Genomic DNA, 72,089 nt, shown 5'->3' on the forward strand with positions numbered 1-72,089 from the left:
AAGTACTATATAAAACTGTTCCATCATCACAAACAACAAAATTTACTACTTTGAAAAGAATATTCCATGCATATAGGGAGATTATCCCAAACAATCAACCATCACCATCATTATTGCAAAAGCAATATTGTTCACTACCTTCATTACTTTAATTCCATCTACCATTTATATAAAAATCAAAGACACGCTGTAATAATCTAAAAATCAACTATGAGATCAAGCTCAAACCATGGCACTTAGATTAGGATTCTTTTTTTTATATATATATAAAAGCAAGAATTATATATTGTGAATAGTAAGGGTACTCAAACCTGCTTAAAGAATTCGATAACAAAACTAGTGACAAGAGATTACCAACTAACTGAAGCTTAAGCAAGGTATAATAGTGGTTATTTATAAAATTTATAGAAGTTAGTTACACTTGGATATTGAAATTTTTCTAGTGAAAGACCACTTCCACGCTTTCATTTTGATACTACTCCAAACTAGATCCGAAACATTGCAAACTATGTTGTTAAAAATAGAGTTAATAGTAGTTTACCCCCTGTAATATGAGCGTGTTTCGGTTTATCCCCCACCGTTGTCAAATGCAGGTTTTGGCAACAGTTTTTTTGAAAAAACCGTTGCCAAAAGGTATAGAGGGGGGAAAACAAAATTCGCTAACATTACATGGGGTGAAATACTATTAACCCTTAAAAATAATATCATTTCTCAAATTCCAAATGTTCCACAACGCCGTCAACCAAATCGTGCATTCTTTACCAGACTTCACTCTTTTCTTCTTATTCCCTGTGTGCCAAAGAAGAAAATTCCTCCAAATGCCGAGGTCGACATCTAGATGCAGACCTGTCCAATCCGACACCTCCTTCCAGATACGCTTATATATAGGACAGTTGAGAAAATGGCGATCCAAAGTTTCCTCTTCGACAGAACAAAGCACACATACCTCTTTCTTCTTTCTTAGAGCTCAACAAAAACAAATTTTAGAATAAGTCCTTCGTACTCAAATCAGTAAACCAATGCCCTCTCCAAAAAGGGATAGAATCTCCTATGCTTAAAATGAATATGAAGTTAGCAGCAAAAATCAGAGCTGACAGTTGTTTCTTCAAACCTAAAAGATCACTCCACCTAGCTGAATTGGGGGAAACGAGCTCTAGTACTCAAACCAACAATAATCTGAAATCTCACATTACTGTATCGATCCGACAGAACAACCATCCAAAGCGCATCTTCCCCCTGTAAGGCCCTCTATCTCCACTTGAATAACAGTGCAGAATTGAAATCACATACACTCTTCAAACCTAAACCCCCTTTTTTGAAAGGCAAACACATATTCTCCCAACCAAACCAATGAATTTTCCTAATATCTGCTGAGTCGCCCCAACAAAATTACTCTGAATCTTTAAAATTTCTTTGCATATCTGAAAAAAGGGAGGAGAAAATGGAAATACTAGATAATACCAATTCTAACAAAGTAATTATGTCTCCGAAACTGAGAAATCTCCCTTTCCAATCTGCCAGGCGAGCTTTCAATTTGGATAATAGAGGCTTCCACGAAGAAGCCCTCCTCAGGTTAAAACCAATAGGAATCCCAAAAAAAGTAAACTCTTTATCCTAAATCCTACATAACATGAAATTCGCCGCCGAAAATAGTAAATGCGCACTCAGATTAAGGTCGGAGACCACTTTGAAACCTTTTAAAGCCTTTTTGAGAGCCCACGCCTACTTCCTTATGGATAGAATACAATTGCTATCACTATCTCGAGATAGCAGTTGGAGTGGATAGTCAGAGTGAGTTACTTCCCTACCCGAGCAAGTTTAAATTGTTTTGAACATAAAAACTCAAATTTACTCTTAAAATATATATATATTTAATTTGATTTCGTATATGTCTTTTTAGAGGTTAAAGATAATTTTACACCATTAACCAATAGAATTATAATATTCAACCATCTCATATTAATAATTTATTTCTATGATATTGACAATATAAAAATACTACATGATCATGTATACTCTTTTTTCTCCTATTTTTTAAATAATAATGATTTAATAACTCAATTCATCTTCTTTCTCTTTAATTTATTTAATTTTACCTTCAATAATATTTGGTTTTATATTCAACATAATTAAAAAACTGTTTTTTATACACAAACGAGCAATTATGCACTTTCTTTGGACCTACAGGACGGCGCGCGTCTTTATTAAACTTAAGAACAGAAGGATAGGAACGCAAGGACCAAAGCCCCTAAATTATACATATAATTTAATTTTCTTTTCACACCCATTGAGACTTTCAAATCTGAAACTTTTTAATTGAAAAAGATCATATTTAAATTTCATTGTAAACCATTAATAGTTCAAAAAATACCTAAAATCAAATAATTTTTTAATTTTTTAATAAAAATATAACGCAAAGGAAAAATAAAATAAAATAAAAATATAAGCACAAAAATAACCACCCAAAACCTTATACTTTTAACTTTCATTACCCATTATACAGGGTTACAAAAAAGAAAAGCACCAAATAATGTGACATCAGAAATATTTTTTTCTGTTCTGCTATTAATTCTAAAGAAAGGGAAAAGAAAAAGAAAAAACTAAAAGAAATATTTCCAACAAGTGAAATCTTCTTCTCCAAACCACACAAGACGAAGAAACAGATGAAGGAGAAAAATCCGAACCCCGAATCGGTGAATAAATAGGTGAAACCCTAATCCCTTTCATCTATGAGCAGTAATCAGCGTTTCTATGAACCGCAAACCATCGAATCTCGGCGCAAATTTCTCCGACGAAGAAACCTCATCACGGCCTCTTCTCTCAGCCGTACCGTCCTGAAAACACAAATTTCAAAAAAACAAAATCAGTTAACAAAATCAAGAAATTGCCAGATCTAAGGTTTAGAGTCAAAGAAAAAGTTTAAGGTTGGTACCTGATGATGAGAGTTGTGTGTGGAAGATGAAACGGAGACGGCGGTGGCGGATGCGGCGGCGACGGAGGCGGCGAAGAGGCCGGACTTCTTCATAGTTGGGGGGTTGAGAGATGAGAGACTTTCCGAGAACTTGTAGAGATTGTTGAGATTTTATTTTGTGAAAGTGAATTTGTGGTTGAGAGGAAGAGAGAGGAAAATTGCGGAAGTTTGGAGCGGCTTTGACGGCATATATATAGGGAAGAGATGTTGTTTTTTTGCTTTGATTTTTATTTAATAATATTAATAAGTAAATTAAAATTTATGCGGCAAAAACACGTTGTTTTTCGTTCTTTTACGAAATTACTAATTTGCCTTCCTAAATATTCTTTCCCCACTTAACTTTTTCTTCAACAAATTCTTTGTATTTTACTAAACGATATTTTCCTTGAAACTTCTAGTTATGACTAATTTTCTCAAAATTAAGTTGTTTAGTTATTTACCGAGGAAAAGTTATATTAATATATTTTTAAATTGACTGAAAAATATTTAAATCAAATCAAATGGATATGATTTTTATTTAAGATTGAACTAAATCTAATCACCAAACCAATATCAACATACTAAATTTAAAATAATTCTGGTTTATTGTTTAATTTTGTTTTTACCACAACTCAATGTTCAGTTAAAATATACTAACAATTAAGATAAAAATAACAAAAATAAATAATAGACTTTATCTAAAAAAGTTACTCTATTATTTTAAATGTACGAGTAGTTCCTTATTTTAATTTTTTTTAATGTTTTTATCCGACTTTTAAAAATTCACCCTTTTAATCCTTCTATTTAAATATTAGATTTTTTCTCTTCTATTTTAATTAGTTGAAATTTTAATAAAAAAATAAAATTAAAAACTATATGATGTCACATATTTAAAAAAGGAAATTTTATTTTCTAATGTTATCTATTATAAGGGTGTGTTTGTTTGAAACTATTAGTTTCTTTTACGTTTTTAAAAATTATTCTAGAGTATTTTTTATTCCTAAAAATTTATTTTATACATGATTTCTTCTTTACTTATTCTCATGTTAAAGGGTGAGAAATGCAATATTCTCTTGAGAATAAAGTCCAACTAATTCTAATTTCTCACTAACACTCACCTTTAATTTAATTTTAATTTTTTTAATTAAATTAAATTTATAAACATTTCTTGAAAATTCAACTTTTGGTCAAACACATACTTAATTTAATTTTAATTTTTTAATTAAATTAAATTTATAAACATTTCTTGAAAATCTAACTTTTGGTCAAACACATATTTAAGAATCTTTTTTCTATGAATAATAATCCAGGAAATATAATTTCAATAATTTTATAACTTGAAACAAACACAACCTAATATAATTATTATATTAAAATAATTAATTAACTTCAAATTTATATTTTTGTGAACCGTATATTATTTTCTGATTCATTTTAGCCTTTAATTTAAAATTTTTTATATAGGTCTTTTAACTTTTTAAAATATATCATGTTAGTTATTTTAGTTTAATTAAACTACTTATTTTATGACGAAAGAAATAAATCTTTTTAGTTATTTTCTTATATAGAAATTTTGATGAAATAGTTAATTATGATTTACAAAACAATAACCATTAATAACATATTTGAACGTGGACATTTAAGATTACCAACTATGTCACGATATTTTTGATAATTAGTTTTCATTCAAAATTGTATATTTTGGTAACACAAAATTTTGCATTCATTTTTTGGTGTACATAATTAAATTACCAAATATAATTAAATGTTTTATACCACTCCGGAACTAATTTACCATATTCTGAATCTGCTTTTAATTTTTTAAATATCTATTTAATAAATTAAATTTTCTATGTTATAGGTTTTACTTATTTGAAAACTTTCAATATTTGTAAAGTTCTTTTGTTATATAGTGATAACTTACTTCAAATATATTTCAAAATATAATTTTAAATTCAATTAATATATTTTGTGTCCCATCTATTTTTATGGATTTTTACTCTACTTGTTACAAGAATTTTTTACAAATATCTATCAAGTATGGATACAATTATCATTTATAGATAAAAGAAAGTTTAAGGTGAGCACTCATCAGAGGTAGAAGTAGCTCATGTCAATAATAGGGCCTACAAGCTAGTCAATACACATTTAGGTTAGGTTACACTTTCTTTTAAATATAAAAAATTTAGATTTTTTTATAAGTGTATTTAGCTAAAAGAAAAATAGATTTTAGGCAAAAGGAAAAACGTTTTAAACGTATCAGGTCTGCCTATTTAAATGAATATGAATAATTTTTTTATTATCATTTTATATTTTAAATTAAAATACATACAAGTAAATTAAAATAAGTCAATGCAAATAAATTTTTAGTCTCTTGATCTTTTAATTAATTAATCTACTTAAACATTATTTTAATTGCTTATTTACATATGTCTAAAACAAATAGACTTTTATGTAAGCCAACAAACTAATTAAACATTTGAAAAGGACATACTCAAGCCTAAAAATAAATTTACAACAGATTTCAGACTTAAATTTTAGTATTTTTGACAGGTCATACTTAACCTTGACAAAATCTAATTTGTCCCTGTATTTCTATCCCTAACACTCACATAAAATTTTGTTGAATATGTATCAATCGTTTAATTATTTAATGTCAATATAATTATTTAATTTTAAATTTATTTTACCCATATTACTTGATATATAAAACAATAGCATATCAAGACATTTTCAAAATAATAAATTAGATATATATCTTAGCCTATCTCTGGTAGTATTAGCTTAAAAAATGATTTAAATTTTAAACTAATTTTGAAATAATTGAATATAAAATAATATGGTATTAAATAATTGGAGGTTAGATGTTCATGGCTTACATAGACACGGATAATTTACTGTGTAGTATTTGGTAATTAGATTTTGGTTGTAGCAATCACATGTGGGTAAACAAATCTTTGTTTTATGATTTGGATGAAGCATTTAGAGAAACTATGAAGTTTGGTAGCAACTCTTGCATGTTTGTCATGGAAAAAGGGATATTAAATTTCATACAAAAAAACAATATTTTGCATACAGTTTCTAGTGTGTTTTATATCCCAAGTTGAAATGCAATCTTACCAGTATGGGCTAACTTTAGAGAGAAGAGTTACACCATCATCATCCAATAAAGTAGGTGTTGAATTCATCATCCAAAGGAGGACTTAATAGATGAAATTGAAATGACAGCCAATCATATGTTCCCTTTACACATTCAACGTGATGTCCGAAATTGTTTCTCCATAAGAATTCAAGATTCACCATAGTTATGGCATTTGAATTATGATCATTAAAGGCTTTAAAATCCTATTTGATCCTATTTGAGAAGAAGATGGTGGAAGGATTGCCCAAAAAATTAATCCTATAGAAATGCAAAGATTGTATTGTTGGTAAATATTAGGAAGATCTTAATGCTTTACATTGGTTAGAGATAGAACATTAAAAGTGAATTGTCCATCGTTAATATCTACGCACTAAGTCCAAAAAGAATACTGGACGTGAGGGAGGGTATTAGGAAGATTCTAAAGTCCTACATTGGTTGGAGATAGAGTATTAAAAAAATTTATATAGAGTGACACTCCTCACCTTACCAACCGGTTTTGTAAGGATGAGTTATGTGAAACTCTAATAGTAAACAACATCACGATTCTTTCCAATAAAAAAAGCATGAAAAGCTAAGAAAATCTCACAGTTGGCGCATTCAAACATTTGTGGATCAATCCATCATCTAACAGAAACAAAAGGTACTTCACCACCCTCATAGATGATTATAGTAGAAAAACAAGAGTTTATTTTTTGCAAGAGAAATATGAAGCTCTTATTGTTTTCAAAACCTTCAAGGCTCGAGTTGAAAAAGAATTCGACGAACATATTTAGACTCTTCAGACAAATCGTGATGGTGAATTTAACTCGTATGATTTTGCAAGTTTTTGTGAGACACGTGGAATAAGGAGGTACCTTACAGTTGCATACACACCACAATAAAATAGTGTAGCTGAAAGAAAACTGTGTGAAACATGTTACTTAAATCGCTTATTCTGAAGACATTCTAGTCACAAGTTGTCTATTGGAGTATTCATGTACTCAATCGAAGTCCCGTCCTTGTAGTAAAAAATATAACACCACAAGTCAGATCATCATTTTGATCGCTTCAGAATTTTTAGGTGTATATCATATGCATATGTTCCAAATGAAAAGATAACAAAGCTTAACGATAAGAGCATGAAATGTGTCGTTATAGGAGTTATTGAGGAGTCTAAGGCGTACAAGTTATATAATTCTATTACCAAAAAGATAATCATTAGTCAAGATGTTCTCTTTGATGAAGATAATACATTAGATTGGAAGATAACCGAGCATGTTGAGGAAGTTGGTGAGGAAAGGCAAAAGTCTAAATCATATTTGTAACTTCCTACTCAGTCATTTGGAAAAGTTTTACCAACTCCTTCAACATGTGTGTCAACTCCATATGAAGATCAATCACATGTTTTAGAAACACAATGACAATAGAGAAAACCATTTTGAATGAATGATTATAAGAGTGGAGGTGAATTATTTGATGAAGATACAACTTCACATTTTGCTTTATTTTTATGCTTAGATACTATATTGTTTGTAGAAGCAGTGAAAGAGGAAAAATGGAAAAACAAACATGGATGCAAAAATTGAAGCCATATAAAAGACTAAGAATTTGGAGCTAATTGTTCTTCCTAAACGGAAAAAAACATTAGTGTGAAGTGTAACACCCCAAATCTACCCCGCAATTTATTACGGAAAATCAGAGTGCAAAATCACAAAAATGACATATTTGAGGCGTCACATTGTCAACTTAAAACATATAACATAACAACTCGTTAATAGAGATACATAACACAATCAACGGAGGAATCATAATCCAATAGTCATTCAACATCAAAACAACTTTTAAACATCGCAGCGGAATTCACAAAACTTATAGACTTCAGATTTTAACGTTTGTGGCAACATGCCCACAACTAAACAACATGTCTCCATAAACGATAACAAAATCTAATCAAGCATAATGACATAAACAAACAAGCGATAAATCTCCCGAGCGCTACGTATCAGAGCAATAGACACCGACTCGAGCTACTAACGGCAAACGGGTACTCTTCATTGTTACCTGCACGTTACCAACAAAGAGTAACATTCAAACAAAAGGGGTGAGATATCAAACAGTATAAAGGAACGTATGATAATACTTATAACAAAGAAAGATCATACATCGCTCACCATTTCTCATCACAAAACTACTTTCATCTCAACAACAATGTTATTAACCATATACAATGACATATTCAAAAGCACAACTAAATCATCAATACATTGTAACCTTCACATCATAAACACAACCATTCCAATTGCAACTTAATATGTGACTTGACTTTATGCACATGTATATGGTACCATTTGAGTAAAACTCCCGTCTAAAACATTTTCCACTTGGGCCGTCTCAAACATTTGCCATTAAGGCCGTCTCAAACATTTTGCCACTTGGGCCGTCCCAAACAATGCAATGGATGCGACTCAAATGATGCACATCCACAAATACAACATAAACAACACGTCACAACATCGTCTAGACAACATCAACTTAATGCCAAGATTCTATGGCAACAACCATATCATTACTATGATAGTAACTTATCACATCTCAATCACGTCTTTACGGTATACAACTAGGCACAACATTCAACTTCGTAAAATATCATCAAATCGGAAACATACAATTTAAGAAAAACTTTCAAAAAGGTTTCAAAAGTTTTTGAATCATTTTCATTAGATAAACATTGATTTAAGCTTCACGGAGGTTCAAACAGAACTTAAAAAAGTGTTAGGGATCAAAAGATACATCAATTAGAAGTTTCAAAAAGTTTTCAACAGCAAGGTTCGCTTAGCGGGCTCAAGCGCGCTTTGCCTAAATCCAGAAGTGAACAGTTTTCGCAGCTCCGCTTAGCGGACCATCTCAGCTTAACGAGCTCACAAATTTTCAAATTTATTTCCAGGGGTCGCTTAGTGGACCAGGGGCCGCTTAGCAGACGCGCGATTATGCAGAAAAACAACAGCGATAACATACCTGCGTAACCACACTCCCACCACCCAAAACCATTCTCAAACAGAAATTTAAGCCACATATAACCAGTATTGAACATCCATTAACAACAATCATCATCAAAAACATGTTTAGAACATAATTTCATGGAAATCTATCATAAACCCCAACAATTTCAATTCACACATTTGTGGATAACAAACATACAATCAATCCTCACCATAAATTACTATCATACCAACCCTTATATTGAAGGAATCTCACCCTTACCTTGGGTCTGGATTGAAGACAACTCTAATCTTCAATCTTAGGGTTGACCTAGCTTTCTCCTCTTCTCTTCTCTCTTCTTTCACCAAATGAGCTTCTAATTTCTATTTTCCGAATTCCCTTGTTTTGTTAAACCCTTACTAACTTCTTATAATGCTAATGGGCTCTAATTAGCATCTCTCCATTACTAATTCTAACTTAGGCCCAACTACTAATAGTTTTAATAACTCATGTTATTTACTAATAATTTCCCATAAAATAACACAAAACCAATTAATCACATAATTAACACATAGTTATCAAATAATTCACACAACACACAATAACATAAATAATTAAAAGAAAAACGGTCGTTACATGAAGCCAGTTTATAAGGCGAAGTTGAATGAAAAGGGAGAGATTGACAAATCCAAAGCAAGGCTGGTTATGAAAGGTTATAATCAAGATCATGAAATTGATTATCAAAAAGTCGTTACTCTTATAGAAAGACAAGATACAATTCGAATTGGTGGTTTCATTAGTAGCACCAAATTTATGGTTCATCTTCCAACTTGATGTCAAACCATCCTTCCTTGATGGTGAGCAAGTTCAACAAGTCTACATTGAATACCTCCTGGTTATGTGGTAAAAGGTGGCGAACTAAAAAATGCCTTATATGGTTTGAAGTAGACACCATGAGCATGATATAGTTGTATAGAAGATCATTTTGAGAACACAAGTTAAACAAATGCCCATATGAGTACACTTTATTTATCAAATCTGGAAAAAGAGGTAAAATATTGATAGTTTGCTTATATATTGATGATATAATTTTCACTGACAATGATGAAGCGATGCTTTCTAGTTTTAAGAATGCTATGATGGTTGATTTCGAAATTATTGATTTAGAAAAATGAAATATCTTCTTGGTATAGAATTAGTGCAAACAACTATTGGTTTGTTCATTGGTCAAGGAAATATGACGAGGAAGTTTTGAAGAGGTTTCCCATGGAGAATTGTAATCTAGTTGAGACTCCAACTTAACAACGATTAAAGCTCTCAAGTGATTTTGATGGAGTGAGGGTTAACAATAATCACTTCAAACCAATTGTTGGAAGTTTAATATACTAGACAACCACTAGGCACGATATTATGTATGTTGTGTGTTCTAATTAGTAGATACATGGAAAGACTAACATAGTTTCATCTCAAATCTGCAAAAGGGTGTTTCGTTGTTTGAAAGAAACAATATACTTTGGTATTTTCTATAAGAGAATGGAGAATTTATTTTGACTTGTTTCATAGACAAAGATTATGCAGGTGATTTGGATAATAGGCGAAGTACATCTAGCCATGAGTTTATGATGAGATCAGTTGTTGTATCATAAGCATCAAAAAAGCAAAAAAAAGTTATTACTTTTTCACAACCGAAGCACAATTTATAGGTGAGACAACTTTGACATGTCAAACAATTTAATGAAGAAAAAATCTTAAGAGTGTGTTTGAATGAGGTAATTGGAAATTTTAAAGGAATATAAAATTCAAAGCAATTCAAATGATTCAATTGAAATCCATTTATTTTTAAATTATGTTGTTTGGATGAAGTATTAAGATAATTCATTGTTAGATTTTTGGGGTTATTTTTTATAAAATTAATTTTTTTGGACCAAATTAAAAAATTGAAAAGTAGGGATCAATTTACAATTTAAAAAAAATTGAAGGACCAAATTGTAAATTTTCAAAATTATTAAGACCAATTTGTAAATTTTTGGGGTCAACTTTGTAAATTTGGAAAATATGAGGACCAATTTACAAAATTTGAAGAATTAATAGTAACAAATATATTCTATGGAGTATGAGAGAAATTTCAAATTATTTAATTTTTGGTGTCATTTCAAAATGATTATATTTAACTTAGATAAAATACTCCATAAATTTTCACCATTTTAATAAATCTTTATTTTTATATCAAAACAATAAATTTTGTACAAATTATTTTAAATTCTCTCGAAATATTACAATGTTTCATCCAAATATATTCTAAGATTTTGTTTTTAACAAAATGGGCCTACTGTGATTCATTGTAGTGATAATTCAACTAATAAACGGTCAAAAAATATAATTTTATACGGATGAAGTAAAAACATAAATGTTAAATATCATCATTTTCTTCATGATGATGTTATTGATAGAACCATAAATTAGATTTATTGTCAAATTGAAGAACTAAGTAACAAATATCATGACAAATTTTTAAAGATGGAAGCTTTTGCACCGATAAGTAATTACTTGGAGTTTGTTCAAGTTTTATGTTAAACTAAAGATAATTTTTTTTATTGACCCTCTTCTTTCTTGGTCATTTTTGGTGAAATATCATAAATATTTCTATAATTTAGAAATGCATTTTTGAAGTTGAAAAAAAGACTGATTTTAGAGATGCATCTCCGAAATCACTCTTTTTTAAATAAATTTGGAAATGCGCGTTTTGTTGTTTAAACAAAACAGCCTCCCCATTTTCATTTTACCCTAAAACTTAAAAACTTTACAAAATCCTTCCATTTCTCCATCCTACTACACGAATTTGCTCTCCAAAGTTGCTCTACAACCTTCAAAGATCACTCAAACATCAAGTTTCAAAGCTTCCAATTTGTAAGTTTTACATCCTTCAACTATAAGTTGAAATGCATTGTAGGGTTGTTAGAAATTAGTAAAATGTTATAGGGTTTAGTTATTATACTTCAATGTGTATGTTTAGTTAGTAAAAATTTGATTTTGAAGCATTTAGGGAGGAAATTGGTTTCTGCAAAAATGGTGTTCGCATGGGGGTTTCGGAAGTGCATTTCCGAAAAATGCCTCCCTGACCAGTTTCGAAAATGCACTTCCGAAACTGGTCAATGAGGTGTTTTCAGAAATGCATTTCCGAAATATTTCCAGAATATTTTTTATTTTCTTGATTCTTATGGATTTCAATGTTTTAAGGAAAATGTCAGGCAACCCCGCATGAATCCGACAAGATAGAGAGGCTCAGACAACGTCGACTAGACGCGAGCGGGCGTCTCAGCTGGCGGTGACACAAGAGTCCTAATGGATGAGCCCGAAGCCTCATCTGGATCCAAGAGTCGCCTGGCTCGGGTGTCTTCTCCTCATGAGCAGGAGGAGGAGGAGGAGGAGGTACCAGATGTTGACCCTCCGCACCGGGAGGAGGAGAAGGAGGTACCGGATGTTGACCCTGTGCACGGGAAGGAGGAGGAGGAGCAGGGCTACTCGGGAGGGCCTAGGGACACTTCCGTGCTGATTTCCTACCACGAGCACGTCGCTCGATGTATCTGTGAGGGAGATGTAATTTTTTTAATTTAACCGATTTTATTATTTAACTGTTTTTTATTTAGCTTTTTATTTCCCATTTTCTTCACGCTCTAATTAACAAACTTTTTTGTTTTTGTTGTAACAGGAAAGGGCAACGCTAAAAATGGTGAACCACGCGCGGGAGATTTTTGATCTATTTAAACCACAAGCGCAATTGTTTAATGATGTGGTGACTGCTTCTGGGCTAGGTGGGTTGTGCATGACCGGGTATACCACTATCAACCACGGCATGCAGGGGACTTTTATGGAGCGGTGGCATAGGGAGACGTCTTCTTTCCACTTTCCGGTTGGGGAATTGACGATCACCTTGCACGAGTGCATTGTCTTCTCCACTTGCCGATTAGGGGGATGCTGCTGAACCATTCCCGGATCCAGAGGGTCGAGGCAATCAAGTGGATGGGGATCTATCTGGGTATGGATCACATGTGGCTGAATTTGAGTGTCGGACGACAAATGGGGCTCATATCCGGTTCTCCACCTTGAGAGAGCTGTATGAGCACCACTTGGTGGTGACGACCGATTTCGAGGAGGCCGGTAACGACCTATTTACGGAGTATCACCGTGCCTGCACTCTCTAGTGCGGGTTCATGTTCTTGGTAGGCACTGCACTCTTTGTGGACAAGGGTGCTACCTACATCGACGTGACTTATCTCCGCTACTTGATGGACCTGACTACCATTCACCAGTGGAACTAAGGGTCAGGTATTCTGGTATACCTATACCAGAAGCTGAATGAAGCCTCCAACTGGTGGACCAGGCAGTTGACTGGATCTACCACACTTTTGACAGTATGTTTCCTTTAAATTGTTACACATTTATGTATGGTTCATATTTATTTTTAATATATTATCGTGTTTGTCTTTCAGGGCTGGATCATCTCCTACTTCCCTCGCATCCACGACTTCACCATTGATCCTGCGTACGACGACGCTTTGCCCAGGACCGCCCGATACGTTCTCCAAAGGGGCCAACAGTGACTACACTGCTATTGTCTTATTTGACCGCATCTCGTTATACTCTGGTTGGTTGGCAGTTTGGACGTGTGCAAATGATACCGAGGTCACCGTTTGAGGCTGCTCCCGACACAGTTACCCGAGTGGAGCTCACTGCCATATTTGAGGACTGGGCGCATCATTTGGTCCCGAATGAGTATCGTCGCATGCAGGCCACCCAGGAGTGGCATTATGTAGAGGGGTACGTGACATGGTTCTATCGGGTGTCACATCCTCTAATGACACCCGACGCTCCAGGAGCTCCTAGGCTAGCATATGAGGAGATCTTGGAGAACCAGCAGGCCGAGGATGACCATGCCACTGATCTCCTGCTGATATGTCAGTGGATAGAGATGTTTGGGCGGGATACATTGGACTGATGTATCATCGCGCAGGGCGGTCCAGAGGCGGTTGCAGTCGTGGAGATGATGGTTGGTGACGCGGGCGGTGCAACGACATATATCAGGAAGAGGAGGTCCCAGGGCGTTAGGGTTAGGTATACTCAGTAGGGTGTTTCGGTTTATTTTTCTTTTACTTTATTGTATTCGGCTTGTATTTCTTGACATTTACGTACACTATACTTTCGTACACTATTAGTTGTATATATAATATTAGTATTTTATGCTTATTTTATTCGGGTTATATTTTATTTTTATTAAGCACTGTTTACTGTAAGCGTTGTCGTTTAATTAAAAATACGAGACTAAACGTTGTTTAAAAAAACAAAATAAAAGCTATTTATTTCGGAGATGTATCTCCGAAAATACCCTCATTTGATGTTTTCGGAAGTATTTCTGAATTTTAGAAAAATTAAAAAAAAATTATTTCAAAAATGCATTTCCAAAATAGAAATATTTTTTATTTTTTGCTAGAGGTTCTCCTCGCAAGGGCTCTACAAAGAAATTCTCTAAACTAAAGGATAAATATAATTTAGTTTAAAGGAGTGTTTTAGATTTTTTAATTGTTAGTTTCTTTAATAAATTTTTATAGTTGCTTTTGTATTATTCAATCACTTTCAAATAAACATATCAAAATTTAATTTTCGCAGCAAACATTTTCTTCCATATGTAGTAGACTCCGTAATTTTCATCTCTATCACATGGTATAAATCCCTTGCTGATTTGAGAATTATGTCATATTGTGCTCAACGCCAACGGTTATATATGGAATTTGCCTCGTGATTGTATGATTATTTCTTCTAGGATCTTAATCTTTACTTCATCCTCCTCGAGGGTAATATGGTAAAAGACATACAATTATTTAATGGTTTTACGCGGCTCAACGATGTTCTAGAATGAACTTACTTGAAAGGCACATAATCATGATTGGACGATATTTTCAAGAAGAAACCAATCAGTAATCAACACGTGTGTGGTATGGGTTATAGAAACGAGGCATCACCTTCGTCACAGCTTAATTGCCAGGTTGTTGTAACTTCCTTTATTTAGTGGTTGTGAGAGCGATACTACAGTACATAGAGATAGAGAGCGATTGCATGTTAGAGTAGCAGAAATCTGTGTTACTGTTACATTACCATTTACCACATCGTTGTTGTTTTTATTTTATTTTTTAATGAAACCTTGTACATAAAAAAGTTCTAAGAAGTCATCTAACAAACAAATAATTGACAATCATTTAAAAAAATAAAAAATACTTAAGTATCTTTTTATAAGCATTTTAGCCATTTTTATTTTATGTATACTATCAAATAACTTTCGGCCATACTTTTGTAAACGTTTTGTGTTAAAACCATGAAAGTAAAGAGGAGTATTTACGAGTGTTTTAAAAATCGGACCGGTTATCGAACTGGTGAAGGTACTGGGTCACTGGTTTATCGGTCGAACCACTGGGTCACTGGTCGAACCGCACGACCAAACCGGATTAAACCGGATAACTCGATTGAATAGACTTGTCATTATATAGGTATAAAACCGGTCGAACCGGATGATTCAGTCTCTAAAAAAATATAACTATCTCTTAAATTTCTAAAAATATCATATCATAAATTCACAATTTCATAACTTAAATTCAAATTTTAAACAAAGGTATCACGCATAACAAATTAGTAAAAAATTACAAAGTCTAATTGCAAACAAAGTCTAATTACAACATAATCTAAACAAAGTCTAATTACAACATAATCTAATTGAATAGTTTATAATAAAATAACTCAAATGTGTATCAAATTTAATTCAAAATAGGATCTTCCTAAAAAGAAAATCAAATAAAATTCAATATGTTGATGCTATTTAAGAAAATTTATTAGCAAATATAACAAATAGACAATAACATTTTTAATTTGTCACTAACGAAAAAAACAATGTGAGAATGCTATTTAAGTAATACACTACTAAATATATTAAAAAAAAATAAAAAAATAAAAAGTTTAAAAGAAATGTTAAAAAAAAGTTTATAAAAAAAGTTAAAAAAAAAACTAAAAAAAAACTAAAAAAAAGCAATTAAACCGCCGGTTTTCCGGTTTTTCCGGTTTTCTCGGTTTTCCCGGTTTTCACCGGTTCCCACCGGTTTGATGACATATCCGATTCAGTTATTGAACCAGACCGGTTACCTGGCCGGTTCCCAGTTCGACCGGTCCGACTGGCCGGTGCGGTCCGGTTTTTAAAACACTGGTATTTACATTAAAAAATTTATATTTAATTTTTGAATGGATTTCATTAATTTTTTAAATATTAAATTTCACTTTATAATTATTCAAATAGTGCATTTATATTTTTAAAATATTCATGCAATATATCAAAAAATTTAAAATGGTTCTGATTATATATATATATATATATATATATATATATATATATATATATATATATATATATATATATATATATATATATATATTTATATTTATATATATATAATTTTCTTTTATAAATAAATCCTATTAACATTATAATGTTGATATAGTTTTCTAATCTAATATACATATATAAAATCAAAGCATTTGAAAAAACCAAGTATATCCTTTTTATAAAATGTTTAAACTTTTCTGATTTCAGGGATAAAAGTGAGGAATCAACAACATGCTTTAACCTCATTCATTTGACATTTAATATTGCATATGTGGCATGCTTATCATTTTTGTTTAAATTAAATTTTATTTTTTTATAATAGAATTTAAAGATAATATATATTGACACTTTAAACCATAGCCACTTGAAAGTTGGAATGACAATAAATAATATTAAGATATGGTACATGGAATATTTTCAGTTTTGAAATCTACAAAATTAGTTAATGGTGTGGACCCAATTTGAGTTATTAGTTTCAAAGCATTATCAGAATATTAGTGCATAGTCGTGTATAGCCGTTTAAGGAATACAGAAAGGTCGTTTACAATTGATAATCCAAATAACTTTCTATTCCAATACCATTATTGCAGATTTTTGTTTTCTATGCTTGGTATCTTCCATAAAAACTCTAACAATGCCAATGAAAATCACAACTTCTCATCTTCAAGCTTCAAGTTCGAACCTTAATTGTAAGTTCAGATGAAACAGCGGTGGCGGTGAGGGTTTTAGATTCTGAATCAAGCTTCTTGATATCTTTTTCTTCTTTCGCCTTTGTTTATGCTTATTTCTGAATCACTTTTAAAATAATCACTTTCTAATACATGGAGAAGATATGAAAGATGGAAGTTGTTTATTATGAACATTTCGAGTTCATTGGCGATGCCATTTTATAACTCATTATCAGCCACCACCTTTTATTTTGATAAATTGACAATTTGAATTTTGATGTTTGTGATTTTTTTCTTTGCATTTTGAGATTAAGATGCTAAAATTTAGATCTGTTTTTTCTTTGATGTCATAGGATATTCTTGGATTAGATTGATTGTTCATCTACTCTTCCAATGTTCTTATTTTCTTTCTCTTTCGTTTTCTCCAATTTTTCTCCCCTTAATTTCTATTTTTATGTTTTCTCTTTCAAAAGCTTTTGTATATGCACACCATCTATTTAATAAAATATTGTAAAGGATTCTCACCAACATTATCATACCTTATGAGGTTTGTCTTATGAGACATTAGATTGACATGCATACTCTGAGACCTTAGAAGTGTAATGAATTTTTTTGGCTAAAGCAAAAACATCAAAAGCATGCCAGGTGGATATCTACAATAAGGACCTATTCCATTTGCTGAGACCTTGGTCAATCTATCCTTCAGGTTAGTAATATATTTAACAACCATGTTTCACTTATACTGTATTGTAATCCAGTATCTAATTTGTTTTAATATGAGTCAGTTTTGAATCAGCTTATCTAATAAAAGAATCAGTTTTTTCGATTCCGAATGTATTTTCCTAATTCAATTTCCATAGCCATCATTCAGATATAATTGGTCGTGTCATTATCCTTCGAGTTGTTTGAATCTTGAAGATTGACTTCATACGTCTCCTCATGTCGATATATATGTTATTGGGTAAGTTTCTGATTTTGTAAACTATATGTGATAATGGTATTAGGTGAAATGGTTTGCATTATATTTCTCTCATATTTTAAGAAATTGTAACTCTCAATGCTGGAAGTGTTTTAGAAACAGAAGACAACAGTCCGGCTAGAAAGTGGCTAGCTCTTACTCGATGCTAAATAGTTTTCTCGGACACATGTTGAACAACTAAATTAGTCTATAAACAAAACAGAAACGAAAAGACTTACAAGAAAACTCTTAATCATAAATCTTTATTTTCAAAATACACCTCAAGCTACTTTTCTTTTTCACGCAGGTTTTTATGTTTCAAGAGAAGCTAGAAGAGAAAGATTAAGAGATCTAAAGACTCAAAAATTAACTCCAACAAAATAACGTAATGGTCCAAGGAGGATGGAAGATCTAATGAAACTTTAAATAAGAGTGAGGGGGATTTGATGATTGTCGAGAAGACTGCAAATGAATTGCAAATGAATTAACTATGTTAAATTTTGTTCTCTAAGAAACATTTTTTTTTATAAGTTTCTACATGTGTATTTTGATTGATTTTGATCTAAACCTTTTTTAAAAGGATTATATTGATCCTGATTTATTTGATTTGATTTATCTTGATTTATTGATCTCGATTATTCCATTTGATAAACCTCTTTTAGAAAAGGATTATATTGATCTTAATTTATTAGAGTTTATTTTTAATAATTAATTGAGTTTTTTTTACCAAGTAATTAATTGAATTAAAAGCATAGAATTGCAAAAATAACTATATTGATGTCTACTTTTGATTTAAGTAGAACATTTTTATTGTAGGAGTATACATATAATAATTATATTATGAGAATAATTTAATGTATGTGTATAATATATATGAGAGACTTGACAATAGTTAATTTTGACTATTTTTATTTTTGTTTAATTTATTTTTTAATTTGATAATATGAGAATAAAAAATATTAAGATCCTTAATTCTTATCCCCTTCTTCTTTTTCTTGAATTGAAGGAAACTCGTGTTGAGATATAGATTTTTTTTTTGTTTTGTGTAAGCAAGAATTAATAAAAGAGAGAACTAAGGGTTCTCCAACCTTGATATACAATCCGGAATAAATCCGACAAAACGAAATTACAAACCAATTACAATTACGGCATAAAAGACAAAGGGTCTTTGCTAAAATCGTAAAAGCTACAATTGGGATAAGCAATATCGCCGAACGCCGACCACCTCCAAACCAAAATTTTGATATTGATTCATTGTTTAGGCTTGTTATTTATGGGGTTTGACAATACATTTTTTTATATAATATTTATTTTAATTAGTTATAATATTTATTTACTTGACAGCAAATTAACTAGACATTAAAATAATAAATTCAATATTTATCACTATTAGACAATATTTATTTATAAACATAATTAAATATGAGACACGTATTCATCCCTATTTAATAAGTAAATTTAAGATGATAGGACAAATATTTAGTTTTACAATTATTTTTATAAACGCAAATATTATCAATATTTTTATAAACGATAAAAATTTAACTATTGATAAAAACTCAACTATTGAAATAAGTTAAAAATATTTTTATAAATGGTCACACAAATTCAAAGCACTTATAAACGGGAAAAAAATCTAGATTTTGATATAATTATTTGTATAAATGAACATAAGTTACAATGATTTTTATAAATGGGAACAAGTTATAAATATTTTTCGCATAGGTTCAAGTCACTTACTATGTTTGTAATTATATGAATGTTAACCAACTGAATAAATGAATGCAAATTTGACAAATGAGAGTGAGAGACGTATACTATGAATCTATATGGGAAAATTTAAATGTATCTATGAGATACCAGTTATAGACGGTTAATTTTAATGCCATCTTTTAAATTCTTTTTGCTTCTGTTTTATATAATTGAAGTTAGAGAATCGGATGTACGGTTTATTATATGTACGAACCAATGATTAAAAGTTGATGTATATTATTAATCTATATTTGTAACTATGTGAATATTAACCAATTAAAGAAAGAATTCAAACTTTTCAAATGATAGTTCGGTAGACGTGTAATGTGAATTCATACGCGACCCGTGCGACAACATGAGTTTCTTACTAGTTGGAATCAGGGGCGGAGACATAGCCCAGCTAGCCCGGGCACGCGCCCGGACTCAACTCCTATTTTCTTTGTATTCTTCCCAATTTAATAGCCGGTTTTTAGATAAAATCAGGGGCAAAATTAATAAAAATAGGGTGTAAAAATTAAAATAGATGAATAATCAATGGTGTAAAATTTTTGCCCAGGCTGTCTAAAATTTCTGGCTCCGCCACTGGTTGGAATAAAAGTACAATTCCATTATATGAGAAGGATGACAAAACTAATAAACAATGTTAACATATACATATTCATAAGTCTTTAAGAAAGTATTCTACACATATATGAAAATACCGTGCAAAGCCATCAATATATATATTCTAAAAAAAACAGGTGTAGATCAACTCTAGTGTTATTTTTGTTAGAGGAAATCAAATGTCAATCTCCTCCAATAAAAATCGGTGGTTCAAATTTTATTGGATCAAATTTTTATGAAAAAAATTTTCTTTGTGGTTCTATGTGATATCCAAGTAAATGTATTCTAAAAGTTTTGACTTTGACAACTGAACAAAGAAGAATAAATCACAAGCAAGAACAATACCAAGTATTCAAAATTTCAATTGAGTGAGTAAAACAAAGTTAAATCAGGGGATTTAAAGGAATTGAAGCCGCGAGCAGTGAAAGCTCTCATGATCATGCGTTTAGTGTTTTATCTTATAGTTTGACTAATTTAATATAATTTCAACATAAGTAGATTTTGAAGTACTAAGGACTTAATCATGGAAGGAACTTAATCTATTAAGAAATAATTCTAAAATATTAGGAAAAGCAACACTCATTGTTTAATTGATTAGGTTCTTAATCTCATTGATCAAAGCAAAAGTAATGCATCTTAATTAATTAGATAGCATTGTTAATCGATTAAGTGACATCGTAGAATAGAGTTTCCTTTTCCGGCTTAACATAGTCAATTAGGTTAATATTCTAATTTACTAGGAAGTGACCAAACCCGTGGTTCTTTCCTCACTTACAAACATACAATTTTTATGAGTAATCAACTCTTATATTTCAATTCTTCTCCTTCTTTTATACTGCAAGTTTTATTCACTAGAAGTTGCCTCAGTGCTAAGAGGGTAAAAAGATTCGTTTGAGAGTTATGTTTTTCTGTTCTATGTTAAATTTATATATACAAGAACTTAGTTTTTTGTGATCGAGTAATATATTTGAAGGTTGCAAGATAAACTTGTAAAAAGCTTGGTGTAAGGTTGTTGGGATGAACTTGTGTAAAAGTTCAAGTTATTGGTGTAAGGTTGTTAAGCCGAACCACTTTAAAAGCTCAAGTTGTGTTAATGAAAATATCAAGAGAAAATTCTTGGATACTCGAGTAAGCTGCATGGTTTAAGGCCAAACCACACGTTAACCTATGGTGTAATATCTCTTACCCTATCTCTTTATTTATATGTTACTAGGTAAACTACCTAGGTAAACTACCTGTGCATTGCACGAGTTTAATTTATAAAAAAATTAGATAACAATAGTTCAATGATTAAATAAAGTTATAAAACACTTTAATATAATTTAACATTAATCTTAACAAAAAAATTAATAAAATATTTAAAATGTGATAACTCATGTGAATTTAGATTACAAATTTACTAAATATTTTAGAGATAATAAGTAAATTTTTTTATCAATTATAATATCCAAGAAATTTATGTGATATATTATATTTGATTAAAATTTTGCACATATTAAAAACTTAAATTATTTCATTTATTGTGTAAATTTTTAATTCTTTAATTTATTATTTATTAAAACTTGTAGTTTTTGGTGTCTAAGTGTAGACATGCACTTCAACTATTTATATATTGTATGTACTATAATTTTAAAAAATAAAGAAAATAACTTAAACTTATAATTTTTTATCAAAGAAAAATATTCAAAAATCATTTTATGCATTATTTCATCATTAACTTCCAAATGCTATAGCTTGATCAAATTAATTCTTTTGAAACTTATCTTGAATCATCCTTGCTAAGATACTTGGAACTTGTCTTTTGAAGTTCTTATTTCATTGATAAATCTTTTCCTTCTTAAATAAATTTGTCTTCATCAAAACGTATTCGTAAGAGACTTGTCTTCACATATAAGGCATAAGGATGCTTTTAACTTTTTCACGATAAATTTCAAATTCTTCCAAACCAAATACCGTTTGTTTTAACTTTTTTAAAAATGATTTTTATAGTGTTAGATAATTTTGTGCAAAAAAAAATTCAAAGAAAGTTTTTATAAAAACTTCAAATGAAAATTTGGTTTGAATAATTATTCTTAAAATGAGATTTTAGGTATTTCATCTATTTATGGAAAAAAATTGGATATTAAAATTTCAAAAATCACTTAATTTTAAAGCTATTTCAAATAGATTTTCATAAAAATCATTTTTGAAATACAATTTTTGGAAAAGTTACGATTTTGACAAAATTTTGGTCTTGAATAATATATGTTTAAGTTATCGGATGTCAAAATTAGTGTTTCATTTTAGAAAAAACAAATATAAAAAATTTGTAACATTTTGAAAAACATTTTTGTAAAATCTATTTTAAAAAATACAATGAATAAAATCCATTTTTTTAAAGCTGAAATAAACTAACCCATTTTCCTATACAAAGAAGTGCTTTACTCACTTCTAGATGCATGATTTTTTTTAAGAATCAACTCTACTATCTCACTTATTCTCCTTTTATAAGTTTTATTCACTAGAAATTGTCTTATTGCTAAGACATTGAAAAACTCAATCTTATAGTTGTATTTTTTCTATTTCATATTGGATTTGTATATTCAAGAACTTAACTCTCTTGTGATCTCGAACAAAAGCTATGTAACTAAAGTAAAGAAAACCAAACCACCAATCAGAACCAACCCCTTGTCGACACACTGGCGGAAACCATGCGAACACAGAGCCAAAAGAATGTTTGGTGTACAAGAGAGAGATTGGGTTTGAGAAACCATGACACAACTGAACATGGACACCATGAACAAAAAGGCACCGTAAAAACACATAATATTCGATAACAGAGAGACCAAAAACTTCAAAGGCAACTAGATGATGCATGTGACTAACACTGAATATTACACCACCTATTTGTTGATATATATATATATATATATATATATATATATATATATATATATATATATATATATATATATATATATATATATATATATATATATATATATATATATATATATATTTTCTTTACAAAAATTCTCCATTTTTTCTATTATTTTACTATATTCCTTTTTCATGACTTTTAAATAATTAGTTTCTTCATCCTTTATTATAAGATTCCTTACACATTTTATAGATATTAATAAAAAGAAATTGTGATAATAAATTTTTACAATGCTTCAAGAGTTCTGATACGGTGGCCTAGGGGTTGTCTGTGAAGATATGGTAGTTTTGCTAGTGAACCATCTAAAATACGCTTGTCAACAATTCATTGGTTCCTTGCAAACCAAGATTAGTCTGGAAGAGTTGGAAGTCGGGGAGAGCTTCTCATATGGACATTATAGGTGGTTATGGAGGTCAGAATGAAGGTTTTTCTAGGTGAAACCGAGTAAATTCGAAGAATAGGGGATGTTTAAACTCTCTTTGGTCTTCTCTAAGTTGGACAAAGTTCTGTGGCAGTGGAACATGAGGAGTGGTTTTTAAGATTTGACCACTCACCCTTTGAAGAGGAGGCAAAAGATTCCTAATTGTTTTGGCGATGATGATGGCTTACCGTTGGACGGTGGAGTGATTGGCTTTGGATGGTCTCATGTTTAACAAATTTGACGGAAGATAGCTTGATTATGAATTCGATGAAATAAATCTGAGGTGAAGATCAACACTTCGGTCGAAGGAGATCACGATTTCTATCAAAAGTGATTCGATTGAATCAAGAAACATTGGATCCTAGAGATCACATGAATCAAAAGTTGATTTCTATAGATGGTGCCGGTGTTCTACTCTGGTGTTTGATGATGATCAAAGAGGATGAATTCCCCGTTCATCACAGTGGTTCAAGAGTTCTGATGCAATAGTAAGGGATCATACTTGCAAGATTAGCACTCTAACATTGAAGTTAGTAAGGGAGTGAAAATTGAAGTTTGAATGCGAAAGATTTGAATACTTGAGAAATGACATGATATCTTCTTTAAATAAGAGAGTTGGTTGGTAACGAAAAGCGAGGGATGGGGTGTGAGATGCAGTTAACCGCCAGAGAGAATTCACAGAAGATGTTAAGAAATATGGTTAGGCCTAACTCACCCTATAAAACCGGCTTGTAGGATGAGGATTGTCCCACTTATAAGGACATGTTCAGGCCATATATTGTCTGATGTGAGACTCTTAACACATTCCCTCACGCCTAGGACTAGACAACTGGAGCGTGAAAATAAACGGTGGGTGACCCGATAGCGGAAACCATAGAAGATGACCCACTCGAATCTTAAACCAGACTCTGATAGCATGTTAAGAAATGTGGTAAGACCTAACTTACCCTACAAAACCGGCTTGTAGGGTGAGGATTTCCCCCATATATAAGGACATGTTCAGGCCATATATTGTCCAATGTGAGACTCTTAACAGAAGATTTTACTTGCTTCGACGAATAAAAAGAGCCATCCGTTCTACGACGAATGATATCACTCACCACTATTGTGCTTTCGCATATTTGACCTCATGAATGGCCAGGTCAAAAGAGAATCAAATATTTTATCTATAACTTAAGTGATTTATCTAATAGTTTTACTAAAAAAATGATTCTAGTAGTGTTAAGCAAGTAAGATTTAAATTGTATTTATAATAACTGTTTTGGTATTTTAAAAATTAATCAAAAATAAAAATGGAAGATAAGCTAGCAATAAAATGCGCCGCTATCTTTTTTTATATGACAAAATCAATTCTCTAAAAAAATTACATTCATTAACCTATGAAATGCAATATTACTATTATTGAGCCTTTAGACTCTCCGTAAAAGATTCAGTGTCCTTGTATTAAAAAACCATGAATGTAAAAGAAAAATGATATAAAAATATGTTGATAGTCACAATATACCTTTTAATGTCTTCTAATGTCTGACGAGTTACTTGTATCAGCTTTGAAGACAAGAACAATAAAAGATACAATCCTCACTTCAACAAAAAACTCCAATCTATTGAAGAGTAATTCAATATTCAGAAGATGAGCATCAGAAGTTCTGATGTGGGCTGATCTTCTGATGGTTATTCGGAAGATGAGCATCAAAAGTTCTGATGTTGGCTGATCTTCTGATGGTTACTCAGAAGATGTTGTTGACCAGAAGATGTTATCTTCTGGGTCCCATTAGTTTAGTTATTTAGTAGTAAGATTACTTTAGTATTTTGTAGTATTGTAGTGTTTGTACCTTAAACTTGTTCACTAAGTTTAGTCTGTTAGGGCTTAGGTGGCAAATTTTCTTTTATATAAATAGCCTTGTAGTAGCTATCATTTATTAACAACAACTTTATTCTCTCTCATTAATCTTTTGTGCCGTTATTCTTTTGTCACCATCTTTATTCTTTGTGCACCAACAATTGGTATCTAGAGCTCCGGTTCCAAACACAGGGAAACACGAGTGAAAGTGAGTTTGTGTGACTGTGTGATTGATTTTGTTTCTGGGAAACAAAGTTGAGTTGAATCACATTTTCTCTTGGCTGTTTGTGGGTTGGGAAACATTGTGTGAGTGTGAGTGAAATATGTTTTGTCTGCACAAGTTTAAAGATGAGTGGAAGCAACTTGAATACCAAACTTCCAATTCTTGATGGTAAAAACTGGAATAGATGGATGATTCAAATGCGTGTATTATTTGGTGCTCAATATGTTCTAGATATTGTCACTGAAGGATATGTTCCGGTTGCAGCAGATGCAACAGAAGAACAAAAGGATGCGCAAAGAGAGACGAGGAAGAGAGGCCAAAAGGCGTTGTTCTACATCCATCAGTGTGTGGATGTGAATGTGTTTGAGAAGATTGTTGATTCTATGACGTCAAAGGAGGCGTGGGATATACTGGTCAGGTGTTACGGTGGTGACGAATCAGTGAAGAAGGTGAAGCTTCAATCTCTAAGAAAGCAATATGAGAATCTCAACATGAAGAACAATGAGAAAGTCTCTGAGTATATCTCTAGAGTGATTGTGATCACTAATGAGATGAAGGCTTGTGGAGAAACTCTTTATGAATAAGTAATAATAGAGAAGGTATTGAGATCATTGACCCCTCTATTTGATTACATTGTTGTAGCCATTGAACATTCTAAAGATCTGGACACCATGAGAATAGAAGAGCTGCAAAGTAGTCTAGAGGCAGAAGAGTTGCGGCTGACTGAAAGAACTTCTGAGAGGGAAGTTGAACATGCTCTGAAGGCTTCTTTTGTCAAGAAGGACCAGAAGCTGAAAAAACATGGTAGGTCGCAGAAGTCAGAAGTCTTCTATTTTGATGAGGAGAAACATCAGAAGGTAAAGGAGAAGTATGACAAGAGAATGGTTCAGTGTTACTGTTGTAATAGGTTTGGCCCCTTTGCTAAAGATTGTTGGTCAAACAAAGAAGAAGCAAAAATAGCCATAGGAGATTCTGATGATGAACATGTGCTATTAATGGCTTATGAATTTGATGAAGAACCTGTGAGTTTGTCATTTTCTGATGCTGAAGGGGAAGAAGATAACTCTGAATATTCTGAAGGAGTATTTTTATATGATTCATGTAATACGGTGAACTGACTTTTATATCGAAATGTGCGGATAGCAAGAGTCGCCACCGACTTTTATTTTATCCAATCGGAAAGGCTAAAAGAACAGGAAAGACCTTTTAAAAGATTTTGAGTTCGGGGGGTAAGTTATACAAAGGGAATGTGTAAGGCACCCTTTGCATCCATGGTTATCCATGGGCTCTTAATTGCTTAGCTCACTTTGTTTGAAATGTTTGATTTGTTGGAAAAGATTTTCGAAGAAGAACTTTAGCTTGTAAATAAGCGTAGTCTTTTTGAATTTGATTTGGAAAAGAGGTGTAAAAAGTAATTTGAATTAGAGCAAGCAATTAGTAGCAACTACCCTAAGTTTGAAAATTCGTTCTTTTAGTCTTTCGAGTGAAAGGATCTATCCATACCATAAGAGGGCAGAAAGTCTTTCAATTGGATTTAAAGGGTCATCAAATTATCGTTCGCCATAAGACTGTCCCATGCCATAAAGAGGGCAAGTAGTCTAAGGGAAGGATAGAATAGTCATTCAAGGCATCATGCGAGGATACCTTAGCAGTAGGGACAACTCATTTTTATAAGGCAACATCGAGGGAGTTTCAATAACTTCGAAGGCAACATCTGCTTTAGGTATCCTCGGAATCGAGGGACTTGACTATTCTTAGGCAACCAATTTAAGGCAACAAGGCAACAGTAATAAGGCAACAAGGCAACCAGAGGGATTACCCTAAAGGTGTGTGGGTGCAACGATCACGTGATTAATATTCAGATAATTTTATCTTATAATTAGTGATCTAATTTATTTTCAAGGCTTGCACTCCCTAAGATTACTAACCACACAGTTTAAAATGAGCAGAAATTAAAGTTCCTACGTTATTACAATAAACACCTGCAGGGATGGGGGAAATTAAACCGGAAAAATAAGAAGGATCAATAATTAAATTTAAATATTGAAAACCTTGATCTTCTCGAACCTTCGACTGACCCTGAAAATTAAAATGAAAATAATAGGGAAGTGAGTGTACGAGGGATCTTTGATCATTCGAGGCAAAGGTAAAATAAAATTAAAATGAGATTTAAAGAAGAAAGGATATAGAAACTTAGCTTTTGATTTAACGGCGCGTAATCGGAGGACATTTGGGTAACCCTGAAAATTTACACAAAAGAAAAAGAACTTTTTAGTGTACGAATGATCTATAAACCTTAATTGATCTACAAACCCTAAAAAGAAAACTTATTGTGATCTAAAGGGTTTATAAGGCAAAAAATGCGTTAATCGATAACACCTACTAATAACAATGATTAGTAATCACGATGAATTCAAGGTTTAAAAGGCATAAAAAAAATTTAATTAGCCTCAAAAATAACTTTTAACTAAAACTTCAATTAAGTTATTTATTGTAAAGGAAATTTTGATATTACGAGAAAAAAATCGAGTTATCGATTAAATAACATTAAAACAACTTTTGTAATTATAAAAGAAATTTATTATTATTTAAAGGAATTTGGAGTAAATAATAAACTAACTAAAAAAGAATAAATAAATAACTAAAAAAAAGAATTATGAATATAAAATATTCAGAAAAAAAAAGATACTTAGCTGGGCACTGATCTGGTGTGGGAATCCTTTGAAGGTCCACCATGGGCTAGCGCATTTTAAGCTCTCAGATCCGGAAGCATGGAGATCTGGTGGTGAGATCGTGGGGGGTGTACGGTGGTCGCGTACGGATGTGTTGCGTGGAATCTTCTATAAAATCAGAACATATGTATTGTAAAAAAATAAGTGACAACCATGGGGTTCGAACCCCAGTTATCAAGGTCATCAAGTATGCGCTTCCACCAAACCAGCTACGCGTTTCAGTTGTCAATATATTGCGTTCGTTGGATCATATAATATCAACGTCTCTGATGAATCTCAAACACCAATCACAAGCGACCAATCGGAAGAGAGATAAGTGGTTGAATTTTTGACTGGCCCACAGATGCTGAACACGCGTCCCCAGGTAGCACGTTCTACTATTCATCATCTTCTTCTTCTTAAAAAACCTGAAAAATTTGCTACGATGTCCCTATTATTTAGCCACGATTTTTTTTCTAGCAATTTCCTGCAAAATCAAACTCGTGAATTTTACGTGAAGCGTTAATCAAAAGAACCCAGTTCCACTAATTTGGGCATGGCGAGTCCGATGGTGGCATTCTTACGCCCTAAAAATAGCTGCATGTTAGAAACCGAGCCAGCATGAGTTATATGCCCTAAACATGGTGGTTCGTATTCCGGTCAAGATAAGCTCCAAGCAATGGCTGAAACCTGCCCTAATACATCTCAGAATGCTAACCATATCGTTAGCTTGGATTAAAACAGGTTATAATATCAAATTCGACTAAAGAGAATAATGCGAATGAATGAATTTATGTGTGCATGTTTCAACTTGTATTGACTAGTATTATGGATCCATACCCACTCTTTAATACCTTAGGAACAGGATAATACGTTTGAAAGTAGTGAGACCTGGCTGCAAATTGAAACTTCAAGGTGCAAGTTTGAATGATTTATTTTGGAAGAGAAACCCTACTCTCCTTGGCTGCCAACACGTTCAAGTTTCTCCCCTATTATAATGCATAGCCTCACATATTTATATTGATCAGAAATAGGGCAAAATATTGCTTTAAAAATTAAGTTTTAAAAATATTGAAATTTGATTTAGAAAAATATGTGAAATTTCTATTTTGAGCTCAATCTCTTTCCAATCTTCTTGAACAAAATTTGATGAGATCATATGAAATATATTCTCATGATATGGTTTTTAAAATAAACCAAATGTGATTTTTTTATTTTTCTCATCTTTTACTTGATTTAAATTGAATTTTTAAAAGAATAAAATTCAAAATAAAATAAATAATAATGATAAAAATAAGATATTAGTCATGTTGGTCGTGGATAGGCTTAGGATCAAGTATCAAGACTAAAAGTTGGGCCCAGGGACCCAAAAGTTCAAGATTCTTCATTTTGTACTTCATATATTTTCTCAAAATTGGTCAACTTGTGCAAGCCATAACTCTTTCAATATTTGTCGTATGAAGATGTTCTAGGACTTTTTAGAAAGCTTAGAGTGTCCTCGAAATGATGCTTTTGGTTTCATCTCAATTGAGTCTACCATGTTCAAGTTATGAGCTTTGAGAAAAAACGACTTTTTTTCGATCCTTTAGAAGGACCTGTAATGTTTTGGCTCATATCTCTCAAATGAAACATTTTTAGCCTTGGCATGTGAGAGACAAAGTTGTAGAGAATTAAATTTCCTTCAAAATGAGCTTTGAATGGGAAATTTTTGATGTTCCATGTAGGAGTTATAGCTGGTCAAAGTTCAGTTGACTTTCTTCTAGAAAACCCTAATTTAGAAACCTTAGGTTTTGTTGATTTCTGAACTTTTCTTGATGAATCATGATCAATACTTGATCAAATGATGAATGATACTTCATAATGAGGATGTTGACCAAAAATCGAAAGTTTTGACCGTGGTTTGACCATATTTTGACATTTAGGTCAACTAGACGATTATCGATCGTTTGGGCCATTGAGTGAGCAATCTTTTGAATCAGGACTTGAAACTTGGCATGAGGGTACTTTGAGGCATATGAGAGGCCATGGAGCCCACTTGAGGTATCAGAAGTTGATTTCTCTTTGAGAAGATCAAAACCCTAGTTCAAAGGCATTCGTTTAGGAGGTAGGTAGCTTTTAAGCAATTGGAGATCTTTGAGCATTTGAAAGTCAGATGGACTGAAATATGATTAAATATGATGGGCAAATTTTGGGGTATGACAGCTGCCCCTGTTCAATCTTCTTATACCTGAGGATGTAGATTGGCTTGTGTGCCTGTCGGAATCTGAAGGTAGAAGAGGATTGAACACTAGAATACCCAGGAATTTGCCCTAGCTGAAATAGGGACCTTTTGTAGGAGTTTTTTGAAAGTCAGAGTGAATCGCACGTTAGATTATATCTGAATTTAAAGTGTTGAGAAGTAGTTGTTGAATGTTAATCGTGTCATTTTTGTTCGTAGTAACAAAATTTAGACCTTGTAAATAGAATACCATAACGGGTCGTACATTAGACCATATATGATAGAGGACGTCAGAATGAGTCATGCATTTAAACCATATCTGAAGGTGAATATTAGATCATATCCGTTGGAGGGTGTTAGAACGTGTCGTACATTTAGACCATATCTGTTGGAGAGTGCCAGAACGAGTCATACATTAGACTGTATTTGACTGAGAATACCAGAACGAGTCATACATTAGACCATATCTGATGAAGGATGTCAGAACGAGTTATTCATTAAACCATATCTGAAGGATAATACCAGAACGAGTCATACATTAGACCATATCTGATGAAGGATGTTAGAACGAGTTATTCATTAAACCATATCTGAAGGATAATACCAGAACGAGTCATACATTAGACCATATCTGATGAAGGATGTCAGAAAGAGTTATTCATTAAACCATATCTGAAGGATAATACTAGAACGAGTCATACATTAGACCATATCTGACTGAGAATACCGGAACGGGTCATACAATAGACCATATCTGATGGAGAATGCTTGCTTGTTAGAGTTGATAAGTTATTTGGTGAAGTTTTGGAATGTAAAAGGCTTGTCAGAATGATTCATCCATCAGTGTGTGGATGTGAATGTGTTTGAGAAGATTGTTGATTCTATGACGTCAAAGGAGGCGTGGGATATACTGGTCAGGTGTTACAGTGGTGACGAATAAGTGAAGAAGGTGAAGCTTCAATCTCTAAGAAAGCAATATGAGAATCTCAACATGAAGAACAATGAGAAAGTCTCTGAGTATATCTCTAGAGTGATTGTGATCACTAATGAGATGAAGGCTTGTGGAGAAACTCTTTCTGAATAAGTAATAATAGAGAAGGTATTGAGATCATTGACCCCTCTATTTGATTACATTGTTGTTGCCATTGAACATTCTAAAGATCTGGACACCATGAGAATAGAAGAGCTGCAAAGTAGTCTAGAGGCGCAAGAGTTGCGGCTGACTGAAAGAACTTCTGAGAGGGAAGTTAAACATGCTCTGAAGGCTTCTTTTGTCAAGAAGGACCAGAAGCTGAAAAAACATGGTAGGTCGCAGAAGTCAGAAGTCTTCTATTTTGATGAGGAGAAACATCAGAAGGTAAAGGAGAAGTATGACAAGAGAATGGTTCAGTTTTACTGTTGTAATAGGTTTGGCCACTTTGCTAAAGATTGTTGGTCAAACAAAGAAGAAGCAAAAATAGCCATAGGAGATTCTGATGATGAACATGTGCTATTAATGGCTTATGAATTTGATGAAGAACCTGTGAGTTTGTCATTTTCTGATGCTGAAGGGGAAGAAGATAACTCTGAATATTCTGAAGGAGTATTTTTATATGATTCATGTAATACGGTGAACTGACTTTTATATCGAAATGTACGGATAGCAAGAGTCGCCACCGACTTTTATTTTATCCAATCGGAAAGGCTAAAAGAACAGGAAAGACCTTTTAAAAGATTTTGAGTTCGGGGGGGGGGGGTAAGTTATACAAAGGGAAGGTGTAAGGCACCCTTTGCATCCATGGTTATCCATGGGCTCTTAATTGCTTAGCTCACTTTGTTTGAAATGTTTGATTTGTTGGAAAAGATTTTCGAAGAAGAACTTTAGCTTGTAAATAAGCGTAGTCTTTTTGAATTTGATTTGGAAAAAAGGTGTAAAAAGTAATTTGAATTAGAGCAAGCAATTAGTAGCAACTACCCTAAGTTTGAAAATTCGTTCTTTTAGTCTTTCGAGTGAAAGGATCTATCCATACCATAAGAGGGCAGAAAGTCTTTCAATTGGATTTGAAGGGTCATCGAATTATCGTTCGCCATAAGACTGTCCCATGCCATAAAGAGGGCAAGTAGTCTAAGGGAAGGATAGAATATTCATTCAAGGCATCATGCGAGGATACCTTAGCAGTAGGGACAACTCATTTTTATAAGGCAACATCGAGGGAGTTTCAATAACTTCGAAGGCAACATCTGCTTTAGGTATCCTCGGAATCGAGGGACTTGACTATTCTTAGGCAACCAATTTAAGGCAACAAGGCAACAGTAAAAGGCAACAAGGCAACCAGAGGGATTACCCTAAAGGTGTGTGGGTGCAACGATCACGTGATTAATATTCAGATAATTTTATCTTATAATTAGTGATCTAATTTATTTTCAAGGCTTGCACTCCCTAAGATTACTAACCACGCAGTTTAAAATGAGCAGAAATTAAAGTTCCTACGTTATTACAATAAACACCTGCGGGGATGGGGGAAATTAAAACGGAAAAATAAAAAGGATCAATAATTAGTTTTAAATATTGAAAACCTTGATCTTCTCAAACCTTCGACTGAACCTGAAAATTAAAATGAAAATAATAGGGAAGTGAGTGTACGAGGGATCTTTGATCATTCGAGGCAAATCCTATTTTAGGCAAAGGTAAAATAAAATTAAAATGAGATTTAAAGAAGAAAGGAAATAGAAACTTAGCTTTTGATTTAACGGCGCGTAATCGGAGGACATTTGGGTAACCCTGAAAATTTACACAAAAGAAAAAGAACTTTTTAGTGTACGAATGATCTATAAACCTTAATTGATCTACAAACCCTAAAAAGAAAACTTATTGTGACCTAAAGGGTTTATAAGGCAAAAAATGCGTTAATCGATAACACCTACCAATAACAATGATTAGTAATCACGATGAATTCAAGGTTTAAAAGGCATAAAAAAAATTTAATTAGCCTCAAAAATAATTTTTAACTAAAACTTCAATTAAGTTATTTATTGTAAAGGAAATTTTGATATTACGAGAAAAAATCGAGTTATCGATTAAATAACATTAAAACAACTTTTGTAATTATAAAAGAAATTTATTATTATTTAAAGGAATTTGGAGTAAATAATAAACTAACTAAAAAAGAATAAATAAATAACTAAAAAAAAGAATTATGAATATAAAATATTCAGAAAAAAAAAGATACTTAGCTGGGCACTGATCTGGTGTGGGAATCCTTTGAAGGTCCACCATGGGCTAGCGCATTTTAAGCTCTCAGATCCGGAAGTATGGAGATCTGGTGGTGAGATCGTGGGGGTGTACGGTGGTCGCGTACGAATGTGTTGCGTGGAATCTTCTATAAAATCAGAACATATGTATTGTAAAAAAATAAGTGACAACCATGGGGTTCGAACCCCAGTTATCAAGGTCATCAAGTATGCGCTTCCACCAAACCAGCTACGCGTTTCAGTTGTCAATATATTGCGTTCGTTGGATCATATAATATCAACGTCTATGATGAATCTCAAACACCAATCACAAGCGACCAATCGGAAGAGAGATAAGTGGTTGAATTTTTGACTGGCCCACAGATGCTGAACACGCGTCCCCAGGTAGCACGTTCTACTATTCATCTTCTTCTTCTTCTTAAAAAACCTGAAAAATTTGCTACGATGTCCCTATTATTTAGCCACGATTTTTTTCTAGCAATTTCCTGCAAAATCAAACTCGTGAATTTTACGTGAAGCGTTAATCAAAAGAACCCAGTTCCACTAATTTGGGCATGGCGAGTCCGATGGTGGCATTCTTACGCCCTAAAAATCGTTGCATGTTAGAAACCGAGCCAGCATGAGTTATATGCCCTAAACATGGTGGTTCGTATTCCGGTTAAGATAAGCTCCAAGCAATGGCTGAAACCTGCCCTAATACATCTCAGAATGCTAACCATATCGTTAGCTTGGATTAAAACACGTTATAATATCAAATTCGACTAAAGAGAATAATGCGAATGAATGAATTCATGTGTGCATGTTTCAACTTGTATTGACTAGTATTATGGATCCATACCTACTCTTTAATACCTTAGGAACAGGATAATACGTTTGAAAGTAGTGAGACCTGGCTGCAAATTGAAACTTCAAGGTGCAAGTTTGAATGATTTTTTTTGGAAGAGAAACCCTACTCTCCTTGGCTGCCAACACGTTCAAGTTTCTCCCCTATTATAATGCATAGCCTCACATATTTATATTGATCAGAAATAGGGCAAAAGATTGCTTTAAAAATTAAGTTTTAAAAATATTGAAATTTGATTTAGAAAAATATGTTAAATTTCTATTTTGAGCTCAATCTCTTTCCAATCTTCTTGAACAAAATTTGATGAGATCATATGAAATATATTCTCATGATATGGTTTTTAAAATAAGCCAAATGTGATTTTTTATTTTTCTCATCTTTTACTTGATTTAAATTGAATTTTAAAAGAATAAAATTCAAAATAAAATAAATAATAATGATAAAAATAAGACATTAGTCATGTTGGTCGTGGATAGGCTTAGGATCAAGTATCAAGACTAAAAGTTGGGCCCAGGGACCCAAAAGATCAAGATTCTTCATTTTGTACTTCTTATATTTTCTCAAAATTGATCAACTTGTGCAAGCCATAACTCTTTCAATATTTGTCGTATGGAGATGTTCTAGGACTTTTTAGAAAGCTTAGAGTGTCCTCGAAATGATGCTTTTGGTTTCATCTCAATTGAGTCTACCATGTTCAAGTTATGAGCTTTGAGAAAAAACGACTTTTTTGCGATCCTTTAGAAGGACCTGTAATGTTTTGGCTCATATCTCTCAAATGAAACATTTTTAGCCTTGGCATGTGAGAGACAAAATTGTAGAGAATTCAATTTCCTTCAAAATGAGCTTTAGATGGGAAATTTTTGATGTTCCATGTAGGAGTTATGGCTGGTCAAAGTTATGTTGACTTTCTTCTAGAAAACCCTAATTTAGAAACCTTAGGTTTTGTTGATTTATGAACTTTTCTTGATGAATCATGATCAATACTTGATAAAATGATGAATGATACTTCATAATGAGGATGTTGACCAAAAATCGAAAGTTTTGACTGTGGTTTGACCATATTTTGACTTTTAGGTCAACTAGTCGATTATCGATCGTTTGGGCCATTGAGTGAGCAATCTTTTGAATCAGGACTTGAAACTTGGCATGAGGGTACTTTGAGGAATATGATAGGCCATGGAGCCCACTTGAGGTATCAGAAGTTGATTTCTCTTTGAGAAGATCAAAACCCTAGTTCAAAGGCATTCGTTTAGGAGGTAGGTAGCTTTTGAGCAATTGGAGATCTTTGAGCATTTGAAAGTCAGATGGACTGAAATATGATTAAATATGATGGGCAAATTTGGGGGTATGACAATTCATAATCAGAATATGACTTTGAAGATTCTGGAGAAGAGTCGGAATCTGAGGTTTCTAAAGATGAGTTAGAGTTAGAAGATGACTCTGAAGCTGAAGACAAGTCAGAATTCGAAGGTGATTCGGAGTCTGAAGGAGAATCAGAAGATGAGTCAGAATCTGAAGAAGATTATGCTTCTGAAGATGAGTCAGAACTTGAAAGTTTTGAAGAAGAGTTAGAGTCAGAAGATGAAGAATCTTCTGGAGACTCTGAAGATGAGTCAGATGGTGAATCTGATTGTGATCCAGATTTTGATGATGATCAAGAATCTGGTGGTGGTCATACTTCTGGAAGGGAAAACACTGAAGACATAGGTTCTGGAGGACAAGCTTCTTAAGATGATCATGTTTCTGGTGTTAATCATGACGTTGAAGGTGGAACTTCTGAAGGCGGAGCTTCTGAAAGTAGTCCAACTTTTGACGGTGGTCATGATTCTGAAAGAAAAGATTATGAAGTTGGAACTTCTGAAGGCAGAGCTTCTGAAGGCGATCCAACTTCTAAAGGTGGTTTTGAACAAGACCCAGAAGTTAACAAAGGTGGAACTTCTGGTGGTAGTCAAACTTCTGAAGAAAATCCATAAGGAGATATGGTTCCAGAATCAGAAGGAGATTCTGAACTATTGGGTATTGAAGAAGCACTCAAGAAGAAAGGTTGGCTGAATACCATAAAAGAAGAACTTGAGGCTTTAGAAGGAGAAGGAAACCATCAGCGTCAGATGGGTTTTCAAGGAGAAATCTGCATTTCTAAATGGAGTATCAGAAGTTGCACACTGTAGCAACCAGAAGAAACTTGCAGATGTTCTGATGAAGGATGTCAAGACTGAACACCTTATCCGTTTGAGGGATGAAGTTGGTGTTGTATATTTTGGCTAGCTGAATATGAATTAAGGGATGGTATTGAAGAGTAATTCAATATTCAGAAGATAAGCATCAGAAGTTCTGATGTGGGCTGATCTTTTGATGGTTATTCAGAAGATGAACATCAGAAGTTCTGATGTAAGCTGATCTTCTGATGGTTACTCAGAAGATGTTGTTGACCAGAAGATGTTATCTTCTGGGTCCCATTAGTTTAGTTGTTTAGTAGTACGGGTACTTTAGTATTTTGTAGTATTGTACTGTTTGTACCATAAACTTGTTCACTAAGTTTAGTATTTTAGGGCTTAGGTGGCAAATTTTCTTTTGTATAAATAGCCTTGTAGTAGCTATCATTTATTAAAAACAACTTTATTCTCTCTCATTAATCTTTTGTGCTGTTATTCTTTTGTCACCATCTTTATTCTTTGTGCACCAACACAATCAATTACAAATATAATCCGGTCAAAATGCCACAAAACAACGTATTTACAATAAAAATTTTAAAACAAATATTTACTTCACTTGGATTAAAACAAGTTATTTAAAATCCGCTGAAAAACTGTTTTAAAATGATTGACATGTTAATACATGAGAAATTAACTTATAAAAGGGTCTTAAAAATCGGATTAAATCAAATTTATGAACCAGTGTTACTTGAAGCAATCCATGCTATCAGAGATAGGAAAGCTCAGTGTGGTGTTACACATGACAGGCAGATCTTGTATTCTAGAAGTGTCCAAAGCTGGTGCTGTCCCCTTCACCATGACTTGAATGCACCGACAAATGAACCTGGGACCAATACTATGTTTGGCTAATATGTTTAGTTTCTCTACATGTTGGCAGCATCTTTGTAAGTGCCTATCATAACCGTGTTAGAACAAGATTTGTTCTGATCAATATTCTTAGTTTTGATGATAACAAGGATATGAATTTTGTGTGAGATAACGTGGTACTCTAATACACTGCAATTTCCTTTTCAGGAAATATATAAAGATTATGCACAAATCAGCGCTCAGAAGCTTTGTCTCAGAAGGTTCAGCATGCAACATCAGAACATGGTCTGGCAAGACATCAGAAGATGGTCAAGGCAGAATCAGAACATGGGTCTATGGAAGCATAAGAAGAACTTGAGATCAGAAGCAGAAGCACTGAAGTTCTCATGGTATCACGCTCAGAAGCACTTCAAGGTCAGAAGACAAGAAGATGCTATGCACCAAGCTGTTTGACTCTGATGATATTCAAACGTTGTATACACAAACATCAGATCAGAAGAAAGTACAGGTGGCAGGCTACGCTGACTGACAAAAGGAACGTTGGAAGCTATTAAAGGCAACGTCAGTAGACACAGCGTGAACAAGGCTCGAGGTAGTTGGCAAAAGCGTGAAACATTAAATGCAATGCTGTACGGAACACGCAAAGCATTAAATGCTCCCAACGGTCATCTTCTCAAACGCCTATAAATATGGAGTTCTGATGAGAAGCAAGGTCAACAACTCTGAACCAATTCTGTGAATATTAACTTGCTGAAACGCTGTTCAACTAAAAGCTCAGAAACTTCATCTTCATCAAAGCTCACTACATTGCTGTTGTAATATATTAGTGAGATTAAGCTTAAACTTTAAGAGAAATATCACTGTTGTGATTATAGATTTTCAGAAGCATCTGTAATACTCTTAGAATTGATTACATTAATTTGTAAGTAACTAGAGTGATCAAGTGTTGATCAGGATACTCTAGGAAGTCTTAGCTTGTGTCTAAGCAGTTGTATTTAGAGTGATCACGTGGTGGTCAGGATACTCTAAGAAAGTCTTAGCTTGTGTCTAAGCATTTGTTCCTAGAGTGATCAAGTTGTGATCAGGATACTCTAGAAGACTTAGTCGTGGGCTAAGTGGAAAACCATTGTAATCTGTTGCGATTAGTGGATTAAATCCTCAGGTGAGGTAAATCACTCCGTGGGGGTGGACTGGAGTAGTTTAGTTAACAACAAACCAGGATAAAAATAACTGTGCAATTTATTTTTATCGTCCAAGTTTTTAAACTACATTTATTCAAACCCCCCTTTATAAGTGTTTTTCTATCCTTCAATTGGGATCAGAGCGCCGGTTCTAAGGTGCAAGCACTTAACCGTGTTTAGAAAAGATTCAGGAAGAGAAAAACGCTTCAGTATAAGATGGCTGGTGTAACTCAAACAAATCCATCTGCATCTACATCTGGCTCTGCTGAGCAATATAATGGTAACAATGGTTATACTAGACCACCAGTATTTGATGGTGAAAACTTTGAATACTGGAAAGATAAACTGGAAAGTTACTTTCTTGGTCTAGATGGTGAACTATGGTATCTTCTGATGGATGGCTACCAACATCCAGTGAAAGCTAATGGTGTAAGGCTTACCAGGCAAGAAATGGATGATGATCAGAAGAAGCTTTTCAAGAATCATCATAAATGTAGGACTATTTTGCTGAATGCTATCTCTCATGCTGAGTATGAGAAGATATCTAACAGGGAAACTGCCTATGATATATATGAGTCATTGAAAATGGCCCATGAGGGAAATGCTCAAGTCAAAGAGACAAAAGCTCTTTTTCTAATCCAGAAATACGAAGCCTTCAAGATGGAGGATGATGAAGATATTGAGAAGATGTTCTCAAGATTTCAAACTCTGACTGCTGGATTGAGAGTTCTAGATAAAGGCTACACCAAGGCTGATCATGTAAAGAAGATTATCAGAAGCTTACCCAGAAGATGGGGTCCAATGGTGACTGCATTCAAGATTGCCAAGAATCTGAATGAAGTTTCTTTGGAAGAGCTTATCAGTGCCTTGAGAAGCCATGAAATAGAGCTGGATGCAAACGAGCCTCAGAAGAAAGGTAAGTCTATTGCATTAAAATCTAATATTAAAAAATGCACTAATGCTTTTCAGGCTAGAGAAGAAGATCCTGAAGAATCAGAATCTGAAGAAGAAGAAGATGAACTGTCCATGATCTCCAGAAGGGTAAACCAACTCTGGAAGAGCAAGCAAAGGAAGTTCAGAGGCTTCAGAAGTTCAAAGAGATTTGAACGTGGAGAATCTTCTGGTGATAGAAGATCTGACAAGAAGAAGGCTGTCTGCTATGAGTGCAATGAGCCTGGACATTACAAGAACGAGTGTCCAAAACTTCAGAAGGAGAATCCCAAAAAGAAGTTTCATAAGAAGAAAGGTCTTATGGCAACAAGGGATGATTCTGAATCAGAATCAGAATCAGACTCTGAAGGAGAACAAGCCAACTTCGCGCTGATGGCTACAGAAGATGATGGATCAGAATCTACATCAGAATCAGATTCTGAAGAGGTATTTTCTGAACTATCTAGAGAAGAGTTAGTTTCCAGTTTAACAGAACTTCTGGAACTCAAGGCTCATCTTAGTATCAAATACAAAAAGCTGAAGAAGCAGTTTGAATTTGAAACTAAGAAGCTGGAAGTGGAAAATTCTGAACTGAAGGAAAAAGTTTTAAATCTATCCAAAGATAGTGGATCTCCTTCTGAAACAGAAAAATCCATTCCTAGCATGAATCATATTCTGAAAGAATATGACTCGAGCTTCAGAAAGTTCTTATCTAGAAGTATTGGCAGAAGTCATCTTGCTTCTATGATATATGGTGTATCTGGAAACAGAAGGTTTGGTTTTGGCTATGAGGGTGATACCTCACAAAAATTTGAACCTGTTGATGATCTGAAGATCACATACAAGCCATTGTATGATTAGTTCAAATATGGCCATGCTCATGATATTAGGCTCACTTCACATGCACAGAAGTTTTACACTGTTCACACCAAGAAGCATGTGACACATCCTTAGAAATATCATGCTGACAAACCTAAAGAATATCATGCTGTTCCTCCTGTTAAAAATTTTGCTAAACCCAAGTTCAATCAGAACTTGAGGAGAACTAACAAGAAAGGACCCAAGAAATTGTGGGTACGTAAGGAGAAGATAATTTTTGTTGCAGATATCCTTGGCAGCAGAGAGGACAAACAGCAAAATGTCATGGTACCTGGACTCTGGATGCTCGCGACACATGACGGGAATAAGGTCTACATTCCAAGACCTGGTGCTTAAACCAGGTGGAGAAGTCAAGTTTGGAGGAGATCAGAAGGGCAAAATCATTGGCTCAGGAACTATAAAGTTTGGTAACTCTCCTTCCATAACTAATGTACTTCTTGTAGAAGGATTAACGCATAACTTATTGTCCATAAGTCAATTAAGTGACAATGGTTATGACATAATCTTCAATCAAAAGTCTTGCAAGGCTGTAAGTCAGAAGGATGGCTCAATCCTATTTACAGGCAAGAGAAAGCACAACGTTTATAAGACAGATCTTCAAGATCTTAAGAATCAGGAGGTGACTTGTCTTATGTCTGTTTCTGAGGAGCAATGGGTCTGGCACAGAAGATTAGGACATGCTAGTTTGAGAAAGATTTCTCAGATTAACAAACTAAATCTGGTCAGAGGACTCCCAAATCTGAAATACTAATCAGATGCGCTTTGTGAAGCTTGTCAGAAGGGCAAGTTCTCCAGACCTGCATTCAAGTCTAAGAATGTTGTTTCTTCCTCAAGGCCGTTAGAACTCTTGCACATTGATCTGTTTGGCCCAGCCAAAACAGCATCTGTCAGAGGGAAGAAATATGGATTAGTCACCGTTGATGATTATAGCCGCTGGACATGGGTAAAGTTCTTAAAACACAAGGATGAGTCTCATTCAGTGTTCTTTAAATTCTGCACTCAGATCCAATCTGAGAAAGAGTGTAAAATCATAAAGGTCAGAAGTGATCATGGTGGCGAATTTGAGAACAGATTCTTTGAGGAGTTCTTCAAAGAAAATGGTATTGCCCATGATTTCTCTTGTCCTAGAACTCCACAACAAAATGGAGTTGTAGAGCGAAAGAATAGGACTCTACAAGAAATGGCCAGAACCATGATCAATGAAACCAATATGGCTAAGCATTTCTGGGCAGAAGCAATAAACACTGCATGTTATATTCAAAATAGAATCTCTATCAGACCTATTCTAAATAAGACTCCTTATGAATTGTGGAAGAACAGAAAGCCCAACATTTCATATTTCCATCCTTTTGGATGTGTATGTTTTATTCTGAATACTAAAGATCATCTTGGTAAGTTTGATTCTAAAGCACAAAAGTGTTTCCTTCTTGGATATTCTGAACGCTCTAAAGGCTACAGAGTATACAATACTGAAACATTGGTTGTAGAAGAATCAATCAATATCAGGTTTGATGATAAGCTTGGTCTTGAAAAACCAAAGCAGCTTGAGAATTTTGCAGATTTTGATATTGATATATCAGAAGCAGTAGAACCAAGAAGCAATGCTGCAGAAGCTGGCAGTCTCAGAAGCAATGGATCAGAAGATCAAGTTGCTGCATCTTTAGAAAATCTCAGAATTTCTGAAGAGCCAACAGTCAGAAGATCATCTAGACTTGCTTCAGCTCATTCAGAAGATGTGATCCTTGGGAAGAAAGATGATCCCATCAGAACAAGGGCATTCCTTAAGAACAATGGAGAATGTCAATTAGGTCTTGTTTCTTTGATCGAGCCAACTTCTGTTGATCAAGCTCTAGAAGATCCTGACTGGATAGTTGCCATGCAAGAAGAACTAAATCAGTTTACAAGGAATGACGTATGGGACTTGGTTCTTAGACTAAAAGGATTTAACATCATCGGCACTAAGTGGGTGTTCAGAAACAAGCTAAGCGAGAAGGGAGAAGTGGTAAGAAACAAAGCCAGACTGGTTGCTCAAGGTTATAGTCAGCAAGAAGGGATTGACCACACAGAAACCTTTGCACCAGTGGCCAGGTTAGAATCTATTCGTCTATTAATTTCTTTTGCCACTCAGCATAACATCACTCTTTATCAGATGGATGTTAAGAGTGCCTTCTTAAATGGTTATATAGATGAAGAAGTTTATGTCCATCAACCTCCTGGTTTTGAAGACCCCAAGTCTCCAAATCATGTTTTTAAATTAAAGAAATCATTATACGGATTGAAGCAAGCTCCAAGAGCTTGGTATGAACGTTTAAGTTCCTTCCTTCTGGAAAATGGTTTCACTAGAGGAAAAGTGGACACTACTCTCTTTTGTAAAACCTTTAAAAAGGATATTTTAATATGTCAAATATATGTTGATGATATCATTTTTGGAACATCTAATGCTACACTTGGAAAGGAGTTTGCTGAGTCTATGCAGGCTGAATTTGAAATGAGCATGATGGGAGAACTCAAGTATTTTCTTGGAATTCAAATCAACCAAACTTCTGATGGAACTTATGTTCATCAAACGAAGTATGTGAAAGAACTTCTGAAGAAGTTTAATCTTTCTGAAAGCAAAGAAGCCAAAACTCCTATGCATCCAACATGTGTCCTAGGTAAGGATGAGGTAAGTAAGAAGGTAGATCAGAAGTTGTACAGAGGTATGATTGGATCTCTTCTATACCTAACTGCTTCTAGACCTGACATTCTCTTCAGTGTTTGCTTTTGTGCTAGATTCCAATCAGATCCAAGAGAATCTCATTTAACTGCGGTTAAGAGAATTCTGAGGTATCTGAAAGGTACTACTAATGTTGGTTTAGTTTACAGAAGATCCAAAGATTACAACTTAGTAGGATTCTGTGATGCTGACTATGCTGGAGATAGAATAGAAAGGAAGAGCACTTCTGGAAGTTGTCAATTCCTTGGAAGTCATCTGATCTCATGGTACAGCAAGAAGCAAGCTACAATTGCCCTCTCAACAACAGAAGCAGAATATGTTGCTGCTGCTGGTTGTAGCACACAAATGCTCTGGATGAGAAGTCAGCTAGAAGATTATCAGATATATGAGAGTAACATTCCTATTTTCTGTGATAATACTTCTGCTATATGTTTATCTAAGAATCCTATTTTACATTCAAAAGCTAAACATATTGAGATTAAACATCATTTCATAAGGGACTATGTTCAGAAGGGTGTTATATCTTTAAACTTTATGGATACAGACCATCAATGGGCTGATATCTTTACAAAACCCCTTGCTGAAGATAGATTTAAGTTCATCCTGAAGAATATCAGTATGGATTTATGCCCAGAATGAGAAGATGAGAAGATCTTATGTATGAGTATCTTCTGAAATGAGATTGGATTAGTCTTTTATAAGAAGTTCTGATTATAATCAATTAGAAGTAGTGATTCTGTTATTACTAACGTTTCATTGTCTAAGTTGACTCAGAATCTCTTTAAAAGTAAAACAGCTGTAACTGGCTATCCAAATGGTAAACACGTGTTCACTATTTCTGGACAAGCGTGCGTGCAGTTGAGGGGACGCCTACTTAGGTAACTGTGCTAATCACTTCCTTTGTCATTATTATCTCTCCTCACGTCACGTAACATTAAATGCTATCCATCATTTCATTTTATTTCTTTTTCGTTTTATATTCCTCAAACGTTTCTTCTCCCTCCTATATATTTCCACTCTCTTGCATTCAGTTTCTTCTATCTCTCTCTCTCTCTCTCTCTCTCTCTCTCTCTCTCTCTCTCTCATTCTCTGCATTTCGCATAAACCCTAGTTTACACATCTTCAACCTAGCATTCATCATGAATCCGGTGGACTCTGATGACTTGGGTGCTTATGGTTTCAAATCAAAAACGAAGACGAAGGCTCAAGGGTGGTCGATCTTTTTGATCAAGACGGTTGGAAGAACTGTTTGGTTCCAGATTGAGAAACATATCTCAGGGGTTGCCAACATGGATTTCAAGACGGATCGCTCAAGATTCCAAGAAGTCTCAAGTCAGATCTCCTCTTTGATGATGTTATCAACATTAACCCAAAGGAAGAAGACTTTCTTGAGATATTGGATGAAGTTAAGCATCATGCTCTTAACTTCTATGTTAAGGGAAAGCTTCGTTTGGGACATTAGCTCTCTTCCTGTGAACTGTCTCTCACTTCCTCCTTGAATTCATGCATTCTCTTACAGTGGAGGTTCTAGTCTGGTCAGACATGCAGAGTATCAAGCTTTCATGGCTGAACAAACTGAGAAGACCGCAGGGATTCATGATATGTTGGCTACGATTATGTCTACGCTAGGGTTGTAGTCCTTAAGTCTTTGTAGTTTTCTTTGTTTGATTGCATCTGCTTATTATGCATACATCTTTTGTAATTTCCGTTTGCTTAATCAATGAAAAGTTTATTCTGTTTCATTCCTTTTGTCTCTTACTTTACATCTGAATCTTTATATTCTTTTTGATGTTATGACAAAAAGGGGGAGAAAATATATGATAAATGATCTGATTAATTTTATCAGTTACCGGGTAAAAAGGCCTCACATTTCTAACAGAACTTGCAAAGTTCTATGCTTTAAGTTGTGTTGTTGCAGGAATTGAAGATTCTCTTTTCAAGTTCAACATAAGAAGCAACAAGATGAATCAAGCTCTTGGATTCTTGAAGCAAGCTGAGTGCTATGAAGCTTCAGAATCAGAAGGAAGAATGCTCAGATATTCTGATGATAGAATATGATCTGAAACATTATGTTTATGTGCTCTGACACATACCATATGGCTCTGTTACATATTATGTGTTCTTGGCTCTGATACATATTATATGTTCTGAAACATATTCTATGTTCTGAATCATTCATGCTGACTTTTGTCGTTTAGTTTTGATTCTGTAACATTTCAGGATGTAGAGATGCTCTGATGATGCTCTGGTACATTCAACAATGTTCTGATACAATCTAGCATGAAGTGATGTAAGAAGAAATTCAAGCTCTGAAGCTGTCCTGATGGAAGCAAGAATCAGAAGCTATGGATGTTCTGAAGATCTAAAGAAATTCAAGTTCTGAAGTTGTCCGATGGAAGCAGAAGTCAGAAGCTGTGAATGTTCTGTGGATCAAAGAAATTCAAGTTCTGAAGCTGTCCTAGGGAAGCAGAAATCAGAAGTCATGAATGTTCTGTAGATCAAGCTATGTGAACGTCTCTACTGAAATACTCAGGGAAGTCTTTTATTATTAAAATTATTCTAGTATTAATTTCAGGGGGAGATTATTCATCTCAGGGGGAGATTATTAATCTCAGGGAGAGACATATTCACATGCTTATGCTATAGTTGTGTAAATTGTCTTTAGCCGTCTGCTCTTTCTGATCGCAAATTCATATCATTTATATATGTTTTTGTCATCATCAAAAAGGGGGAGATTGTTAGAACAAGATTTTTTCTGATCAATATTCTTAGTTTTGATGATAACAAGGATATGAATTTTGTGTGAGATAACGTGGTACTCTAATACACTGCAATTTCCTTTTCAGGAAATATATAAAGAGTATGCACAAATCAGCGCTCAGAAGCTTTGTCTCAGAAGGTTCAGCATGCAACATCAGAACATGGTCTGGCAAGACATCAGAAGATGGTCAAGGCAGAATCAGAACATGGGTCTATGGAAGCATCAGAAGAACTTGAGATCAGAAGCAGAAGCACTGAAGTTCTCATGGTATCACGCTCAGAAGCACTTCAAGGTCAGAAGACAAGAAGATGCTATGCACCAAGCTGTTTGACTCTGATGATATTCAAACGTTGTATACAAAAACATCAGATCAGAAGAAAGTACAGGTGGCAGGCTACGCTGACTGACAAAAGGAACGTTGGAAGCTATTAAAGGCAACGTCAGTAGACACAGCGTGAACAAGGCTCGAGGTAGTTGACAAAAGCGTGAAACATTAAATGCAATGTTGTACGGAACACGCAAAGCATTAAATGCTCCCAACGGTCATCTTCTCAAACGCCTATAAATATGAAGTTCTGATGAGAAGCAAGGTCAACAACTCTGAACCAATTCTGTGAATATTAACTTGCTGAAACGCTGTTCAACTAAAAGCTCAGAAACTTCATCTTCATCAAAGCTCACTACATTGCTGTTGTAATATATTAGTGAGATTAAGCTTAAACTTTAAGAGAAATATCACTGTTGTGATTATAGCTTTTCAGAAGCATCTGTAATACTCTTAGAATTGATTACATTAATTTGTAAGTAACTAGAGTGATCAAGTGTTGATCAGGATACTCTAGGAAGTCTTAGCTTGTGTCTAAGCAGTTGTATTTAGAGTGATCACGTGGTGGTCAGGATACTCTAAGAAAGTCTTAGCTTGTGTCTAAGCATTTGTTCCTAGAGTGATCAAGTTGTGATCAGGATACTCTAGAAGACTTAGTCGTGGGCTAAGTGGAAAACCATTGTAATCTGTTGCGATTAGTGGATTAAATCCTCAGGTGAGGTAAATCACTCCGTGGGGGTGGACTGGAGTAGTTTAGTTAACAACGAACCAGGATAAAAATAACTGTGCAATTTATTTTTATCGTCCAAGTTTTAAACTACACTTATTCAAACCCCCCCTTTCTACGTGTTTTTCTATCCTTCAAACCGTAGTTTGCGTTTGAATCCTCCCCCAAAAATCCCAAGCAATTTGTGAAGTATTCAAATACACGTTCACATGCAGAGGAAGTTGTTACATGGAACAGTTCTTTTGCATCTGTATTATTGTCTGACACAAAAAATAGAGACAGTGCTAGTAGTATGATGATGCACACAATACGATCATAATTTGCCATGTACTAGTAATGTTATTAGTGTATGAGAAGGTTAATGCTTAGATTAGATGTGTGATTATGTTTAATTTATGAGAAAAGATATTGTTACACTGACTTTTACACCCACACCTTAGAATTATACTCAAAATATACCAATTTTATTTTTTTAATAATTTATTTTATATTTATTTATGTGCAACTTACCATTTCTTATTTGTCTTACGTGTTGTAAATGTAGGGTGTAGCCAAATGTGGTGTCCATATAGCAAACCTGTTAATTTATAACAAGACCAGTTAATATTGAATTGGTAGTTTATTACTAGTACTATGTACATAATTTGCTGATTTATGTTCCTTAAATTCATCAAACCATGGGATTTTACGTTTTCCCTTCACGAAAGCAATGCTCTGCTTTTAGGTAGCTTATATTGCAATGCAACATAAGAAATAATTAATAATGTAAAACACATTTCAATTTGTATTATATATATATATATATATATATATATATATATATATATATATATATATATATATATATATATATATATATATATATATATATATATATTTTTAAATTTACCATTTAATTAATAATTTTTTTATCATCTCTAATATATCTAATATATGATAAGAGTCTTATAATAAAAATATTATTTTCTCTTATTTATATATATATATATATATATATTTTAATAAATGTGAAATGTTAAGCTGGACCTCGAGAAAGACCGAGGAAGTAATAGAAAAAGTGTATAGTTGTTCACTTTAGTCAAATTGTGGGCCGTTATCTAATTTATTTACACTATGTGGGCCGTGACAGACATAATGTATTTAACTCATCTATTATATACAAATATTAGACCTTAACTTAATACTAATTTATAAATAAAAAATGTGCATGTTAATTTAGTGATTCAACTCCAAGACTCCAATAAAATTTATTTCTATTGTTTGAGCTATTTATATAGGATTAAATTGACATTGTATTTATGAAAAATCTAAGTTATCTAAATTAATTTTACTCTAATGATGATTTTGATAAACAATTTGTATATGGTCTAATCAATTTATATTTGGCACCACAAATTATCAAGATTAATATTATTTTATAATACGCAACATACTTTTTTAGTTGTTTCAACTTACATAATATTTAAACAACAAGAATGTCACATGTATTTAATCCATCAATAAAAATGCTAAACTTGGAAATTTATAAATTCTAATATACATTAAGTAAGATCCATTAAAAATGCTCAAACTAAAACTCCCCAGTAAATTTGTGGATATTGTTATGGGCATAAAATGGGACCAGGAAACCATAGACTTGGGACACACGGTACAACTATGTGCCAAACATAATGAAAGGGACAATTATTTCATAAGGTGAATTCTTATCTACCTAACTCAAAAAGTTAGGTAAAGTTATCTTCCATGTAAAATGTCTTGGAAACAACAAAAAAAATACTATTTTATAATTAATTAAATAAGATAAAACTAAATGATGCAATGTGATTGGTAAAAGGTACACTACCCAACTTTTTGTGATGGGTAGAGAAGTTGTCCCCCATCTCATAAACATGTAGGCTATATCCCACACGGCAAAGATATGTGCCATATGTGAATCTATCTATCTCCCTCAGCATAATATTCAAGGACTCTTTGGATCACAAGTTCTATCATTAATTCATCATTCATGCCCCATTTTGTCCCTTTTGTTTCATTATTTTTGGTAACATCTCAACGTGAAGTGTGAATGAATATCAAAATTAGTTGCAAAATCTAAGATGAAAATTTTGATCATTCATAGTTCACCATGAAGATTTACTACTCTCTCCTTTCTATGGTAAGTAATCCAGTCCACAATTTCACACAATTTAAGGAAAATAGTTAAAAACAAGAGAATAATATTTTTATTACTCCATCTGATTCTATTTATTAAAAGAGATTATTTTTTAGATACATTGAATAAATAATGTATCTGGACAACATATTGTCCAGATACATTATTTATTCAATGTATCTAAAAAAAGAATCTTTTCTTATAAATGAGACCAGAGGTAGTATATTATATTTATTATGTATTGTGAATGATAAAACTTTTATTAATTAGAGGGTAAAATTAAAAAAATATATAAGAAATTGAAATGCATAATTCATTTTAGGATATTATTTTATTCCAAATAAATTATTCATTGTAGAACGGAGGGAGTATATTTTACTTCATTCTCCCTCGATTGTTGGTTGTTTTGTAGTTACTTTACAAAGAAGAATTTAACAATAACCCATTAATTGTGACAATATAGCCTTTTTATATGTACTTTCTGTGATGGTTGGTATACCTAAATTATGGTTCAAGCAATAATTTTGTCATTTTGTTATTTTTTTGTATTAAAAAAGAAATAGAAAATTGCCCCCCCCCCCGAATATAGTCATATGCTGAAAAGGAATATCAAATTATGCATTTAATTTTATTTGGTTTTGTTTATAGTTCTCGGAAGAATTTGAGTTTGGTTACTCATTACATGGTCAATGAGACTAGTAATCTTGGAAAGTAGTCATATTTATGCATGAAATTTCAAACTTTTTTTTCGGATACACAATTGATTTGACTCAGTTTGATTTTAAGATGACTCTTAAATTATGAGGTTGGGAAGAAAGTGAAGGTGATGCCATGATAACTTTTTTTTTAAGGAATAACATATCACCTTGTCTACGGTGGAGAAGATATTCGCAAGTTAGTTACTTTTTTTATCACGAATACACTATTACAAAACATACTTTTATCTTAACTGAAACATGGTTTTTATCTTGGTTTGATGGGCGAGATAACAAATGGTGTAAAAGAAAGTTGTTAGTTATCTCCTCGATTGATATTTCTACTGAGGTGAAAATACTTCATTTTTCTTCTTGGTTGGTAATAATTAAAGGTGGCCTGCCGAGCATGTTAGTTTTGCTTGCATTTTTTCAGGAGGTGTGTGTTAATTGGAAATTCGACGCTAATGGGAGCTTGATGTATCAAGAAAGGTTGAGAAGGTATTTAAAGGAGTTGAGTTAAGTTACTGGCATTTCCGACTAGCAAGATTTGGGAAGACTTTGACGGGTGCTAGTTGAAGGAGTTTTGTTTCTTTAATTTGATATGGTTTAGGGACTTAGTGTATTTTTGCAGAAGTTTGATGACTATTTCGACGAAGTATATTGAAGCGAGTCTAATTAACTTTCTTTTGGCCTTATCCATTCTTGGAGGACGCGTGGAAGCTTATGAAGCGCATGCAAGCGAGAACGTGTCATTCCCTAGGGTGTGAGAGCACTTGCCTACTAGATGTTTTGCATGATGTCACGAACTTAGGAAACTATTAACATTTATGTACATTGAATGATATCTGCGAATCATTATGCGTGCATATGCATTAGGGATCTTAGAATGCATCCAAAACATGTTTGAAAAAGATATCATGCATGAAAATAAGTAACATAGCATCAAAAATCAGTTTCTGGCTGAAAAACAATTTTCTCTCAAAAAGCAACTGACAGGTCGACACATGTACTGATGTATTAAAGCATGTAACTTCTGTAACTATGTATCGACACATGCAACATTTCAGATCGACACATACTAAAGAAATTACTTCTATGTGTCGACACATACAATTTTCAGGTCAACACATGTGTTGTAGTGTTAAAGCCCGTAGCTTCTGTAATTATGTGTCAACACATAATTTGATACAGGTCGACACATGCCATTACACAGATCGACACATGACTAATATGTGTTGAGTGATGCTGTTGTTTTTCCAGAAAATTTGCATTCTTTTTCACATTTTTGGGTTTCCCTTTTGCCTACAACCCGCACCACTATAAATACATCATACATGCATCTTTTTCAGATTGATGAAACTATAAACACATACTAAGTTTTCTCATCATCTTCAACCTTGCATCTATATATACACACAAAAAAGTACACATAACCATTCATTGTTTAGGTGTCATATAGACTTGGTTGATAACGTTCAATTTAAGTTGATTGTGACCTTGGATAAGAATCATAGGGGGTTTCATCAGAAAAACTGACGATTTTTACTCCAAGATCAAAGTGTGGATTTAAGCAATTCGATTTGATCAAGTGAAGAGCTTTGAAGAACGATTGGTTCTTGCAAAGGAGTAGCGTGATACGGTGAATCAATTAGTAATCTTGGATGACAATAACTTGCAATTTGAATTCAACCGAGTGAAGGCTTTGAAGAACAGTGGTTTCTTGCAAAGGAGTAGGATGAGAAGGTGGCAATTGGTGTTTGTTAGGTGACTTGATTAAACTCATATCAAGGGAAGAGTAGTGCAAGGATCAACATCAAACTTGAGTTTAATAGAGTTGGATTGCTTCACTCTCTTGTATATCAATTTTTTGCATAGTAAATATTAGTATCTTAATTCTGAATTGGAATTGGGAGCAGACGTAGCCGTAGCGAGGACGATCGGTGAACTTCCTAAACAACTCATCGTGTCCTCTCTCTTTCTCTCTCTATCTATCTATTTGTCTCTTTCATTTAAATATCCATTATCAAATTATGCAGCACTTTATTGAGCGATTGATTCATAAAAATAAATTGGAAATTATTTTGAACATTGTTGATTTGTTGATAGCCTTACAATCACCTAAATAGTAAGAGGATTTTGATATCAACAAACTTGAAAGAAATTTTTGAAAAATAAATCGCACTCCAAGTGTTCAGTAATTTGACACTTTAATATTTTTTGTTTAAATTGATTGGAAATTGATTTACATGTGCTTACTATAACTGTTAATTTGAAAATTCAATTGTTAACTTCAATTGTATCATTGTTACCATAAACAGGTGTGTGTATTTGAGTTCCAAGTTTAATTTGAAAGAGATTACAAATCCTCATTTTGAAAGTTGATCTTAATTTTGTTAAGTTAGTAAGAAAAAAGTTTTCGAATGGTTAGCTATTTTGATTAGACGCGAGTGTTATAAGGGATTATGGTGCACAAATGAAGTTGATTAACTTTTCATTCCGACCAAATGGGCCCCAGGAGTTAATCCTGGGCACGTTGATCCAAAGTAAAACAAACGGATAATCTATATTAGAAGTTGATTAAGGAATACGATGGACGAAGTGCATGGGATATAGTCAATCTATCCTCATCCCATGTGGATAGTAAATGGCCACATGTCGCTAATCCAAGGCATGATGGATGGAGTATGGTGGGAGAGTGCACATGGTGGCCACTCAATGGTCACCAGATCCCATGACCGACAAAAGGCCATGTGGAGTGCATCCGTTGATCATATTATTTGTAAAAAGGTTGAAATTAATTTGATAATAGAAGAACTTCTGTTTGTAGTACATGTGATTGGAAAATATTGAAAGCAAGGACCATGTCGAGTCTATTGATCTCGATTAGAATGCTTTCCGTGGAATAAGTAATAGTATGAGGCCTTTTTAAATAATTAATGTTCACAGGAATGAGAGAAATAAATGTATTTTCTTTAATATCTTTGTAGAAATTCTCATATTGTGTGTGTGTGTGTGTGTGTGTGTGTGTGTGTGTGTGTGTGTGTGTGTGTGTGTGTGTGTGTGTGTGTGTGTGTGTGTGTGTGTGTGTGTGTGTGTGTGTGTGTGTGTGTGTGTGTGTGTGTGTGTGTGTGTGTGTGTGTGTGTGTGTGTGTGTGTGTGTGTGTGTGTGTGTGTGTGTGTGTGTGTGTGTGTGTGTGTGTGTGTGTGTGTGTGTGTGTGTGTGTGTGTGTGTGTGTGTGTGTGTGTGTGTGTGTGTGTGTGTGTGTGTGTGTGTGTGTGTGTGTGTGTGTGTGTGTGTGTGTGTGTGTGTGTGTGTGTGTGTGTGTGTGTGTGTGTGTGTGTGTGTGTGTGTGTGTGTGTGTGTGTGTGTGTGTGTGTGTGTGTGTGTGTGTGTGTGTGTGTGTGTGTGTGTGTGTGTGTGTGTGTGTGTGTGTGTGTGTGTGTGTGTGTGTGTGTGTGTGTGTGTGTGTGTGTGTGTGTGTGTGTGTGTGTGTGTGTGTGTGTGTGTGTGTGTGTGTGTGTGTGTGTGTGTGTGTGTGTGTGTGTGTGTGTGTGTGTGTGTGTGTGTGTGTGTGTGTGTGTGTGTGTGTGTGTGTGTGTGTGTGTGTGTGTGTGTGTGTGTGTGTGTGTGTGTGTGTGTGTGTGTGTGTGTGTGTGTGTGTGTGTGTCTATTTATTTTACATTTTTGACTAATTATATGTTTATACTTTTAAGGGTTAAATATGTTTTTAGTCCCTATAAAATTACCTGAAATGGCTTTTAGTCCCTATAAAAAAAATTGACTTTTAGTCCTTATAAAATTACTTTTGCACTCAATTTTAGTCCCTATAGAGGGACCAAAAGTAAGTGCAAAAACAATTTTATAGGGACTAAAAATCAATATATTTTTTATAGGGACTAAAAGTCAAAATTGAGATATTTATAGGGACCAAAAACATATTTAACCCTACTTTTAAATAAGAATCATTATTTTCTGAAAAATAATTATTTTAATCACGATATGTATAATATTGAAGTTTTAAACAAATATTAACAAATGACATCTCTATTTCAAATATTTCATGAAAATACCATTAAAAAATTTCTATTCGAAAATAATAATCATAATAATTTTATTTTTATAAAAATTTGATGATTTATAAATATCAACAACTTGTTTACGTTTGAAAAAAATACAATAAATGACACTGCCAAGGATTAGCCTTGGACCAAGAGCTTGGACCCATGCAGCCCAATAAGTAATTGCTAGTGGAGTTACCCCAACTCACCCCGTAATAATAATAATAATAATAATAATAATAATAATAATAATAATAATAATAATAATAATAATAATAATAATAATAATAACAATAATAATAATAATGATAATAGTAATAATAACTTTGAACATAGATTTTTATCTTTCTATTCACGTATTTGTTGTTAATGTTTGTTTTTCTCATTATTTTTCTGTCTCTATTTTGAAAAATACAAATTTAGGTTTAATATCTTTCTTCATGTTTGTTTGGAATTGCACTTCAAATTATTTAAATTTTTTAGAATATATTAAAATATTTGTTTGCTTATTTTTGTAGGTTTATAGATGATTTTACCATAAGATCTAGCATTGATTGTGTAATTAACATAACTTTACACAGACAATTATATAACTTAGCAAAATAATAATAAAGAACCAAACTTAGACACTACTAGATGATTATGGATGTTTCAACATGTTGATTATATCGTCGATAAATCTAGCATTTATCTTATGACACGATATATGTCCCTTTGTTGGCCTAGTGTAATATGTTCTCCGTATAACCTTTAAATCTTCATCATTCTTCAACTCAATGTTGTAGTATTTCACATTTTCTTCATTATCAATCCATGGTGCAAGAAATTCGATCTTACTCGCCTTTCTATTTTTAGTGTGGGGAAACAGATTATCCAATTTAGATGTCAAAACAACGAGATAGATGGTTTTCTATGGAGACAAAAGTCAACCAGGCATTTATGTCTTGGGGGAGCTGAAAATCGATTGAGGATTTCATGTCGTTGAACTACACAACTACCATATAAGAATATTGTGACTTTCTAAAATGTGTTTTTAACAACATATTATCCTTATATATACAACTTTCAATTCATTATGGACATCACACAATTGTCGGTGCAAACTCAGCTGTAGAAAATTGTCGATAAAAGCTTAACCTTGAAATTTTAAACTACCGGATATTTCAAATAAAACTTTGCTGATGATGTATGTCATACCCCAAATTTGTCCTACCCTTTAACTTTTATCTGGCTTAAGCTTCCCATTTCATCTGCATACCCTCATTAGGGCATTTGCACGACTTTGCATTCATTCATTAAATAAAGCATATAAAAGCATGGGATCAAAGGTCATGAAGCAAGCTAGAGTTTCACATAGATCTTGGCAAAAGGTTATTTATTTCCTCAAAGGATGTTTTACACTTAATCAAGATTGTGACTGGTACAGGTCTTCTGAAAGGGCATTTGACCTAAGGTTTATTTCCTGGGTCATTTGAATAAAAATTTCCTAATTAGAGTTATGATCTCATATATATTTCATCAGTTGATTCTGTTACAATTGATTCTGTTATGATGTTATGATTTGAGTTGAGGCATTGATTTTTGTGTGGGCAACCATTGTTCGGGTTCTGTTTCTTCTATGATAAGATACTAGGTTAATGGCCAATTTGAAGGTTAAAGTGCAAATTCTTTTGATGTCAAGCATTGAGAGAAATGAAAGATGATTGGTCATTGGAATTCGAAAAAAGGAAAAGAAATCTAAAGATGATCCCATTTGGCATAAGTTGACATTTGGTCAACAAGTCAACCTGGCAAGGTTGACTTTTGTTGACTAAGTCATGTGCATGTCCTCATTCAAGATGGAATATAGTTGATTTCTTTTGTAAGACATTATACTCATAGTGGATTTGGAAGCATGAAGAGAAATTCAAATTTGAAAAAAGGAGAAAACTCATCACCTGAAGGAATAATGTATTACACGTTAAGTTTCATTACAAGAGTCCATCTCCCATTATAAAATCCAAAAACAATTTCGATTACAAGAATTCACTAGCCCTTAAACCTTCTCAATTTCCCCCATTCTGTTCCTAGGGTTTAACAAAGGGTTTTGCTTTGAGGTTTTTTCACTATCTTCTATTGCTATTCACAATGTCACTTTCGTTGTTCTCCACTCCTCAGCAATTGCAACCATAGTCTCTTTTTCAACCACAGCAGCAACAACAACAATCTCCATTTCAGTAGCAGAGCAATTTGTTCCAGCCACAGCAACAACAACAGCCACACACTGCACAGTTAATACAAGACTGAACCGGACTTGCTATGCTTCAAAGGAACCACTTATGCGTCAACGCAAACCCGAACACCGCAAGTTATCAACATCCTTCCATCATGATTCATTCAATCTGCAAGTACGGTTCAAAACATCAAGCAATGTCATACAGAGCATGCATAAACCTTTAGCATAACATCAACAAAAACTCCACTTACCGGCATTTTACTAACGGTTCAGCATTGACGAGTCAACGTAATTACACCATACAAACTCTTTAAACTCAGACCATGATCCCATATCCGTGAGTTGCTGCCACAAAAATCAGCCCTGCACATGAACAAAAAACCAAAAAGAAGACCGGTTCAGACTAAGAGAATTCCCAAAGAAATCGACAATTGAGGAGGGATTGAGAGCAAACAGCAGCATAACAGAAGTTACAATAAATCCCTAACCGCATTCGAAACCAAAACAGTTACATACATGTTCACTTCGCATCATGCATACAGTCCAATATACAAGAAAATCGAAAGAGAAGCCCTAGAACAGAAATGCCAACAAGCTCGGGAAATTGTGCAAGTTCAGAATTCATAGCTAACCTTTGGTTCTCACTGAAGCTACAATGCAAGGAATCAATTAATGGTTTCAACTTCGAACATGTTCGCCGCTTATACAGACTTGCAGCATAACATCAAGGCAAAAGAAATCAACATCCATGCCATGACAGAATTTATTCCCGGGACAGACTTGCATAGACGTGTCAATGAATCCAAACTGAAACTATTCTCCTGTTACGTCTATGACGGTTCAGCTCATTGCGATAATGTGAATATTTCCAATTCAGCATCACTCAGCTTGTTCAAAGTCAGTAGCATCCTAGATAGATCAGCCAGCAACTTCAAATCAACACAACCTGCAGCAAAACCAGAATTCAAAAACAGTTCACACTAATTCAGCTTCATGACAGAAATCCAAACTAAACAAAACCTATAACTAACTTCTTTCTTCTCAAACCTAACTATAACCAACTCTAATTGCCAGCTCATAACCAATAACAAGAGCCTAACAGAATGTAACCAACTTTTCTAACTTCCTAACTGATTTCTAACAGCTCAAACATCAATAACAAAATCAGTTATTAACTCATAACTGCCAAACAGAATATAACAGAAGAGTAACTAACCTCACATCAACGTCAATCCTCACCATTCATCTCTAACCAACTTCTAATCCTAGGGTTCTAAATTCCATCCCTTCTAATTGCTCTCTCCCTCTCAATCTATATAACAAACCTTCATCAACTACACTCAGTTTGGACCTCCTTCAATCACCATCTTCAATTCACAATCCTCCACCATTTTCACACTTCACATCACCGTCTTCTTCCTCTAACCACTCTCCCTCAATTCAAACACTCTCTACTCAATCCTCACCACCATTAGAGCACAATCACGAGCTTTCCTTGGAGTTCCATCCTTGAACTCTGAGCGAAGGTGTGCTGAACCTAACCTCCACTCATCGTCATCTTCTTCCTCACACTCTTCCGTCTTCATTCAATTCATCACTCTCCCCACACCTTCAATCGACAATCTCACATACTCTCTGATCATCTCTCACACCTCACAGCGACAACACACTCAATAGAAATTCGGGTCAGAGAAGAGTAGAAGAAGAAGAAGAACGAAAAACAAAGGGGAAGACGTCAACCAAGACGTTTACCTGAAATCGTGGAGCTTCCTTGGATTTCTACCTCCATCGCCGTTGATTTCGAAGCGCCGTCGTCGGTCGAGTTGAGGAAGCGCCGTCACCTGAGCTCGAATCGGAGACGAGAAGTGGAATTGAAACAAAACCGAGAGTGAGAAGGTCATGAGAAGGAGACGAACGCAAGGGTGATGGTCTTTGTTTTCACGACGGCGTGCGGAGATAGTCATCGGAGAAAGTGGCTGAGGCCGATGCCGTCGCCGCTCACTATTTGAGGGAGAAAGGAAAACTCGTTCGATCAGAAAGCTCAATAGTCACACAAGTAACCCTAATTGCCCTCTTTCTAGTATTTTCATTTTTTATTAATTGTTTTGTTTTATTATTGTTGAATAAAAATCTGAATAATTGAACAAAGCCTGAAAACGGTGACATGGATCAGTGACCATGGGCCCAACGTGTACATCCTCATACGCCCCCATCTGAGCCCGTGTACCCTCTTCTTTTTGGATGAGAGGTGAGTTCTACAAAAACAGTTTGGGCCTCCATGCCTGGGCCTGCGCCTTTACTGGCTGCACCACTATTTCCATTCACCCCCCTGAGTCCATTACTTCATGTTAAATTTAGATTTTTGACATAGCTTGTTCTAAATTTTTAGGTAATAAAAGGTTCCTTTAGCAACATAAAAAGAATAAAAACATGTAGATAGTTTGACATATTTTTGGTTCTAGTTGTGTTGATAAAAATTGACGTAGAAATAAAAACAATAAAAATACTAGTTTATGCTTTTTAGAATGTAGGTTCTTTAAATACAATGTAGACTTGAATTAGAATTCCCTTGACACTAATAAAACTCATAAAAATAGTAGTATTTTTAGTTTCATTTTTCGTACTAATGCTTGAATCGTTTTCGTGCTAGTTCCATGTTATTTTTGTACGATGCTTGTGTGATTTTTATTGCTCTTATTCTTGGCCTTATTTTAGGCCTATTTTTGTTAGTACTTTTTCATTACTCCCTTTAGAATCTATTACCATGTTCACATTAGGACTTAGACTTGTATAGACAACTTAGATTAGAATCTAGAAATAGTTCCCTTCTTGCATTCTTTTTCTTTTCAACTTTTAAAATACTTAATAAATATTGATGAAGATCATACCGTTACTACATTTCATAGTAGGAAAGAAATGATTGGGGCGTAGGCCCCGATGTATGTTCTTTCCTACTTAGCGGAGAAGAAATGATTGGGGTGTGAAGCCTCGATGTATTTCTTAACCGTTATTTAGAGAAACGATTGTGGCGTAGGCCTCGATGTGCATTCTCTAAATATTCACAAAAGAACTCCTTTTTGTATTTCCTACTTAGCGGAGAAGAAATGATTGGGGTGTGAAGCCTCGATGTATTTCTTAACCGTTATTTAGAGAAACGATTGTGGCGTAGGCCTCGATGTGCATTCTCTAAATATTCACAAAAGAACTCCTTTTTGTATTTCCTTTACTTAGCGGAGAAGAAATGATTGAGGTGTGAGGCCTCGGTGTATTTCTTAACCGTTATTTAGAGAAACGATTGTGGCGTAGGCCTCGATGTGTGTTCTCTAAATATGCAAAACAAAACTCTTTTTGGTATGATCTAAGTCACAAAGTTAAAATCCCCATAAAAAACACCAATCAAAAACACATAAAACACTAATAAATGGTCCGATTTAAAACAAAGTAAGGAAGTGGTGCGAAGCCTTGTAGTAGGTTCTTGTCACCATGGAATTACCCTAAAAGACACAAACCAATCTCTTTTCTTCTTTCTAAGGGCATTGTTATCTCCGCTCCATTGCATCCTAGGCTGTCCCCTTGTGCAAGAGCGCGAGCGTTAACGCCGCCCAACTAAAAAACACAAAAACAAACAGAAAATCGTGAGCCGAGCTACGGTAACTCTGATTCCTAAAAAGGATACGTAGGCAGCGGGGTAGGGCCCGTGCGAGTACAATTCTTTATTTTCCCTACATTTTGCATTCATTCGCATTTAGACATAGACATAGTTTTACACCCTTTAGATAGAAACAAACATAGGTGGATACCATCGAGTACGATGGGCGTGAGGGGTGCTAATACCTTCCCCTCGCGTAACCGACTCCCGTACCTAGATTCTCTGGTCGCAAGACCCTGTTCCTTCCTTTGTAGGTTATCCGGTATTCCTTTCCCTTATGGGATAAATATATTGGTGGCGACTCTGTTCCTTTTTCGCGAGCGTGCGACAATGTACAGGCATTGTTTCAGTTCCCAAACACTGGAGAAATAAGGAAGTTAATCCTTTGTCAACCCCTCTGAGCTTTCGAAATTGGTGTTTCTTTCTGTATGAAAAAATCCGCATTTTAAACCTGGGGCAGGGTAGTTCTCAATTAATTTGGCTGTGCATTCTATTTTAAGAGAATCATTCAGTACACCTTTCCACAAAGGTTTCAATCACAAGCTTTCCTCCGCATACATCAAAGAAATGTTGGAGATGCCAATCAAAAGCCAATGATAGTTCATCAATCATTAAGCAAGGCAGTCACTATCTTTCAAAAAAAAATGTATCAAAAAAAAGATATATACAAAGAAAAGCCTGCTAAGTCAAAACCAAAAAATGACTTAGACAAAAATTAAGGCATCCCGCTGACAGTAAGTTCAAAAATAAACAGTTCAGGCAAAAGTTAGGGATATCAAAAGAAAAAGATGAAAAAAGAGAAGTCAATAAATTCCTCAAGCAACAAAATGTTGTGACAACAAAAAGGAAGAAGTGACTGCAATCTAAAAAGTTATCTTTGCTTGTGAGCTATCATCATTACAAAGGTGCAATTCCGGAAGCCTCTTGGAATCTGAATGCATAAGCTGAATTAACTGAGTTTTAGGACTGGAGATCATCACGAAGATGGGGTGGGTACAATCAAATTTTGAGCCTTATATCTTTTGTTTCTTAAACCGTGAACCAGGCCATGTTACAACCTTTAAAAGACCTAATTGAAGCAAGGTTTGTTTGAAAGCATACTACAACAAGGTTGCGTAAGCTGACTCCCATGAGATTTTCCAATCAGTTGTTTTGATACCATATCCTTGCTTTATCTTTCACTTTGAATGTTTGAACCTTTATGTTTTGACCAGTTGATTCCATTTGCTTTACATCAATAACATTATTCCCAAAATGATTTTGATTTCAAAAATATGCTTTGAGCATTGCATTAAAATTACCATTCTTGAATGAACATTTTATTTGCAAGTAAGCATTCATATTTCAGGAAGTTCAAACAGTCGAGAAACTTGATCAGTGATCCTATCAGGGGCACGTTACTTCAAGATCCTGTTGTTCAGATGTTCAGTTAAGATTTATTGATCAGAATATCCTTTCAAGACTTATACTGGGGAAAGCCATCCCAACATGCATTTCAAGAATTGAAGCCATGACCAGTTCATCCCCAATACAGTTCAACTGAAGCCATGATCGGTTAACTTACGACAATCACTCAATCAGGGGAAATCTTCTTCAGCAATCCCCAAACAGTTTTATCAGCCCTTCTCAAAGGATCATAGTCTGATACAGTTACCAATGTGACAAGATGTATGTCCAAGCATCTTCTTCATAAGCAGAATTGGTAGAGTTCCCGTGTTGAGGAATCGAGTTCCTATCGTGCCTCACAAAAGAGTCTCCCTCAGTTGTAACAAACAATTGCATTGCATTGATCATATATCATGCATAGAAAAATTCAAGATCATGCATTGAAACAAATTTCATACTCATTTGCATTTTTCGAGGTTCTGTTGCTATCAACATCTTCACCTTAAGATCAAAGTCCAACTTACTTGGCACCTATCCAAAACAGATACTTGTTTGTCTTGTCCGTCTAGTGTTGTTCCTAGATGTATCTTTTCTTCTTTCAGTGTCATTCCTGAAAGATTTCCACCATGTTTTATCTTGGTTCCCTTCAATCATGTTTTATCTTGATTGTCTATGATCATGATTTATCCTGATCGCTTACACCATGCTTTATCTTGTTTCCCTTCAATCATGTTTTATCTTGGTTGTCTCTGATCATGCTTTATCCTGATCGCTTACACCATGCTTTATCTTGTTTCTGTTCAATCATGTTTTATCTTGATTACCCTGGATGTTATCCAATCATGTTTTATCTTGATTGCCCTTAACGTTATCCAATCATGATTTATCTTGAATGCCTCATATATTCTCTCCTCGAAGTCCAGTCATGTTTTATCTTGATTTCCTTTGCTGTTTTCCTTTCCGAACTCGTTCATATTTTACTCTTGAATGATTTTTTTGATGTGGGTTCCAGAAATCTTTCTTCCTGAACGTCCCTGTTGATTCTGTCCAGAGTTCCTTTCATGTTTTACTCTTGAAAGCTTCTGTTGACTGTCTCTTTCTCCTGTGAAATCCAAGTTTTATTCCTGGATGACACATACCTTTTCCCCAGTGGAATCCTTTCTTATCTCCCCAGTGGTGTTATACTTCTTTCTATTCCATAATCATACTTGATGCATCCATTAGCATCACATCATACCTTAGGTTCAAAAATTGTGTGTTTTATATTTAAGTCTCTTCAATTACATCGAGCTGAGGATTTTAACCCTCACATCTCCGGATAGAAGAAACTTAAATAGGGGAATCTGTCATACCCCAATTTTTGACCCTAAGATCATACATCATTTGCATATCAATCACCAATCAAGAGTTTCATCTTAAAGCTCTACTCCCGGTGTTATGCTCACTTCATCTGTGTGGATGGTCGTTTTCTTTACCTCCCCGTTTCACTTGGGAGGACGGCACGCTAAACCCTTCACGCGAAATTTGGAAGGAGAATGCGCCCGTGGTGGGATGAATTTTGTTTCAGTTCTTCCTACGATATCACACGAACTTTCTTATTGTCCTACGAGTAGGAAAGGGGAAAAAAGATCTCAACTAAACCCTAGGAGTTTGCTAAGTGTGGGGATTTCACCTAGACTAGAAATTCTGGAGTCCGGGAGGTCGGTTATACATAGGGAAGTGTTTAAACACCCTACATATCTGTAGTACTCTACAGGAACCTTCTCTGTGTCATTGTGATTGTGTTTATTGCTAATGATTGGGAAAGTTTCTCCTTTGTGTTAGGAGAAGGAATTGAATTGATTAAAGAAAGACAAGACAGATAGACAGACTGACTATTTCTGGTATTTTATTAGCTCGCTAAGATTCCTTGTGAACCTCATGCCTACATATCCCTAGTGGAAGTCAGAGCTTAATGTAGTTCGGGGAACTAACTAGGGAAATTAATTATTTTTGGTGCCTTGCTTGAAGCTCAAGGTTGAAGCTTGAATTAAATCTCTGTTTACAGTAAAGAGACATGAAATCATCTCTACAGAGAGGTATTTGTACTATTCTACCACAAACATTTAAAGGAGTGACAGAATAACTGAATTCATTTCATTCAAGAGGGGGACCTTACTTGTGTATGTGCAAGTATACCAGTCAAATGCCTCTTAAATGAAAGAAAGATGCTCATCCAAATTAGGGAAAGTTACCACATGTCTGGGTTTTACTGCCAGCTCATGCCTTTCAAAATCCTAAATGGGAGACTTGATTAAAATTGAAATGAAATGTAATGTTTGTTTGAATGTGGTAGAGTAGTAAAAATATCTCTCTATAGAGATAAGCTATGTCTATCTACTGTATAAAAGATTTGACTTTAGCTGGCTTGTATGAGGCCCAAGCTTGAGGCTTTTTGATTGATTAATTAATATTATTGACTCTGGGAGATGACTCCACTGGGGATTAATTACAGGGTATTTTTGTGTTCTGTACAAAGCCCAGAATTGAGGCTGACTCTACTTAGGGAGACTCTATTTATGTGCCTTGTACAAAGCCCAAGGTTGAGGCTAACTGTTGAGGATAATTGAATGAATGACTCTATTTTATGTGCCTTGTACAAAGCCCAAGGTTGTGGCTAACTCTAGCTAGGGAAAACATTATTTTTTGCCTTGTACAAAGCCCAAGGTTGTGGCAGACTTTTTTTTAAATAAATTGAGTATGGATGACTCTAAGGGGAAAAGATCCTAGGTGTTAGGAATCTTTGACACATGAAAGTATGGTTTATCTGCCTTGTACAAAGCCCAAGGTTGTGGCTACTGAATGATGAAGGACTCACTGGGGAGACTCTATTATCTGCCTTGTACAATGCCCAAGGTTGAGGCTGACTCTTGACAGGGGAGTTTTATTGTTTGGTGCCTTGTATGAAGCCCAAGGTTGAGGCTAACTGTTTTTGTTGGATTTGACTCTACTGAGGAGATTTTATTTATTGAAAGACTGTTTTTCTTTGGAAGCTAACCCTTTCCAGGGATTTTGACTCAGCTGGAGAAATTATTTGGTAAAAGACTGACTTTATCATGTTTTTTGGAGGCTGACCCTTTCCAGGGAATTTGACTCTTTTGGGGAAATTATCTCCTAAGAGAAATGAATCTTTATTTTTTTTGACATTTAATAATTGACTTTGGAGGCTAACCTTTTCCAGGGATTTATATTGAAAATGAAAGAATGTGTGGAAGCTAACCCTTTCCAGGGATTTTGTTAAAATGGATGGCAGAAAGATTATCTAATGGAGACTTCTTGTTTAAAGCCCAAGATGAAGGCTGACACATGCTGAGGAGAAGTAAACATAGATCCTAGACTCTGCTAAGGAAGATTGATGAAGATAAGGGTGACAGAGACTGTCCATGTCTCTCATTCCAAAAATGTACTCAATGTAGAATTGAGACAAACTTAGCTTGTTTAGGGTCTGGTTTAAATTGGAAGAAACTCACCAGGGTAGGCTAAAAGGTGACTAAAGACCTGTTCCTATGTTTATAAGAAACCTGATGGGTCCTTGTATACAAGCTCAAGAGGAAGCTGGAAATGCTTTTAAGAAGCCTGTGGGTCCTTGTACAAAGCCCAAGAGGAGGCTAATCGAGGGTCCTTGTTATAGCACAAGAGAAAGCTATGTAGTTTTGAACTTATTTTGGCTCTAAGCAAATGGGTAAGAGGTTTCACCGGGAATAATTCCTCTTTGGGTGGATGTGTCCTATTATTTTGGATTCTAAGGTTTTTGCCAAGATGTTTCACCGGGAATAATTCATCTTGGGGGTTTGAACTACAGATCTCTAATTAGGAAAGAGCCTTCACCGGGAAGACATTCTCAATCCTAGGCCATATTCCTATAATATATATATATATATATAGTTTAACTGTCCTAAGGTTTATACTCAAACGTAGTTCTAAACTAATATATATGCACAATTTATATTTGACAGTAATTTAAACAAAGACTGTAAATTGAAAGCTTGTAAAGCCTAACCTGGATGGAGTGGAGGCCATTGAAGAAGTATGTACAGAGCCTCAACAGTAATTTTTGTTGTTTTGTTGATAACAGTTGAATATATATATGATAAACAGTTAATGGTTTTTGAAAACAGAAGAAGTGAAGATGGACAAAGGTCACATAGGTATCTGAAGAGTTTCACCGGGAATAATGCCCTTCAAATACCAGAAGAATGTTTTGAAAACAGAAAGAAGATTTTGAAAATACAGTTTTGAAAATTGACAAAAGTCAACTTAATTAAGGTAAAAATAAAGACTTTTAACTAATTAAGACCTAAACAATTAGGGTTTTATCATAAAATTATTTACAAAGTGATTAGGTTAAAATAAAGTGACAATATATATTTAAAGTATTTAAGAAAACACTTAAAAACATACTATTTTAAACCTAATTAAAATTCATGAAATAAATAATATTTTTATGATTTTTTTGACTATTCACAAAATAGATATATTAAATAATAGGTGTATGAAAAATGAAGTGAAAATGATTTAATTTGAGAGGTGAATTAATTGTGTGAAGTTGTGAAGAAAATAGGTGTGACAAGTGATAAAAAATTAGGAATGTCTCCACCAAGGCTTGAACTCACGCCCTTTAGGTCACATACCCAAAACCAAACCACTGGGCTAGCGCGCGCATGGTGATAGTGATACACATCCAACACATTATATTTTCAAATAAACGTGTAAATCATGAAAAAAATAAAAGGAATAAAAAGTCTGGGGCGAGGGGGATTCGAACCCCAGACTTGAGGCATGAGGAGACTAAGAGCGCATGTGAGGCCACTAGGGCAAACAATGTATTCGTTTAAAACACGCTTTCAGTTAAATATATTTTAAACCCTCCCCTGAGAATCCAAAAATGGCGCCACCCACCATCTTCATCTTCAACCTCAAGCTCTTCAAATTTGAACTTCTGAACTTACTCGTTTCTCAACCAAACGTGATGATGTAAAGATGAATTTCACTCCAAATTTCCTCACGAATCTAAATATGTAACTAATATCTATTTATATTAACTACATCTAACTAATTTACCAGAAATCGTGAAGAACCCTAAATTTTAAAAATCAAATTAAATGACTATACTGAAAGATAAATGAATGATGATAGAGGGTTTTCAATCCTCTGATGATGCTGAACAAGATAGAATCGAGCTTTATCACAAAGAGTGCTTAAATTAAAGAGGTGAGGTTCAGAAACTTACCTCTGAAAATGGAGGTTTTGAGGATGATAGAGAGCACCTGGGCTTGAATGAATGATCTCAATAGCTTCCCTGAGACTCAATGATGCTAACTGAATGCTTATTGGAGCTTGAATCCTCCTGAATTGCTCTATGGACCTCCCTCGATTTCAGCTTCAAATAGACATGGAGGTTGTTGAATTTGGAATTACAGATGAGCTGCAGCCATCTGGTTAGCTTCACTATGACCTGAGGAGTGTGCTTGGATGATTGGCTTGGCTTGAAACCTCCTGAATTACTCTATGGACCTCCAACTGCAAGTGCTCCAAATGAGAGGTGGAGATGATGATTCTCCACGCCCAGCAGTGTTCCAGAGGTTTGGATCACCTCCAAATGCCTCCCTCAATGTGTTTGAATACTTATTTTCAAAGAGAGAGCTTTGGTTTGAAGAATCCGAGTCTTCTTGCCAAAGGACCTTTGAAAAAACTAAGTATGAAGAAAGAAAAGAGAAAGCAAGAATTCTGTTGCTTTGGTGTGTTTTTTGAATGAGAATGAGGCCTCTATTTATAGGCAATTGGTTCAGTATAGTTGCAGAAGAGTGAGCTTGCTTAATGAAAGAAGTTTGGTTTCTTAAGCATGAAGGAAGTTTGCAAATATCTCTTATGCAATGATGAGAATTTTGATTCCATTTGATCAATCCCCTAGCCCTCGATTTTGCTTGATCTTAGGGGACAATTCTGAGCCAGAAATGAGCTCTAATTGGTTGGTGAGAAGATTCCTTGGGTGATTCATCAATTTGCCATAAATTCACAAATGTAATCATTACATAATCACATGTTCTTGTTTTTAGAATCTTCTTCAATCCTTATGGCATGGTGAAAATGAATGCATGGCATTGTTTCAGATATGTTATGGGTCGTGTAGCATCCATAATTGAGGTCATGTGCACAAAATTTCAAAGTTCAAAAATGATGCATGACCTATAATTTTACTTCATGAGGCCAACTTTGAACAAGCATAACTCTTAGCTCAAATTGAATTTGGAGAAGGTTGAACATAATTTGGAAAGCCCTAAACATCTACTTCAAATCATTAGTTTATGTCTTCTTCAGAATCATTTGGGAAATTTGTGAAAAATGAGCCCAAAGTTGGATGAAAACTAGGTTAAAACACTTAGAAAATTTTCTAAGTGTTTATGACCTAAAACTTCAAAATTTTCAAAACCCTTAAATGGTTGATCTTTTGAAAAAAGTTCTTATGTGAGATGTTGTTTTATTTTGCAAGATCTACAACTTTCATGTTGGAAGTTTTTTGAGTTGTGTAGGTGAAATTTTGAGTTCTCACCATGCCCTCAAAAACCCTAATTCCCGACTTTTTGCTCCTTGATGAATTTCTTTGAATTTCTTTGGTCAAATGACTTTGACATCCATATATTGATGATATTGATCTTTGAAAGTCATTTTTTGACCAAAAACCTTAAAAGTCAATGATGATCCCACACAGTTGACTTTTCCTGACAAAGTGAATTTTTGGGCTTTTGTGTAGAAACAAGATCTTCTCCTCAAATGAATGATGTAAATGGATTATATTGAGGTAGTAGAGATTCTTGAATCATGTCTTGAGTTTTGGATCCATGCCTTGATTAAAAGTCAACTATCTTGGTGAATTAGGTCAAAAACCCTAATTGTCGACCAGAGGACAATGATGAGTGTAGACTTTGAATTGAGGTGTAATGTCCAGTGGATCTTGTCATAAGAGTTATTTGAAGATGATTAATGTCTTTGAATGGTTTCCTGGGGCTTTTTAGGGTTTCCCAAAGGTGATCCCTGATTTTAGTCTTTGATAGGCTCCAAACCCTAGTCTGTTGATCTGAGTAATCCTGTACTTAGATGACTGGGTGTCTTAATCAATCATAGGTGTAATAATGAGGCTTTTGAGTCTTATGATTGTATTAGAGACTAATCCCTCTATTGATTGATCCTTTGCCTGAGTTTTCTTGTCTTTGAACATCCTCGATTGAATGCCAGACTGCCCTGGGTACTTACTTTGACTTGATGAAAATCCTGAAGATATGTCATCTCAGGGGGGTCAAAAATTAGGGTATGACAATCTGTAAGAGGGATCATCAAACACCAATGTTTTTCTACTTGTATATGTTTTACTAACCAAAATACCAAAAATATTGCCTTGTGCTATTGTATGTTTGTGCTTTGTAGGTACCAAGTCAAAGTATCCTTCAAAAAGGGCATTTTTCAACATTTTCACTGTGCAAATCGATTTGTATAAGGTGTAAATCGATTTACACAACTGATTCTGCACCAGATTTGCTTCTAGCATCAGTGCAAATCGATTTGCATAACTGTTTTTTCCCCAGATTTTGCCTTTTTCAGCTATGTAAATAGATTTGCATAAAGTGTAAATCGATTGCACCAGTGCAAATTTGGAAAAATGAAGGCAAATTTCAGCTTTTTGAAGTGTTGACATCATTTGCAAGCATGGGAAGCATGACTTAGCTCTTGTATTTGATTATCTACATCATTTAATCATAAACCCTCGTGTGATTGCATCAAGACCATTGGATCTCTTTTTTGGCTCCAAAACCATTTCCCAAGCCTAATTTTATTTTCCAATCCTAACTCCAAGCCACAAAATTTCCCAAGCCTAAGTGCTATAAATTGAGGCATTCCCCTCCTCATTTTTCAAGCTTTGATAGCCAAGAAAACTCTTGCTCTTTCTCTCCTCACCTCTTCCAAACCCCTCACTCAAAGCTCTCATTTCTTCACAAAAATTAGTGAGTTACATCTTGAACCTCACTACTTTAGAGCTAAACCTCAACATAAACACTACTTTTTTTCATCAATTGTGAGAGATCAAGGCTTGTGGTTGTGTGTTCTTGAAGAAGATTCAAAGTTTGTGAAAGATTTGGTAAAATTCTAGATCCTTTCCATGATCCAAGATGTGATCCATTGTTGTTTATGCTTGATGCACCTTTGGTGCTACATTGATGAAATTTGCTTGCTTACTTGATACATTTTCGTGCACAAATTGATCCAAGATTACAAGGTGTTTGGTTTTATGTTTAAACAAGTTTTCTTCTCTTTATTTGCTGTTTTTTTTTAAAATTGTGTTGTGCAAATCGATTTACATCTGGTGCAAATCGATTTACACAACTGAAAAACTGCGCAGATTTGAAAACAAAGTTATGCAAATTGATTTACACTCTGTGCAAATCGATTTACATCTGGACAAAATGCTTGTTTTTGTGGTTTTTGACTTGTTTTTGGTTCTAACTCATCTTCTACTCCATTCTTTTGATATTTTCTTTGAATCACAAGTTAGAGGCCTAATTTCTCTCTAATTTCAATGGACTTAGGGCGTCGATAGGATGAGAATCCAAATCCGCAATATTAAGTGATTGAAATTATGGATGAAAGGAGGTTTTAATGTGGTTCCATCTTTTACTTCTCTTTATTTTGATCGATGAAAGTCTTAATACCTTGAGAATTCTTATGGATTCTTGGTAAAGACTAGATCACTCACCATTTTTCTTTTCGTGTGGTATCACTTTCGGAGAGTGGTCTACATATCGCTTCTCTCGCATGCATTAGCACATAAAGTTTTGACCGGCCTCGTTGTAGGGTGATTTCTACATAAATCACTTAGCGATCTGCTTAACATAGCGCAATATTTCGTGTCCCGAATAAAAAAGATCAAATATGGAAGAGAACTGTATGCGGTTGATTTAAGACTTATGGAAATTTATCGTATAGTCGCTATGATTTTTATCAAGCTTCTGATAAGTTTCCATTGACTTTAAATCCGAGAACATCCTTCACTCACCATCGATCTTCATTACTAACTTTGATAACATACTTGACAAATTTCAAGATGGTTATCTTTAACATCTAACAATTAACTTTAATTTCCGCAATTTATTATATTGCTCTTTATATTTCTCGCTTTATCGCTTTATTTTATCATTTCATCATATTTACATTCCGCCATTTTCTCTTTGTCCATTTGGACGTTTTATATTCCGCTATTTTCCCTTTGTCCATTTGGACACTATGTTTATGTTTCTGCCATTTTCTTTTGTCCACTTGGACCATACTTTACTTTTATGCTAAAACACTAATAAATAATAAAAATCTAAAATACACCTAAAGCTCTCTTTCGGACTATTGGTTACTATCCTGAGCATTTTGGAGATTCGGACTTATGGACTTAGGACCTCTGGACCCTTATTCTATTGTTACTCTGTGATTATTTTGTCTGTCTGGCATTGGATTGTTGTCTGTTTGTATATGCAGGTATTTCCTTGAAAGCCCTTGATGGTTAATTCCAAGGCATTGATATAAGGATTTTACCCGAAAACAGCCGTTACTCTGCCCGATTTTTGTCAGAATTTTAATGTGCTTAATGCAAAGTGGTGCTAAGATAATAAGTTCATCTGGATCCCCAAGTGGTAATGTGTTGGTTTGGTATTGATAAGTCCAAAGGATGGGAAATCTACCTTGACTCATAATGTCAAGTGTTGGCTTCTTTTTCGGTTAGACCGTTTCTTTCCTTAGATTTTATTTTATGCACTAGGTTAGCCTCTTCATCTCCTCCCCTTCTTTAATTTTCAAAATCTTCTCTCTTTTACAAAACCTTCTTATGTTTGCAACATTTTCAAAACCTTTCTTCTATAAATATCTTTTGCCCATAGTGGCCTTTTTCTTCAAAAAGTTTAAACACGATTAATTGTCGAAACGAGTGGTGATACCCCACGATTTTGAAATTGATTGATATAATGAGGTCTTTTCCGCGTTCGAGAGCTAGTGGCATACTCGTTGATTTCTATCCGAGTTAGAGCCCTTCTTTCATTTGCGATGCAAAGAACTCATTTGTTCTCATGCTCAAGATCAATGGATGAGTATTTCTCTCCGACGACGATAAAGTGTTTATTTGTTTTTAAAACGTTTTTTTTCCCTTTAAGCGGAACTACATTAGCTCTGACTTCTCCATTGCACCAAGGAGGTATGTAGGCACAAAGCTTAACGCTTTTCCGAGCTTATTTTAAAAATAAAACAAACCCTTTTTAGCACACACGACACAGATTTTCAAAAAGGTTCTTGTGGAGTATCACAGATATGAGGGGTGCTTAAAACCTTCCCCTCATATAATCAACACCCGTACCTAAGATCTCTTTTTGTTTTAAAAACAAACTTTGGGTTTTTTCGTTTTTTTCCCTTTTCCTTTGGAAATAATAAAGCGTTGTGGCGACTTTCACTGAAATATTGATTCG

At 34.2% G+C, this 72,089-nt stretch overlaps 2 protein-coding genes and 1 long non-coding RNA gene across 3 annotated transcripts; 2 read left to right on the forward strand and 1 right to left on the reverse strand.

Moving 5' to 3' along the window:
- Positions 1 to 2,455: 2,455 nt before the first annotated feature.
- On the reverse strand, positions 2,456 to 3,153 carry LOC131648123 (uncharacterized). The gene is given in 2 exon segments (XM_058917909.1): positions 2,456 to 2,819; positions 2,873 to 3,153. Coding segments are annotated over 2 exon segments (249 nt in total). The 5' UTR covers positions 3,026 to 3,153; the 3' UTR covers positions 2,456 to 2,723.
- Positions 3,154 to 16,912: 13,759 nt separating this feature from the next.
- LOC131648124 (uncharacterized) lies at positions 16,913 to 18,654 on the forward strand. The gene is made up of 3 exons (XR_009298047.1): positions 16,913 to 17,847; positions 18,013 to 18,102; positions 18,407 to 18,654. It is a non-coding gene; the product is annotated as an uncharacterized LOC131648124 (long non-coding RNA).
- Positions 18,655 to 26,529: 7,875 nt separating this feature from the next.
- LOC131651219 (uncharacterized) lies at positions 26,530 to 36,835 on the forward strand. Its single transcript, XM_058920886.1, has 6 exons — positions 26,530 to 26,940; positions 31,887 to 32,369; positions 34,035 to 34,092; positions 36,228 to 36,332; positions 36,504 to 36,569; positions 36,630 to 36,835. Exons 1-6 carry the CDS (start codon positions 26,530 to 26,532, stop codon positions 36,833 to 36,835), a joined length of 1,329 nt encoding a protein of 442 aa, XP_058776869.1.
- The last annotated feature ends 35,254 nt before the right edge of the window (positions 36,836 to 72,089 follow it).

This window comes from Vicia villosa, linkage group LG2, assembly GCF_029867415.1.
Source record: "Vicia villosa cultivar HV-30 ecotype Madison, WI linkage group LG2, Vvil1.0, whole genome shotgun sequence".
NCBI lineage: Eukaryota > Viridiplantae > Streptophyta > Magnoliopsida > Fabales > Fabaceae > Vicia > Vicia villosa.

Bases quoted from the DNA above. Each gene is read 5' to 3' on its own strand.
- LOC131651219 (XM_058920886.1), top strand. From the start codon at position 26,530: ATGAGAATAGAAGAGCTGCAAAGTAGTCTAGAGGCAGAAGAGTTGCGG. The intron at 26,941-31,886 runs GTATTTTTATAT...ATAATAGAGAAG, and splicing joins ACTCTGAATATTCTGAAGGA to GTATTGAGATCATTGACCCC. The intron at 34,093-36,227 runs GTGAGATCGTGG...ATTCATAATCAG, and splicing joins GGAAGTATGGAGATCTGGTG to AATATGACTTTGAAGATTCT.